Source organism: Procambarus clarkii, chromosome 23, assembly GCF_040958095.1.
Source record: "Procambarus clarkii isolate CNS0578487 chromosome 23, FALCON_Pclarkii_2.0, whole genome shotgun sequence".
NCBI classification, from domain to species: domain Eukaryota; kingdom Metazoa; phylum Arthropoda; class Malacostraca; order Decapoda; family Cambaridae; genus Procambarus; species Procambarus clarkii.
This window is the reverse complement of record NC_091172.1, coordinates 8,161,696-8,233,784: the sequence shown is the minus strand read 5'-3', so window position 1 is coordinate 8,233,784 and position 72,089 is coordinate 8,161,696. Positions and strand designations below refer to the sequence as shown.

Genomic DNA, 72,089 nt, shown 5'->3' with positions numbered 1-72,089 from the left:
GCTGGTCCTGCAAGAAAGATCCATTTGATGGTGCAGTCTGTAAAGCTGGGATCCTGTACCCCTGTCTTTTGACCTAGGTCATCAGGTAGGATTTCCTTCACCAGGTTGTTAGATGCCACTAAAGAGAACAGGAATGCTGGTACAGCAATTTGTGTTGCTGTGCGAACGCCGAGGCCCCCGAGTCTGACAGGAAAGGAGGATTGTTTCCACTGTGAGTCGCTGATAGAAAGGTTGAGCGCTTTTTCTAGCATTGATTTCAGCAGGATGTCGTTCTCTTCTAATTTAACATTATTGAAAGATGGCGAACATCTAAGAAAGTAGGTTAGTCTGGGGAGGGACAAGCACCTGGTGATGAGGTAAAGTGCTTCATGAGCGTCAGTGTCTTCAGTCCTCTCATCCATCCTCTTCAGGTCAGTGATCTTCATACCAAGGATCTCGTCGATGGATATATATATATATATATATATATATATATATATATATATATATATATATATATATATATATATATATATATATATATATATATATATATATATATATATATATATATATATATATATATATATATATATATATAATATGCCAAATAACATGAATATCAATGACTATGAATAACAGAAAACAGGCATGAGGTTGAGAATGACAGTCACCTTTTTCAAACGTGTATTGATATGAGATGAAACAGACCAAAGTAGTGGCTGGCGCAGCAGGAGATCACTGTCGACATAACAGTGTCCTGCTTCTCCCGTGAATTACCGGCTCATCAATTGCGAATTAGAGCCGCTTTCTGCAACACTTTCGATTGAAATTACACGGATACCGTTGTGGGTTACAGAGAGGGTGATGAACCAGGAATACATGACGGGTGCTGTGAGGAAAGGTCGTCAAGAAATTAGCTTGTATTTCTGTTCCGGTACTGAGGGAATTCGGTGTTTTACGCTGTGCTGCGTGGGCACACCAGGTTGTTGCTTGCCGGCGCGTGTGTGAGGCAACACCCTGGCGTCGCAACACCTGACTGAGCTATGTGTGAGGTGAGTGTGTGATGTTTCACGCATATATATATATATATATATATATATATATATATATATATATATATATATATATATATATATATATATATATATATATAAATATATATATATATATATATATATATATATATATATATATATATGTGTGTATATATATATGTATATATATATCTTATGTATATATATATATATTATATATGTATGTTATATATATATTATATATGTATGTTATATATATATATTATATATATATTCTCTCTCTCTCTCTCTTCTCCCTCTCCCCCCTTCTCCCTCCCTCCCTCCCCCCTCTGAACTTAGACATAAATATTTAACAAAGCAAACTGTCGTCCATCCTGTCACATTCCGAGGACCTGGGTAAAACAAGGACCCGTTTAATTGGCTAACTTTTACCACAAAGTGTTAATTACTGCGTCCGGGACAGTTGACCAGTGAAAACGCAGTCTCGACAGTAAGCCAGGCTGGGCTTCAGTCTGGCCAATAGGATCCAACCAGGCCCCGGGGTTCCAGCTAGGCCAGGGGGGGAGGGCTCCAGCCAACCCCCGGGATTCCAACCAGGCAAAGGGGATCCAGTTTTATCAAGAGATATATAAGTCCCGCTCGTCAGGAACAGTTGGCTAGGGGAACCACTCTTTGAATGTTAGTCATGGAGCGCGAGTTGGTCAATGGGGCCCCTGCATGGGTCCTGGGTAATGTGTCCTCGCCAGAGTTACCACACACGAAGGCCTATGAAGACCTGGTTACTCTGCTCAAACGTCATCATATAGCGACACCTTCATATTACATGAGTTTGATGGATTTCCAGAAGAGGACGAGAAAGGAGGAGGGATCCTCAAAGGACTTATTTTCAGATTTGAAGGCGTTGGCGTTGGATCAGTTGTTCATGGTAGTAGAAAATGTAACATTTTGTCCCAAACCTGGTGGCGGAAAACTTGGATTTCTGCCTCTACAGTGTTTCCTTCTGTTTTGTTGTTTATTGTTGCTCTGATTTTGGATGCCTCGGTCGCACTGTTACCTTTCCAGCTGCGGGTGGTTTATGGCACGAATGGGAAGGTTACTGGGCTGTCCTCTCTGGGAAACTATTTATGGCTGTAATGAGTGAGGAAGCTAGTGTTTTGTCTCTCCTTCCAGGGACAGCTAGACATATGTTGTCAAACAGGAGGACGTTGTGTCATGTTCGGGTTCTTCCGGGAGTCACTGACCTATCTCAGGAGGCTGGAGAGTTTGGCTGGTGCTTGGAAGTGGGCAGCTTTGCGGATGTGTTGCAAGGTTCCAGCCGACGTCGCTTTGATGGCTTCTTGTAGGCTATCTATCGACATGAAGCTGTTGGAGGTGTTTCCCCTGACTGTTGGTGCGGGCCGTTGACTAGTATTCTCTTTGAGAGAGCGCCACGCACCCGGACATCGGGTTCTGTTGTATGAATGTTTATGCACATCCCATTTGTGGTTGAGATACCACACCCTGTCACACACCTTGCATGTGTCTTGTCTGCTGCTGACTGATGGCTCCTCTTGGCTGAGAGAACTCTCAAATTCTCAATTCCTGAGAATTTTGTATGTAGTAATCATGTCTCCCTTTACTCTTCTGTCTTCCAGTGTCGTGAGGTGCATTTCATGCAGCCTTTCCTCGTAACTCATGCCTCTTAGTTCTGGAACTAGCCTAGTGGCATACCTCTGAACTTTTCCAAGCTTCGTCTTGTGCTTGACAAGGTACGGGCTCCATGCTGGGGCCGCATACTCCAGGATTGATCTGACATATGTGGTATACAAGATTCTGAATGACTCCTGAATACAGTTCTGATGTTAACCAGCCTTGCATACGCCGCAGATGTTATTCTTCTTATGTGTGCTTCAGGGAGACAGGTTTGATGTGATATCAACTCCTAGATCTTTCTCTCTGTCCGTTTCATGAAGGATTCGTTACATTGAATAGGCTGCTCTTCCTTGCCTATTCTTTCTTCTTTTGTGTCCTCACTTTTGAAAACCATTTTTATCAATCGGTCTCTATCCTTGTACTGACCAAGCCTGAAAACCTTTTCTATATTCTGTTCTTCCCTCTCCATCTGTACCCCTTCAAGGATCTCTCTAACTGAGGCTTTGTCCACATCTCTCCTTTCCCCTGGACTGGCCCCTATTTGCCTACTACTATTTACCTACTACAATTACTGATCTTTTCCTCTCTGTCAATCGGTTAGTACATCTGGCGGCTTCCTGAGGAAGTAGCAACTTTCATGGCAATTTCCTGTACTGCAGAGACAGCTTCCGGGTTCATTCTATGTATGTCTGCAAATGAGGGTTGTATTTTAGAAGTCCCTTCTTCAAATACATTACCATCTTCCTTAGTTCTGGTTCGTGTCTGGTATTGGGGACGATTTATTTTCAGGCTTTTAATCTTCTCCTTTGCCTCATTCAGCTCATCTTGCAGGTTGGCAACTTTCTCCTTCATTACCTTTAGTTCCTCCATGATTTGTCTCCACATTTGAACGAGTGCCTCCTGAAACGAGTCATCTTGTCCTTCACCCCCTCTGTGTTACGTCTTCCCCCTGCCATGTTTGTTTCCTATTCCACTTCTCCAATCCAATGGGCGGGAGCGTGTGTTACCTATTCCAATTCTCCAATACAATCCAATGTGTGTGTGTGTGTGTGTGTGTGTGTGTGTGTGTGTGTACTCACCTATATGTGCTTGCAGGATCGAGCATTGACTCTTGGATCCCGCCTTTCGAGCATCGGTTGTTTACAGCAATGACTCCTGTCCCATTTCCCTATCATACCTGGTTTTAAAATTATGAATAGTATTTGCTTCCACAACCTGTTCCTGAAGTGCATTCCATTTCCCCACTACTCTCACGCTAAAAGAAAACTTCCTTACATCTCTGTGACTCATCTGAGTTTCAAGCTTCCATCCATGTCCTCTCGTTCTGTTACTATTCCGTGTGAACATTTCGTCTATGTCCACTCTGTCAATTCCTCTGAGTATCTTATACGTTCCTATCATGTCCCCCCTCTCCCTTCTTCTTTCTAGTGTCGTAAGGCACAGTTCCCTCAGGCGCTCTTCATACCCCATCCCTCGTAGCTCTGGGACGAGTCTCGTTGCAAACCTCTGAACCTTTTCCAGTTTCATTATATGCTTCTTCAGATGGGGACTCCATGATGAGGCGGCATACTCTAAGACTGGCCTTACGTAGGCAGTGTAAAGCGCCCTAAATGCCTCCTTACTTAGGTTTCTGAATGATGTTCTAACTTTTGCCAGTGTAGAGTACGCTGCTGTCGTTATCCTATTAATATGTGCCTCAGGAGATAGATTAGGTGTTACGTCCACCCCCAGGTCTCTTTCACGCGTCGTTACAGGTAGGCTGTTCCCCTTCATTGTGTACTGTCCCTTTGGTCTCCTATCTCCTAGTCCCATTTCCATAACTTTACATTTGCTCGTGTTGAATTCTAGTAGCCATTTCTCTGACCATCTCTGCAATCTGTTCAGGTCCTCTTGGAGGATCCTGCAATCCTCATCTGTCACAACTCTTCTCATCAACTTTGCATCATCCGCAAACATCGACATGTAGGACTCTACGCCTGTAAACATGTCGTTAACATACACAAGAAATAGAATTGGTCCCAGCACCGATCCTTGTGGTACTCCACTTGTTACTGTTCGCCAGTCCGACTTCTCGCCCCTTACCGTAACTCTTTGGCTCCTTCCTGTTAGGTAGTTCCTTATCCATTCTAGGACCTTTCCCCCCACCCCCGCCTGCCTCTCGAGCTTGAACAGCAGTCTCATGTGCGGTACTGTATCAAAGGCTTTTTGGCAGTCCAGAAATATGCAGTCTGCCCAACCATCTCTGTCCTGTCTTATCCTCGTTATTTTATCATAGAATTCCAGAAGGTTTGTTAGGCACGATTTCCCTGTCCAGAACCCATGTTGATGTTTGTTCACAAACCTAATGTTCTCCAGGTGTGCAACCAGTCGTAGCCTAATTATTCTTTCCAGTATTTTACAGGGGATGCTTGTCAGTGATACAGTGTGTGTGTGTGTGTGTGTGTGTGTGTGTGTGTGTGTGTGTGTGTGTGTATTGATGTTGGCTGCCACGCTGTTGTGCTGTGTTGTTTTATGTCTTTATGTGCTGTTCTAAATTTGAGTCTCTCTATGGACATTCTCCCATGTGATATTTTTGTGCTATTTGTGATTGGTGTAACTATTATCATAACTTTGATGTGCTGTTTACGGTTGAGGTCAGTGGCACCTGGTGTTGATGGTTGGGGTTATGTCATGTGGGTGGTGGTGGTGGGGGGGGGGGGGGGTGGTGGTGGTGGTGGTGGTGGTGGTGGTGTAGTTTGTTCCTGGGAGTCTGTTGTGTCTTTGTCAGTGTCTACAGTGTTTTCATATGTTGTTTTCTTTCATGTGTTGTGATGTGTGCACATTGCTGGTGGAAGCTTCTCTGTGGAATTCTGTGTATTTCTTGCACTGCTGTTTCTTTAATGATTATTTGTTTAAAGGTTTGTTTGTATTTCCATTTTAATTGTACATATTCATTGCTTTATTAATACAAAGAAAAACTATCAAATGCAAATTTGATACTGATATTTATTTGATACAAATGCAAATTTGCAGATGATAAGGAAATTGGGCGCGAAATAAAGTCAGAAGAGTCAAAATCACTTCAGGACGATCTACTACGCTTTTGAAATAGTCGAAGGATAAGAGGATTGGTTCCTTAATGTGTTGCTTAAGGAAGCAATCGTCAACTAATTCTAAAAAAATCTTGTGGGTCAGTATTCCCTGTTTTGGTAAACTAGTTTATTCCACTAAAACTGAAGTTTCCCATAAGACAAAGACCTTACCTCTTACCAAAACTGAACTGCATAATCTAAATGGCGCCTAACATGAGCAAGATATAACAGAAAAATAACACCCGGTGTTACAGTCGACGAGTCACAATAACGTGGCTGAAGATATGATGATAAAACCATGCATCAGAAGATGGAGAAAACACGAGGTTTCGGTCCGCCCTGGACCATTATCGACCTGGACACACGACTTGAAAATGGTCCAGGACGGACCGAAACGTCGTCGTTTCTCTATCTTCTGGGGTGTGTGGTTTGGTCATTTTATCAACACCAGGTGTTTTATTACTAGAATCAAATCCCAGTGTCCTATTTGCCCTGTTTCGAACATTCAAGCATTGATTATTTTGGCTTTAAATTCTAACTAATCACAACTCCCAGATCCCTTTCGCAATCATACTTTGCAATCTCAACACCATCCAGCTGATATCCTGCAACTCTATCATCATTACCCAGCTTTAAAACCTTACATTTGTCAACATTAAACTAAATCTGTCAATCTTCTACCCATTTCAAAACATTATTAATATCGGCTTGAAGTGATTGTGAGTTCTCTTCCGTGTTTATTTCCCTCCCGATTTTCGTATCGGGAGGGAAATAATCCCTAGTATATATATATATATATATATATATATATATATATATATATATATATATATATATATATATATATATATATATATATGTCGTACCTAGTAGCCAGAACGCACTTCTCAGCCTACTATGCAAGGCGCAATTTGCCTAATGAGCCAAGTTTTCATGAATTAATTGTTTTTCGACTACCTAACCTACCTAACCTAACCTAACCTAACTTTTTCGACTACCTAACCTATAAAGATAGGTTAGGTTAGGTTAGGTAGGGTTGGTTAGGTTCGGTCATATATCTACGTTAATTTTAACTCCAATAAAAAAAAATTGACCTCATACATAATGAAATGGGTAGCTTTATCATTTCATAGAAAAGAATTAGAGAAAATATATTAATTCAGGAAAACTTGGCTTATTAGGCAAATCTGGCCTTGCATAGTAGGCTGAGAAGTGCGTTCTGGCTACTAGGTACGACATATATATATATATATATATATATATATATATATATATATATATATATATATATATATATATATATATATATATATATATATATGTATATATATACAGTATATATATATATATATATATATATATATATATATATATATATATATATATATATATATATATATATATATATATATATATATATATATATATATATATATATATATAGTTTTTATCTTACCGAGACCGGGCTAAATTCAGATTTGTATTAAGGTTCATAACACAGTCATATGAAATCCGTTTGTATGCTACGTTTAAAAGCGAGCTGTGAGGCAGCGTTAACTGCGGTAATCAAGCCAGTTAACTTGCGTGTTGCATCAACAGAATTTCCACTTATTATCCTTTTGTTGAAACTGTGTCCGTTATATCCGACGGATCATTGGCCTCATCTGTTATCTGGGCTCTAGCCTAAAAAAGGAATTGGTTTCTGAGCTAAAATTTGCATATGTATTTTTTTTCACGAAAATATTGTTGCCGTCTCTTCCGGAAGTCTGGATAAATATTTTTTTTTTTAGGGAGAGAAAAAAAAGTAAGATGAACTTCTTTGTGTTTCGTGTTGAATTGAGTGGGTACTGGCTGAGTAGTGCAATGGAAGACTGTTGCGAACTGGTAGCAGGTTCGGTGGTGCTAGAAGGTAGTTGGTGCATTGCAAGCAGTTTTGGTGGTGAACTTTAAGACCTCTAAATTAAGTGAAATTAAGAACTTTAAATTAAGTGATACATTTCAAGGCCTCTGATCACCTGGAGGAAGGCTACGTGGTGCAACTTTGACCTCTGCAAGACGGGTTTGGACGGAAGTGCTCAGTGGGGCGGCCAGTTTCCCAGAGCAGAGATGGGTCAACTCCATCGACGGTGTGTGTCTAAGTCGATCTACCTTGGTGTGTAAGTATGGGTGAAGGGTATATTATTAAATCCGGAGACTGACTTAAGTAAATTCTGAGATAGTGATTGTATGTTAGTGTTATGTGGACCGGGTAGGGTTCATGGTGAGGACCAGGTTGGGTCCAGGTATGTGGTTACGAGTAGTCTGGTTTAGTTGTTAACCAGATTAACAGACTCGAAATCTTCTGAAGGTGTGAAATAGAGAATAATGTAAATGTGAAGTATTCATCTTGTATTAAAATTATAGTGGATTTCAGTAACCTCTTCCCGTGTAAATTCCTGGTCATGGACCGAAGGGTACGTTGCAGAGAGACTGGTTGAGTGTTCAGTGATTTATCACGATGTTAAAAATCCTGTTATTTTAAATGATCACGATATATAAATTAGGTGTCAGCGGTTACAAAAATATATTGGCATATAACGGATCTCGGGTAATAACAATGACGTTCCAACGGCAACACCAGCTACACAACAGCTGGCTGTTCAACCCCAAGCCATAACCCCCGTAACACCAACAATAATAATAATAATAAATTAGAGTAATAATAGTAATAAAAATAAGCAACAAGAAGCAAAACTACCTAAGAGGAAGAAGCAATTATTGTCATTAATAATTTTGTCTGTATATTTTGTCCGGTATAAAGCAACACAATAGGAAGCAGGCAACATATGGTGGAGGCGGGCGGGCCACAAGCACAGCCGCCCACCTGCTCCTGCATCACAACGGTAATGCGGCAATACCATGGGTTTAACGTCGTTACTCCACAAAGTTACGCATATTGCAAGTGCTTGGGCGTTAGCGTCACTACCGCAAGAGTTGCTACCATCGCTGCGAGAATTACGCTACGCGGTGCAATTCGTATTGAGATCGACAGAGCGAGATTTGACGGTGGCGTTGGGAGCGAGAGTTACGGTGAGTGAGGCTCGCTCAACGCTCCAGCAGGAGCCTAGCGGTTACTGGCAGCCAGCTCAGTGTTACCGCCTCGGGCGGGACACGTATAATAAACACACGAGACGAGATTTGTCAGGTATCAAGTCGAACAAGACTTTCATTACACTAAAGCCTGAAAGTCCAATTCAATTTCTTTCTTTATTATGCACCACATACCCATCCCCTGGGGGGAGGGGAAGGGTTACAGAGGCACATAATCGGTTCAGGATTTTTTTTTTCCCGTCTGGAATAAGAATAAATTTCTTTGTATAGGCGATGAAAAGTGGAAAGAAGCGCTTAACCCAGGGATATAAAGGTTGGTAATGAGATATCGGGAGGGCACTTGGGCGCCCCACACCGGCACTGATGTTCAGATAATCCGTCTCGTCTATTCAGCGGTAGTGCTCGTTAGTGGCTGTCTTTTAACTGGGTCTTGGCGAGATGATCATCTTCAAAGAAATACTGAAGTCTCGACGAGTCGTTGATTATGCTGGGCGGGTGACCTCGAGTCTCCTGTCAAGCTTTGCTATCGATTATGTGACAGCGAACTTTGCCTCACTGAACTCTCACAGGCAGTTTATCTCTTTCTCTTTATATATATATATATATATATATATATATATATATATATATATATATATATATATATATATATATATATATATATATATATATATATATATATATATATATATAAACTATGCAAGGCCCGATTTGCCTAATAAGCCAAGTTTTCATGAATTAATAGTTTTTCGACTACCTAACCTACCTAACCTAACCTAACCTAACTTTTTCGGCAACCTAACCAAGCCTAACGTATAAAGATAGGTTAGGTTAGGTAGGGTAGGTTAGGTTCGGTCATATATCTACGTTAATTTTAACTCCAATAAAAAAAAATTGACCTCATAAACAATGAAATGGGTAGCTTTATCATTTCATAAGAAAAAAAATAGAGAAAATATATTAATTCATGAAAACTTGGCTTATTAGGCAAATCGGGTCTTGCATAGTAGGCTGAGAAGTGCGTTCTGGCTACTAGGTACGACATATATATATATATATATATATATATATATATATATATATATGTCGTACCTAGTAGCCAGAACTCACTTTTTGGCCTACTATTCAAGGCCCGATTTGCCTAATAAGCCAAGTTTTCCTGAATTAATATATTTTTTCTAATTTTTTTCTTATGAAATGATAAAGCTACCCATTTCATTTTGTATGAGGTCAATTTTTTTTTATTGGAGTAAAAATTAACGTAGATATATGACCGAACCTAACCAACCCTACCTAACCTAACCTAACCTATCTTTATAGGCTAGGTTTGGTTAGGTAGCCGAAAAAGTTAGGTTAGGTTAGGTTAGGTAGGTTAGGTAGTTGAAAAACAATTAATTCATGAAAACTTGGCTTATTAGGCAAATCGGGACTTGCATAGTAGGCTGAGAAGTGCGTTCTGGCTACTAGGTACGACATATATATATATATATATATATATATATATATATATATATATATATATATAAATATATATATATATATATATATATATATATTATATATATATATGTATATATATATATATATATATATATATATATAATTATATATATATATATATATATATATATATATATATATATATATATATATATATGTCGTACCTAGTAGCCAGAACGCACTTTTTGGCCTACTATGCAAGGCCTGATTTGCCTAATAAGCCAAGTTTTCCTGAATTAATATATTTTCTCAAATTTTTTTCTTATGAAATGATAAAGCTACCAATTTCATTATGTATGAGGTCAATTTTTTTTTATTGGAGTTAAAATTAACGTAGATATATGACCAAACCTAACCAACCCTACCTAACCTAACCTATCTTTATAGGTTAGGTTAGGTTAGGTAGCCAAAAAAGTTAGGTTAGATTAGGTTAGGTAGGTTAGGTAGACGAAAAACAATTAATTCATGAAAACTTGGCTTATTAGGCAAATCGGGCCTTGCATAGTAGGCCAAAAATTGCGTTCTGGCTACTAGGTACGACATATATATATATATATATATATATATATATATATATATATATATATATATATATATATATATATATATATGTATATATATATATATATATATATATATATATATATATATATATTTATTGTGATGATAATCTCTTTCTAGAGAGATTGAGCCTGCTCTTCCCTACTTCAAGTTACGCCAAAGACACAAGTATAAGATGCTACATTCAAGATACGTCACCAGTAGCACAAAACGTTTGGACCAGGAGGCAAAACGTATCCAAGATCCCCCTACTCCACACACCCTCCACGCGGCGGCTCGTCATCAAACCAGCTAACTACCCTTCACCAGCTTGCCTGCCTCTGATTGGCGACTCGCCAGCCGCGCACCTGCACACAGCACCTCAGTGCCCTCTACACGAATCAACGTCTGAGCCTGACCAGCAATCCACTGCAGAATATTCCTTGTGCTCTTACGGATGACATCTCTCTCTGGCATACTCGCGCATTAGCTTGTATACGAAGGGAGGTTTCAGCCATAGCCGATATTCTCAGCACCATTTTAACATTGTAATTTTGTATTTCACATTGTCTTTGAATTTTCTTTATTATTTAACTGTAATTTAACTTCCCGAGATTTGTCTTTATTTTCATTTATGTTTAAAGTAAATATATTAAAGTTTCATTGTTCATATTTTGTGTTTTACGTGTTCCTCCCTCTAACTTACCATAGACAACAGGCAAGCAGTCTATATTTTTGTTTAAAGTGTGACCAGGCTTTGACACCTGCCATTGGAGGACTCCCGAACATCAACACTCCAACACTTTCCCGTCACAATATATATATATATATATATATATATATATATATATATATATATATATATATATATATATATATATATATATATATATATATATATATATATATATATATATATATATATGTGTGTGTGTGTATATCACGAAAATAAGCACGTGATTAAAAATGTGACAATGTCAGACCACGGAGGAAAAATGAAACAGGAATTTCCTTAAGTACTTTCGTATATTAATACATCTTCAGAAGGAGAGAATATGTATGCAGGGGAATGGGGTGCGGGACGGACATAGGATGGTTGCGGTCGCCAGAAGAGAAGAAGAAACAGCACACAAGGATCATATTCTCAAACCACGACCACTTCTGCCACTGTCTGCCAATCACACCTATACACTGCAATAGTCACTGTTATTCACTGATCTCTGGAAATTCAGAGAAATTACAAATTAAAAGATATGAAGAAAAAGAGTAAGGAGAGATGGAGACAGAGGGGCGAGGAGGACAGGAGAGGTGAGAGAAGGAGGAATGGGGAAATTGGGGAGAGGATGTAGCGGGAAGAAGAGAGGGAAAGGGAAGAGGGAAAGATGCAGGAGAGTAGGGGAGGGGATTAGGAAAGAGGATGGGGAGAGAAGAAGAGGAGAGGGGTGAAAAGAGGAGAGGGAGGAATACAGTTGAAGAAGTTAGGAGATAGGAAACAAAAGATGAATAGGGAAAGACAAGGGAGAAAGAGAGCGGGAAGGTGGGGAAGAGGAGAGAGAGACCCGGGTGCAGCCGGGTAACCCCTAGTGTGTAAACACTAGGGGTGCGGAAACACGTCTTCAGCTTGAGCCGCAGCGCCAAGCTGTCGGTATAAACAACATCAGTCGTGGAGTGTAAGTGTACAACCCACATGTGCTTCATTCCTCACACATATCCTGAAAAAGGAAGCAGCGAAATTTGTTGTTGGATAATCGGCTTGAGATCGGAGCAGCTGTCTCCTGCAGACGCGGAAGGTCACAGCTGCAGCTAGGCTGTCTCCTTTGCCCAAACTTGGCCACTGCAAAGGATGATATATTGGAAATATTAAACTTTATGGAAATGTCTCGTCAAAACTGCAAATATTTCTGAAGGGTTTAGACTTTAGAGTTATGTGTGTGTGTGCGTGTGTTAAGCTCACTTGCACAAATTGTCGCAGAAGGTAGTGAAGTGCTCATTACCACTCGCACAACTGAGGTGACCTTGTGTCTGACCATACACAAGTGTGTAACCACCCCAATAGGCACAGGAATCTGTACACCAGTTGATTGACAGTTGAGAGGCGGGTCCAAGGAGCCCAAGCTCAACCCCCGCCAGCACAAGTAGGTGAGTACCTGCGAGGAAGTCCGGGTCGCAAGGCCCTGCTGACGGAGTCGGAGCTTCACAATAAATATTATTAATAAATATAGAGTAAGTGAGAAGAAAAATGTTGGTGACAATGAAATAATTAAAAATGTAGTAATAAATATATATTATTACATTATCAGCATGAAGTGATTTGTTAAAGTATTAAATCTGACATAAAATGGATCGTTTTGTTAATATGAAGAGTGGAGATGCTTCTCAATCACAAGAGCTTTCTTATACAACTGAGGATGCCAGACAGAGCGTGACACTGACAGACAGACCTGCAGGTGAAGCTGTGACGGGTGTGGGACAGCCATCTGCGTCTGTCACCTCTTCTCAACCCCGCGCCACGAAGAAAAAGTCGTGGATAATGCAATATAGCGATGTGCTTTTGAAATATGATTTTCTTGAATGTGAAAAGTAAAACGAGAATCCAGGTTATTTGCGGCGAAGTTCTTGCAAATGAAAGCCTGAAATCATCAAAATTAAAAAGGCACGTTGTGACAAAGGTGGCTGAGCTCATTGGAAACCACGAGAGTATATTCAGAAATGCCCCAAATGGATTTATCAGTAAAATTTGTTAGTAAATCAACTACTGTTAATGTCAAAGTGCAACTGACATCTAATCTAGTTGTTTATTGTCTAGCAAAAGAGAAAGTGCCATATACCTACGGTGAAAACCGTATTCTTCATCAACTCTTGATATAGTGATTGAAGATCTTGATGAAAAGTCGGGGCAATAGATCACACGCGTCTCTGTCAGTCAGACAACAGTGGCTCGGAGAATTTGGGATATTGCAGAACGCTTAGAAGTTCAGCTGGTTTCATGTCTCCAGTCTGTTGAAGATTTTGCTATTCAACTGGACGAAACTATCGAGATACCTAATTGTGCAATACTCGTTATTTATGTGAGATATCCATGGAAAGAGGACTTCTAGCAAGAATTTTCTGTGTTGCTTGACCTTACCTACACACACAACCGGGTCAGGGATGTTCAGAGTGCTGAATGACTGTGGTTGGAAAATACAAGCTGAGCTGGGCTAATTTGCAAGGGAATTACAACTGACGGAGCAGCAAATATAACTAGTAAAAAGGACGGAGTTGTAGGATATGAGAGGCAGCAGGTGGCGCCAGACCTTGAAATCATTACGTCAATCATCGTGTAGCTCTGGCTACTGAAGGCATTCCTGACTGTTTGAGAAATGTCCTAAATAAGGTAATAAAAGGTGCCAATCTGATCAAAGGAAGCTCACTGACTAGCCATTTGTTTGAACAACTTTGTTTAGAAATGAGAGCTGACCAACTATACTGTTGTATCATACAGACGTTAGTTTTCTTTCCCGTGTAAGGATTCTAACTAGGGTTTAAGGCTGCAGATTTATATTTTCCTTTTGTAAAAAAGACACTATTACACTGACACTCTGTGACACTGACATCCTGTGACACTGACACTCTGTGACACTGACATCCTGTGACACTGACACTCTGTGACACTGACATCCTGTGACACTGACACTCTGTGACACTGACATCCTGTGACACTGACACTCTGTGACACTGACATCCTGTGACACTGACATCCTGTGATACTGACATCCTGTGATACTGACATCCTGTGATACTGACATCCTGTGACACTGACATCCTGTGACACTGACACTCTGTGACACTGACATCCTGTGACACTGACACTCTGTGATACTGACATCCTGTGACACTGACATCCTGTGATACTGACATCCTGTGACACTGACACTCTGTGACACTGACATCCTGTGACACTGACACTCTGTGATACTGACATCCTGTGATACTGACATCCTGTGATACTGACATCCTGTGATACTGACATCCTGTGATACTGACATCCTGTGACACTGACATCCTGTGACACTGACACTCTGTGACACTGACATCCTGTGACACTGACACTCTGTGATACTGACATCCTGTGACACTGACATCCTGTGATACTGACATCCTGTGACACTGACACTCTGTGATACTGACATCCTGTGACACTGACACTCTGTGATACTGACATCCTGTGATACTGACATCCTGTGATACTGACATCCTGTGATACTGACATCCTGTGATACTGACATCCTGTGACACTGACATCCTGTGACACTGACATCCTGTGATACTGACATCCTGTGATACTGACATCCTGTGACACTGACATCCTGTGACACTGACATCCTGTGATACTGACATCCTGTGACACTGACATCCTGTGATACTGACACCCTGTGACACTGACATCCTGTGACACTGACATCCTGTGATACTGACACCCTGTGACACTGACATCCTGTGATACTGACACCCTGTGACACTAACACCCTGTGACACTAACACTCTGTGACACTGACAAACATTTACCTCAGCTATTATTCTGCCGAGAGTGTTATCTTCATATTCACAACAAAGAGCAGATGTCATTCCGAAACACCGAATGTTTGAATGTTACCATATTACAGAACACGTGTGTACATATCACCCAGCTGTCCTATCAGTCTTCCTAAGGTTTCCCAACGTCAAGAAACTGTCGTACTAAAATGCCCTTATCCTAACCTATAAGAGGATCATAAACAGAAAACGGGACAGTACGTCAATTTTGGGAGCCGGTACCATTTTCTAGTACGACAATATTTGGTCTTAGGGAGAATATACGTCAAAATGCGACGCTCTATTAGGAGGCCGGGTTGCTCACAAAAGGCTTCCATCCGCATTATTGAGGCTGTTTTGCAATAGAATTAGAGAAGTTTTTCTTCGTATACAATAGCCCGGCCACTTGGGCTGGACGGTAAAGCGACGGCCTCGCTTCATGCAGGTCGGCGTTCAATCCCCGACCGTCCAAGTAGTTGGAAACCATTCCTTTCCCCCGTCCCATCCCTAATCCTTATCCTGACCAAGTGCTATATAGTCGTAATGGCTTGGTGCTTTCTCCTTATAGTTCCCTTCCCTTCCCTTTTGTATAAAATAGAGAGATTTTTGTCACTAAATGCTTAACAGCGTTTCATAAACCACAAAATATTTCGTGAAAAAAACAAAAAAAAAATATCGACCGTCATATATACTGACGTATCAATAAGCCAATATTTTTATAGCATTTTACTTACAGAATTTTCTTTGCAGTGAACTTCTCCAATCTCGCCAATTAGAGTTTGTGTTGCATCTTAATTAATATTAATTAGAGCAGTCATCGGAAGAGCTGCTGCTCTATATTACAGTCCGCTAGTTACAGTAACCTTCAGTAGCCCCAGATAATGATCTCGCTGGTCCGCTCTTTGATTATTTGAAGGAAACTTTTATTATTGGCGGCTTTGATGAGTAATTAGCATTCAGATAGTTTTTTTATGGGGGGGGGGGCGTGTTGAGCGTTCACTGGTGGCTGTCCTTTGTTAGAGGCTTCTACTTCCTCTCTACTCACATCTGCTTCTCCTCTACACCCCTACTGCTTCTCCTCTACACCCTACTGCTTCTCCTCTACACCCCTACTGCTTCCCCTCTACACCCTACTGCTTCACCTCTACACCCCTACTGCTTCACCTCTACACCCCTACTGCTTCACCTCTACACCCAACTGCTTCTCCTCTACACCCCTACTGCTTCACCTCTACACCCCTCCTGCTTCACCTCTACACCCCTACTGCTTCACCTCTACACCCCTACTGCTTCACCTCTACACCCCTACTGCTTCACCTCTACACCCCTACTGCTTCACCTCTACACCCCTACTGCTTCACCTCTACACCCCTACTGCTTCACCTCTGCACCCCTCCTGCTTCACCTCTACACCCTACTGCTTCTCCTCTACACCCCTACTGCTTCACCTCTACACCCTACTGCTTCTCCTCTACACCCTACTGCTTCTCCTCTACACCCCTACTGCTTCTCCTCTACACCCTCTACTGCTTCTCCTCTACACCCCTACTGCTTCACCTCTACACCCTACTGCTTCTCCTCTACACCCTACTGCTTCTCCTCTACACCCCTACTGCTTCTCCTCTACACCCTCTACTGCTTCTCCTCTACACCCTCTACTGCTTCTCCTCTACACCCCGTACTGCTTCTCCACTACATATAACACTATGCTCTACCATTAATAACAGACCACCTTCCGTATCACATCTAATTATACTAACTGGTCTCCTACATTTTCCTCAACACTGCCACCATTTTATAATGCCGGGTTACAAGTCTTATTATAACCCTGGTGAGAGTTGGTGGTGTCGTCCGGTTGAGCGCGGAGCACCAGTGACACGATCATGTGGCGGCAGGTGTTCCGACACGACCGCTCGTTGACGCCTGATCCGTCTGGCGGGTATCTCACCAGTCCTAATCTCTCTCAAGACGGGGGTGTAGGGAGGCCTGGGTAGGATTGGTGGGGTCCGGGGAGGGACTTGAGGACATCGGCACTCTCCTACTCCTTGGACAATCATGCAGGGGTTGAACAAGTAATTAAACCTTGAACAGTAGTTATATGTTTCGGGGAGGACAATTTGATAATTTCATCTAGCAATGACACGAGGGGACGGTGTATGAACTTTCAGACTCGTGCCTATTCAACATGACAACATAGGATAGGAATTAATAGGAGTCGGAAATGGGACTCCTGAGCGTGATTTTTGAGCCGAATTCTGACTCTCTGCACCTACTTTCATTTTTTAAATTACGACTTTTTATACCGAAAATATGCCATTTACTGAAAACGGCGATGGGTCATATTTTGCCCAAACCTCCCTGCAGTTTTCAAAATGTCGAAAATGTCGAAAATTTGACTCCTGAGTGTGATTTTTGAGCCGAATTCTGACTCTTTGCACCTAATTTCCTTTTCAAATTACTAATTTTTATACCGAAAATATGCCAATTACTGAAAACGGCGATGGGTCATATTTTGCCCAAACCCCCCTGCAGTTTTCAAAATATCTGAGAAGTCGGAAATTTGACTCCTGAACGTAATTTTTGAGCCGAATTCTGACTCTCTGCACCAACTTTCATTTTCAAATTACGACTTTTTATACCAAAAATATGCCAATTACTGAAAACAGCGATAGGTAATCTTTTGCCCAAACCCCAAGCAGTTTTGAAAATATCTGAAATGTCGAAAATTTGACTCCTGAGCGTGATTTTTGAGCCGAATTTTGAATATCTGCACCTGTTTTCATTTTCATAATACGACTGTTTATACCGGAAATATGCCAATTACTGAAAATGGCGATGGGTCATATTTTGCCTAAACCACCCTGCAGTTTTCAAAATATTTGAAATGTCGAGAATTTGACGCCTGAGCTTGATTTTCAAGCCGAATTCTGACTCTCTGCACCTATTTTCATTTTCATTTACCACTTTTTATTCCGAAAATAAGAAGCCAATTACTGAAAAGGCGATGGGTCATATTTTGCCCAACCCCCCCCCCCCCCTTGCAGAGTTCAAAATATCGGAAATTTGACTCCTGAGCGTGATTTTTCAGCCGAATTCTGACTCTCTGCAGCTATTTTCATTTTCAAATTGCGACTTTTTTTTACCGAAAATATGTCAATTACTGAAAACGGCGATGGGTCATATTTTCCCAAAACCCCCTGCAGTTTTCAAAAAAATTTCAAATGTCGGAAATTTTACTCCTGAGCGTGATTTTTGAGCCGAATTCTGACTCTTTTCACCTATTTTCATTTTCAAATTACGACTTTTTATACCGAAAATATGCTAATTACTGAAAACAGCGATGTGTCATATTTTCCCAAAACCCCCTGCAGTTTTCAAAAAAATCTCAAATGTCGGAAATTTTACTCCTGAGCGTGATTTTTGACCCGAATTCTGACTCTTTGCACCTATTTTCATTTTCAAATTACAATATTTTTTACCGAATACATGCTAATTACTGAAAACGGCGATGGGTCATATTTTGCCCAAACCCCCCTGCAGTTTTCAAAATATTTGAAATGTCGGAAATTTGACGCCTGAGCTTGATTTTTGAGCCGAATTCTGACTCTCTGCACCTATTTTCATTTTCAAATTACAACTTTTTATATCGAAAATATGCCAATTATTGAAAATAGCGATGGGTCATATTTTGCCCAAACCCCCCTGCAGTTTTCAAAATATCTAAAATATCGGAAATTTGACTCCTGGGCGTGGTTTTTAAGACGAATTCTGACTCTCTGCACGTATTTTCATTTTCAAATTACGAATTTTTATCCCGAAAATAAGCTAATTACTGAAAACGGCGATTAGTCATATTTTGCCCAAACCCCCCTGCAGCTTTCAAAATGTCTGAAATGTCGGAAATTTGACTCCTGAGCGTGATTTTTGTGCCGAATTCTGACTCTTTGCACCTATTTTCATTTTCAAATTACGATCTATTATACCGAAAATATGCCAATTACTGAAAACGGCGTTAGGTCATATTTTTCCCAAACACATCTGCAGTTTTCAAAATATCTGAAATGTCTGAAATTTGACTCCTGAGCGTGATTTCCGAGCCAAATTCTGACTCTCTGCACATGATTTCATTTTCAAATTACGAATTTTTGACCCGAAAATATGCCAATTACTAAAAACGACGATGGGTCATATTTTGCCCAAACTCCCCTGCAGTTTTCAAAATATCTCAAATGTCGGAAATTTTACTTTTGTGCGTGAGTTTTGAGCCGAATGCTGACTCTTTTCACTTATTTTAATTTTCAAATTACGATCTTTTATACCGAAAATAAGCTAATTACTGAAAACGGCGATTAGTCATATTTTGCCCAAACCTCCCTGCAGCTTTCAAAATGTCTGAAATGTCGGAAATTTGACTCGTGAGCCTGATTTTTGAGCCGAATTCTGACTCTCTACACCTATTTTCATTTTCAAATTACGAATTTTATACCGAAAATATGCCAATTACTGAAAACGACGATGGGGTCACATTTAGCCCAAACCCCCCCTGCAGTTTTCAAAATATCTGAAATGTCGGAAATTTGACACCTGATCGTGATTTTCGACCCGAATTCTGATTCTCTGCACCTACTTTCATTTTCAAATTACGACTTTTTATACCGAAAATATGCCAATTACAGAAAACGTCGATGGGTCACATTTTGCCCAAACCCCCCTGTAGTTTTCAAAATATCCGAAATGTCGGAAATTTGAATATTGAGCGTGATTCTTGAGCCGAATTCTGACGCTCTGCACCTACTTTCATTTTCAAATTACGACTTTTATACCGCAAATATGCCAATTACAGAAAACGTCGATGGGTCACATTTTGCCCAAACCCCCCCTGTAGTTTTCAAAATATCCGAAATGTCGGAAATTTGACTCCTGAGCGTGATTCTTGAGCCGAATTCTGACTCTCTGTACCTATTTTCATTTTCAAATTACGGCTTTTTATAGCAAAAATATGCCAATTACTGTAAGCGGCAGTAGGTCACATTTTGCCCAAACCCCCCTGCAGTTTTCAAAACATCTCAAACATACCAAATTAGATACCTGAGCTATATTTTGCACCCAAATTCTGGCTCTCTGCACCTATTCGCAGTTTGAAATTCCGAATTTTTATACCAAAAATATGCCAATTACTGAAAGCGGCGGTGGGTCACATTTTGCCCAAACCCCCCTGCAGTTTTCAAAATATCCCAAACATCCCAAATTCGTTTCCTAAGGCATATTTTGGACCCAAATTTTGGCTCTCTGCACCTATTCGCAGTTTGAAATTCCGAATTTTTATACTAAAAATATACCAATTACAGTAAGCGACATTGGGTCACATTTTGCCCAAACCCTCCTGCAGTTTTCGAAACATCTCAAACATCCCAAATTCGATACCTGAGCCATATTTTGGACTCAAATTCTGACTCTCTGAACCTATTCGCAGATTGAAATTCCGACTTTTTTTACCAAAAATATGACAATTACTGAAAGCGGCAGTGGGTCACATTTTGCCCAAACTCCCCTGCAGTTTTCAAAATATCCCAAACATCCCAAATTCGAAACCTGAGCCATATTTTGGACCCAAATTCTGGCTCTCTGCACCTATTTGCAGTTTGAAATTCCGACTTTTTATACCAAAAATATGCCAATTACTGAAAGCGGTGGTGGGTCACATTTTGCCCAAACCCCTCTACAGTTTTCAAAATATCCCAAATTCGATACCTGAGCCATATTTTGGACCCAAATTTTGGCTCTCTGCACCTATTCGCAGTTTAAAATTCCGAATTTTTATACAAAAAAAAATGCATATTACTGAGAGCGCCGGTGGGTCACATTTTGCCCAAACCCCCCTGCAGTTTTCGAAACTTCCCAAACATCCCAAATTCGATACTTGAGTTATATTTTGGACCCAAATTCTGGCTCTCTGCACCTATTCGCAGTTTGAAATTCCGACTTTTTATACCCAAAATATGCCAATTACTGATAGTGGCGGTGGGTCACATTTTGCCCAAAACCCCCCTGCAGTTTTCAAAATATCCCAAACATTCCAAATTCGATACCTGAGCCATATTTTAGACCCAAATTCTTGCTCTCTGCACCTATTCGCAGTGCGAAATTCATACTTTTTATACAAAAAATATGCCAATTACTGATAGTGGCGGTGGGTCACATTTTGCCCAAAACCCCCCTGTAGTTTTCAAAATATCCCAAACATCCCAAATTCGATCCCTGAGCCATACTTTGGACCCAAATTCTGGCTCTCTGCACCTATTCGCAGTTTGAAATTCCTACATTTTATACTAAAAATATGCCAATTACTGAAAGCGGAGGTGGGTCACATTGTGCCCAAACCCCCCTGCAGATTTCAAAATATCCCAAACATCCCAAATTTGATACCTGAGCCATATTTTGAACCCAAATTCTGGCTCTCTGCACCTATTCGCAGTTTGAAATTCCTACATTTTGTACTAAAAATATGCCAATTACTGATAGCAGCGGTGGGTCACATTTTGCCCCCCCCCCCCTCCAGCAGTTTTCAAAACATCCCAAACATCCCAAATTCGATACCTGAGCCATATTTTGGACCCAAATTCTGGCTCTCTGCACCAATTCGCAGTTTGAAGTTCCGGCTTTTTATACCAAAAATATGCCAATTACTGAAAGCGGCGGTGGGTCACATTTTGCCCAAACCCCTCTGCAGTTTTCAAAATATCCCAAACATCCCAAATTCGATACCTGAGCCATATTTTGGACCCAAATTTTGGCTCTCTGCACCTATTCGCAGTTTAAAATTCCGAATTTTTATACAAAAAATATGCATATTACTGAGAGCGCCGGTGGGTCACATTTTGCCCAAACCCCCCTGCAGTTTTCAAAACTTCCCAAACATCCCAAATTCGATACTTGAGTTATATTTTGGACCCAAATTCTGGCTCTCTGCACCTATTCGCAGTTTGAAATTCCGACTTTTTATACTAAAAATATGCCAATTACTGAAAGCGGCGGTGGGTCACATTTTGCCCAAACCCCCCTGCAGTTTTCAAAATATCCCAAGCATCCCAAACTCGATACCTGATCCATATTTAGGACCCAAATTCTGGCTCTCTGCACCTATTTGCAGTTTGAAATTCCGACTTTTTATACCCATAATATGGCAATTACTGAAAGCGGCGGTGGGTCACATTTTGCCCAAACCCCCCTACAGTTTTTAAAATATCCAAAACATTCTAAATTCGATACCTGATCCATATTTTGGACCTCAATTCTGGCTCTCTGCACCTATTCCCTGTTTAAAATTCCGAATTTATATATAAAAAATATGTCAATTACTGAAAGCAGCGGTGGGTCACATTTTGCCCAAACCCTCCTGCAATTTTCAAAATATCCCAAACATCCCAAATTCGATACCTGATCCATATTTTGGACCCAAATTTTGCCTCTCTGCACCTTTTCGCAGTTTGAAATTCCGAATTTTTATACCAAAAATATGCACATTACTGAGAGCGACGGTGGGTCACATTTTTCCCAAACCCCCCTGCAGTTTTCAAAACATTCCAAACATCCCAAATTCGATACTTGAGTTATATTTTGGACCAAAAATTCTGGCTCTCTGCACATATTCGCAGTTTGAAATTCCGACTTTTTATACCAAAAATATGCCAATTACTAAAAGCGGCGGTGGGTCACATTTTGCCCAAACCCCCCCTTCAGTTTTCAAAATATCCCAAGCATCCCAAATTCGATACCTGATCCATATTTTGGACCCAAATTCTGGCTCTCTGCACCTATTCGCAGTTTGAAATTCCGACTTTTTATACCCAAAATATGCCAATTACTGAAAGCGGTGGTGGGTCACATTTTGCCCAAACACCCCTGCAGTTTAAAAAATATCCCAAACATCCCAAATTCGATACCTGATCCATATTTTGGACCCCAATTCTGGCTCTCTGCACCTATTCGCAGTTTGAATTTCCGACTTTTTATACCAAAAATATGCCAATTACTGAAAGCGGCGGTGGGTTACATTTTTCCCAAACCCCCCTGCAGTTTTCAAAATATCCCAAGCATCTCAAATTCGATACCTGATCCATATTTTGGACCCAAATTCTGGCTCTCTGCACCTATTCGGAGTTTGAAATTCCGACTTTTTATACCCAAAATATGGCAATTACTGAAAGCGGCGGAGGGTCACATTTTGCCCAAACCCCCCTGCAGTTTAAAAAATATCACAAACATCCCAAATTCGATACCTGAGCCATATTTTGGACCCAAAATCTGGCTCTCAGCACATATTCGCAGTGTGAAATTCCGACTTTTTATACCCAAAATATGCCAATTACTGAAAGCGGCGGTGGGTTACATTTTGCCCAAACCCCCCTGCAGTTTTCAAAATATCCCAAACATCCCAAATTCGATCCCTGAGCTATATTTTGGACCCAAATTCTGGCTCTTTGCACCTATTTGCAGTTTGAAATTCCGACTTTTTATACTAAAAATATGCCAATTACTGAAAGCGGCGGTGGGTCACATTTTGCCAAAACCCCCCTGCAGTTTTCAAAAAATCCCAAACATACCAAATTCGATACCTGAGGCATATTTTGGACCCAAATTTTGGCTCTGTGCACCTATTCGCAGTTTGAAATTCCGACTTTTTATACCCAAAATATGCCAATTACTGAAAGCGGCGGTGGGTCACATTTTGCCCAAACCCCCCTGCAGTTTTCAAAATATCCGAAACATCCCAAATTCGATACCTGAGCCATATTTTGGACCAAAAATCTAGCTTTCAGCACCTATTCGCAGTTTGAAATTCCGACTTTTTATACCAAAAATATGCCAATTACTGAAAGCGGCGGTGGGTCACATTTTCCCCAAACCCCCCCTGCAGTTTTCAAAACATCTCAAACATCCTTAATTCGATACCTGAGCCATATTTTGGACCCAAATTCTGGCTCTCTGCACCTATTCGCAGTTTGAAATTCCGAGTTTTTATACAAAAAATTAAAGGCCAATTACTGAGAGCGTCGGTGGGTCACATTTTGCCCAAACCCACCTACAGTTTTCAAAATATCCCAAAAATCCCAAAGTCGATACCTGATCCATATTTTGGACCCAAACTCTGGTTCTCTGCACCTATTCGCAGTTTGAAATTCCGAATTTTAATACCAAAAATATGCCAATTACTGAAAGCGGCGGTGGGTCACATTTTGCCAAAACTCCCCTGCAGTTTTCAAAATATCACAAACATCCCAAATTCGATACCTGAGCCATATTTTGGACCCAAATTCTGGCTCTCTGCACCTATTCGCAGTTTGAAATTCCTACTTTTTGTACCAAAATAATGCCAATTACTGAAAGCGGCGGTGGGTCACATTGTGCCCAAACCACCCTGCAGTTTTCAAAGTATCCCAAACATCCCAAATTCGATACCTGAGCCATATTTTGAACCCAACATCTGGCTCTCTACTCCTATTCGCAGTTTGAAATTCCGTCTTTTTATACCGAAAATATGCCAATTAATGAAAGCAACGGTGGGTCACATTTTGACCCCCCCCCCCTGCAGTTTTCAAAACATCCCAAACATCCCAAATTCCATTACTGAGCCATATTTTGTACTCAAATTCTGACTCTCTGAACCTATACGCTGATTGAAATTCCTACTTTTTACACCAAAAATATGCCAATTACTGAAAGCGGCGGTGGGTCACAATTTGCTCAAACTATCCTGCAGTTTTCAAAATATCCCAAACATCCCAAATTCGATACCTGATCCATATTTTGGACCCAAAATCTGGCTCTCAGCACCTATTCACAGTTTGAAATTCCGACTTTTTATACCAAATATATGCCAATTACTGAAAGCGGCGGTGGGTCACATTCTGCCCAAACCCCCCCTGCAGTTTTCAAAAAATCCCAAACATCCCAAATTCGATACCTGATCCATATTTTGGACCCAAAATCTGGCTCTCAGCACCTATTCGCAGTTTGAAATTCCGACTTTTTATACAAAAAATATGCCAATTACTGAAAGCGGCGGTGGGTCACATTTTGCTCAAACCCCCCTGCAGTTTTCAAAATATCCCAAACATCCCAAATTCGATACCAGAGCCATATTTTGGACCCAAAATCTGGCTCTCAGCACCTATTCGTAGTTTGAAATTCCGACTTTTTATACCAAAAGTATGCCAATTACTGAATGAGGCGGTGGGTCACATTTTGCCCAAACCCCCAACAGTTTTCAAAGTATCCCAAACATCCCAAATTCGATACCTGAGCCATATTTTGGACCCAAATTCTGGCTCTCTGCACCTAATCGCAGTTTGAAATTCCGAATTTGATACCAAAAATATGCCAATTACTGAAAGCGCCGGTGGGTCACATTTTGCCCAAACCCCCCCTGCATTTTCAAAATATCACAAACATCCCAGATTCGATACCTGTGCCATATTTTGGACCCAAATTCTGGCTCTCTGCACCATTTGCAGCTTGAAATTCCGAGATTTTATACCACAAATATGCCAATTACTGAAAGCGGCGGTGGGTCACATTTTGCTCAAACCCCCCTGCAGTTTTCAAAATATCCCAAACATCCCAAATTTCATACCTGAGCCATATTTTTGACCCAAAATCTGGCTCTCTGTAGCTATTCGCAGTTTAAAATTCCGAATTTTTACACCGAAAAAATGCCAGTTACTGAAAGCAGCGGTGGGTCACATTTTGCCCAAACCCCCCTAAAGTTTTCAAAACATCCCAAACATCCCAAATTCGATACCTGATCCATATTTTGGACCCAAATTCAGGCTCTCTGCACCTATTCGCAGTTTGAAATTCCGACTTTTTATTCCAAAAATATGCCAATTACTAAAAGCGGCGGTGGGTCACATTTTGCCCAAACCCCCCTGCAGTTTTCAAAACATCCCAAACATCCCAAATTCGATACTTGAGCCATATTTTTGACCCAAATTCTGGCTCTCTGCACCTATTCGCATTTTGAAATTCCGTCTTTTTATACCAAAAATATGCCAATTAATGAAAGCAGCGGTGGGTCACATTTTGCCCAAACCCCCCTGCAGTTTTCAAAATATCCTAAACATACCAAATTCGATACCTGAGCCATATTTTGGTCGCAAATTCTGGCTCTCTGCACCTATTCGCAGTTTGAAATTCCGACTTTTTATACCAAAAATATGTCAATTACTGTAAGCGGCGGTGGGTCACATTTTGCCCAAACACCCCTGCAGTTTTCAAAATATCCTAAACATCCCAAATTCGATGCCTGAGCCATATTTTGGACCCAAATTCTGGCTCTCTGCACCTATTCGTAGTTTGAAATTCCGACTTTTTATACAAAAAATATGCCAATTACTGAAAGCGGCGGTGGGTCACATTTTGCCCAAACCCCCCTGCAGATTTCAAAATATCCCAAACATCCCAAATTCGATACCTGAGCCATAATTTGGACCCAAAATTTGGCTCTCTGCACCTATTCGCAGTTTGAAATTCCGACATTTTATACCAAAAGTATGCCAATTACTGAATGCGGCGGTGGGTGACATTTTGCCCAAATCCCCCTGTAGTTTTCAAAACATCTCAAACATCCCAAATTCGATACCTGAGCTATAATTTGTACCCAAATTCTGGCTATATGCACCTATTCGCAGTTTGAAATTCCGACTTTTTATACCAAAAATATGCCAATTACTGAAAGCTCCGGTGGGTCACATTTTGCCCAAACCCCCCTGCAGATTTCAAAATATCCCAAACATCCCAAATTCGATACCTGAGTCATAATTTGGATCCAAAATCTGGCTCTCTGTACCTATTCGTAGTTTGAAATTCCGAATTTTTTACCAAAAGTGTGCCAATTACTGAATGAGGTGGTGGGTCACATTTTGCCCAAACCCCCAACAGTTTTCAAAGTATCCCAAACATCCCAAATTCGATACCTGAGCCATATTTTGGACCCAAATTCTGGCTCTCTGCACCTATTCGCAGTTTGAAATTCCGAATTTTGATACCAAAAATATGCCAATTATTGAAAGCGCCAGTGGGTCACATTTTGCCCAAACCCCCCTGCATTTTCAAAATATCACAAACATCCCAGATTCGATACCTGTGCCATATTTTGGACCCAAATTCTGGCTCTCTGCACCTATTCGCAGTTTGAAATTCCGAGATTTTATACCAAAAATATGCCAATTACTGAAAGCGGCGGTGGGTCACATTTTGCTCAAACCCCCCTGCAGTTTTCAAAATATCCCAAACATCCCAAAATCGATACCTGAGCCATACTTTGGACCTAAAATCTGGCTCTCTGCACCTATTCGAAGTTTGAAATTCTGACTTTTTATACCGAAAATATGCCAATTACTGAAAGAAACTGTGGTCACATTTTGCCCAAACCCCCCTGCAGTTTTCAAAACATCTAAAAAATATAAAATTCGATACCTGAGCCATATTTTGGACCCAAATTCTGGCTCTCTGCACTTATTCGCAGTTTGAAATTCCGACTTTTTATACCAAAAATATGCCAATTACTGAAAGCGGCGGAGGGTCACATTTTGCCCAAACCCCCCTACAGTTTTCAAAATATCCCAAACATTCCAAATTCGATACCTGATCCATATTTTGGACTCAAATTCTGGCTCTCTGCACCTTTTCGCAGATTGAAATTCCTACTTTTTACACCAAAAATATGCCAATTACTAAAAACGGTAGTGGGTCACATTTTGCCCAACCCCCCCCCCCCTCCCCCTGCAGTTTTCGAAATATCCCAAACATCCCAAACTTGATACCTGAGCCATATTTTGGACCCAAATTCTGGCTCTCTGCACCTATTCGCAGTTTGAAATTCCGACTTTTTATACCAAAAATATGCCAGTTACTGAAAGCAGCGGTGGGTCACATTTTGCCCAAACCCCCTGCAGTTTTCAAAATATCCCAAACATCCCAAATTCGATACCTGATCCATATTTGGGACCCAAATTTTGGCTCTCTGCACCTATTCGTAGTTTGAAATTCCGACTTTTTATACAAAAAATATGCCAATTACTGAAAGCAGCGGTGGGTCACATTTTGCCCAAACCCCCCTTCAGTTTTCAAAATATCCCAAACATCCCAAATTCGATACCTGAGCCATATTTTGGACCCAAATTCTGGCTCTCTGCACCAATTCGCAGTTTGAAATTCCGACTTTTTATACCAAAAATAAGCCAATTACTGAAAGCGGCGGTGGGTCACATTTTGCCCAAACCCCCCTACAGTTTTCAAAATATCCCAAACATCCCAAATTCGATACCTGAGCCATATTTTGGACCCAAATTCTGGCTCTCTGCACCTATTCGCAGTTTGAAATTCCGACTTTTTATACAAAAAAATATGCCAATTACTGAAAGCAGCGGTGGGTCACATTTTGCCCAAACCCCCCTACAGTTTTCAAAATATCCCAAACATCCCAAATTCGATACCTGAACCATATTTTGGACCCAAATTTTGGCTCTCTGCACTTATTCGCAGTTTAAAATTCCGAATTTTTAAACTAAAAATATGCCAATTACAAAAGTGGCGGTGGGTCACATTTTGCCCAAACCCCCCTGCAGTTTTCAAAATATCCAAAACATCCCAAATTCGATACCTGAGCCATATTTTGGACCCAAATTTTGGCTCTCTGCACTTATTCGCAGTTTGAAATTCCTACTTTTTATACAAAAAATATGCCAATTACTTTAAGCAGCAGTGGGTCACATTTTGCCCAAACCCCCTTGCAGTTTTCAAAACATCTGAAACATCCCAAATTCGATACCTGAGCCATATTTTGGATTCAAATTTTGGCTCTCTGCACCTATTCGCAGTTTGAATATCCGACTTTTTATACCAAAAATATGCCAATTACTGAAAGCGGCGGTGGGTCACATTTAGCCCAAACCCCCCCTGCAGTTTTCAAAATATCCCAAACATCCCAAATTCGATACCTGAGTTATATTTTGGATTCAAATTTTGGCTCTCTGCACCTATTCGCAGTTTGAAATTCCGACTTTTAATACCAAAAATATGCCCTTTACTGATAGCGGCGGTGGGTCACATTTAGCCCAAACCCCCCTGCAGTTTTCATAATATCCCAAACACCCCAAATTCGATACCTGAGCTATATTTTGGACCCAAATTTTGGCTCTCTGCACCTATTCGCAGTTTGAAATTCTGACTTTTTATACTAAAAATATGCCAATTACTGAAAGCGGCGGTGGGTCACATTTTGCCAAAACCCCCCTGCAGTTTTCAAAATATCCCAAACATCCCAAATTCGATACCTGAGCCATATTTTGGACCCAAAATCTGGCTCTCTGCACCTATTCGCAGTTAGAAATTCCGAATTTTATACCGAAAGTAAGCCAATTACTGAAAGCGGCGGTGGGTCATATTTTGCCCAAACCCCCCTGCAGTTTACAAAATATCTGAAATGTCGATAATTTGACTCCTGAGCGTGATTTTTGAGCCGAATTCTGACCCTCTGCACCTATTTTCATTTTCAAATTACGACTTTTCATACCGAAAATGTGCCAATTACTGAAAACGGCGATGGATCATATTTTGCCCAAACCTCCCTGCAGTTTTCAAAATATTTGAATTGTTGGAAATTTTACTCCTGAGCGTGATTTTTGAGCCGAATTCTGACTCTCTGCACATATTTATTTTTCAAATTACGATTTTTTATGCCGAAAATATTCCAATTTGTGACAACGGCGATATATCACATTTGACCCAATCCTCCCTCGTAGTTTTCACAATATCAGAAATATCGCAAATCTGACGCCTAAGCAAGACTTTTTCAGCCATATCATATAACTACACCATATCCCCAACTACACTATGGGTTTGGGGGGGTTTATAGATTTCACAGAACAATATTGGGAGTTGGGAACATACTTTGAAACTTTAGTTAAATACCATCCACTAATGGTATTTCACTGATTCCCCCCCCCCCTGCATTTTTCATAATATCCCAAATATCCCAAATGTGACTTTTTAACCATGTTTTGCAGCCAAATTCTGGCTCTCTGGACATATTTCCCGTTTGAAATTACGACTTTTTATACCGAAAATATGCCAATTACTGAAAACGGCGAATGGTCACATTTTGTCCAATCCCCCCCTGCAGTTTTCAAAATATCCCTTATATCCCAAATCTGACTCCTGACTCCACACCATATCACCCCCCCCCCCCCAACCCACACATTGAGTTGGGGGGGTTGATAGATTTCATAGAACAATATTGGGAACTGGGAACATACTGGGAACTTTAGTGAATTTCCTTTCACTAATGGTATTTCACTGAGTTCCCCCACCCCCCCCTGCAGTTTTCAAAATATCCCAAATCTGACTCCTGAGCCATATTTTGGAGCCAAATTCTCGCTCTCTGCACATATTTGCAGTGTGAAATTACGACTTTTTATATCGAAATTATGCCAATTACTGGAAACCGCGATGTGTCACATTTTGCCCAAACCCCCCCCCCCCTGCAGTTTTTAAAATATCCCAAATCTGACTCCTGAGCCATATTATAGAGCCAAATTCTGGCTCTCTGCACATATTTGCCGTTTGATATTACGATTGTTTATATCGAAAATATGCCTATTACTAAAAACAGCGATTGGTCGCATTTTGCCCAAACCCCACTGCAGTTTTCAAAATATCCCAAATATACCAAATCTGACTCCTAAGCGATATTTTGGAGCCAATTTCTGGCTCTCTGCACATATTTACAGTTTGAAATTACGACTTTTTATATCGAAAATATGCCAATACTGAAAACGGCAATGGGTCACATTTTGCGCAAACCCCCGTGCAGTTTTCAAAATATCCCAAATATCCCAAATCTGACTCATAAACATTATTTTTGAGCCGAATTCTGGCTCACTTCACATATTTGGAGTTTGAAATTACGACTTTTTGTGTCGCTGGCCAGACCTGAGAGCGGGCCAGTCCTTGAGTGGGGGCGGGCCTGGGCTTCGGGGACGCGGACCGTCCATATATAACATTATATAATATCATTACAACGAAGATTAGGCGTTATAAGCTTACCATATAGTCGTAGGATGTCAATATATTAAGGATACATGTCGCATGTTGAAATTTAAAATTTATTGAGATAGGGTATATTAGCAAAGTTGTTAAGCTTATATATGAAAGAGAAACCTGATGTTGGTCACAGCCCCACTCCTGTTCCAGGTAAGTCCACTACGGGCTCACCATAGCCAGTGCTACTTGGAACTTTTAGTTCCCAGTAGCTGAATCTAAAACAACAACAACATGATGTTGGTAAATCAGGGGAGTGTTACGGAAAGGTTAATATAGGATTGTAGGATATTGTTATGGTTATGTTTGCGTTTAGTGGAGGAGTGGATTTGGTAGTTTCTTAGCATTTAAAGCGACGTGGACAGTGACCAACCCCAGTGTAAACAATGGGGGGGGGGGTTACTATGACCGTGAAGAAAAGTAATAATAATAAGACAATAAGATTAAGGTGATGGAAAAGTATCTATAGTCTAGTTGTTATGTTAATTAAATAAATAAATAAAATAAATATGTTTATTCAGGTAAGGTACATACATACAAGTGACAATTATAGTGTTAGTTTGTTAATTGGCCAGTTATGGCATATTCCTGGGGTATTTATAGGCTCCTCATGCAGGAATTTGGGGCCGAGCCACAGACGTGTCAAGCATGACATCAGGCGTGTCATGCTTGACATCGGGCCAGGCTGGCGGAATATTGCTCTGATAACCTCCATATAAAGACAAGTGTTGGGAAGCTGCTGCCATCACCACCACTGGACAGTTGCTGCGAGAATAGGAGGAGCGATCCCAACATATATATATCAATGGAACTCTAACAGGGTAAAGAAATTTGCTTACACCACTGGTGACGATATATTCAGAACAGCCTGGAGGCCCACTTAGCTTCCCTCAAGTGGCGTCGGCTGTCTACCTCTCTCTCCAACCCGGCCTCCTCCTAGAACGTCGCATTTTGACGTATACGTTACCTAAGGCCAAATCTCGTCGTACTAGAAAATGGAAGCGTTTCGCAAAATTTACATACTGTCCCGTTTTTTGTTTTGGGTCCATTGGTTGGTTAGGATGAGGGAGGGGGGGACTTTAGTACGACAGTTTCTTGACTGTTGGGAAACCTTAGGCTGATAAGCTGCTCTGTGAGCCCCTCCAACACTGTAGGCTTGACAGCACGCCTCTAGTGGGACTACCATCAGAGAACATCGGCTCCTCAGCGTAGTTCTTCACTACACAACTTCCACTTCTACACACAACGTCTGCTTCCCGACTACACATCCCACATCTATGGCACCGCCTTCTGTATATGCTGCTGTGACACCGTCTACACCCGTTCTCCTCCCACCGCCAACAGTGCCAGTGTTACTGAACCACTCTTTACCTCCCCCCCTCCTGTCAGTGCCACACTGCCCCTCCCCGCAGTGCCACTCCTGTGACGCTGGGTCGTATTACACCGGCTGACTATGCTGGAATTACAAGTGTTAGTGCTTAAATTACAGACATTTCCAAGTGAAGGAAAGCGCTAAGGCTTTAACCTTTGCGCCAGTCATAATCTCTTTCTCTTTCTCTCTTCCTCTCCTCGTCTCTCTCTCGCCTCTCTCTCTTTCTCTCTTTCTCTTCTAGTCTCTCCCTCTCTCTTTCTATCTATCTTCCTATCTGTCTATCTATCTCTCTCTCTCTCTTCAAACATCAAGTCATGACCTAGGCTGTAATCCCACCAGTAAATCGCCTCAAATCCCATCCCTGTATCCTAATCCAGCTCTTACTTCACACCCTAATCCCCGAGCATAATCCTCGGAGTCTCCTCCCTCTAATCCACCCGCTGCCTCATTCCTTAAGCCACTTAGCCCTTAAACCTTGTGGATGGTTGGGGTGTTGGGGTGTGGGAGGTCTGGAAGGTGTGGGAGGTCTGGAAGGTGTGGGAGGTCTGGAAGGTGTGGGAGGTCTGGAAGGTGTGGGAGGTCTGGAAGGTGTGGGAGGTCTGGAAGGTGTGGGAGGTTTGGAAGGTGTGGGAGGTCTGGAAGGTGTGGGAGGTCTGGAAGGTGTGGGAGGTCTGGAAGGTGTGGGAGGTCTGGAAGGTGTGGGGGAGGTATGTGGTAGGGGTGGGAAGTTGTGGATAATGAACAGGTGTAATTACCTAAGTGTAGTTACCTAAGTGTAGTTACAGGATGAGAGCTACGCTCGTGGTGTCCCGTCTTCCCAGCACTCTTTGTCGTATAACGCTTGGAAACTACTGACGGTTTTGGCCTCTACTTTTTTTCACTTAAAGTGGTACAACCATCTTCCGCTCCGTTTGCAAAAGAGGATTTTATAAAGTTTTTTCGCCACTTTCGTTTCCTTAGCTTAAGTATATGACTTTTGCTCGTGAAGATGGAGGGTTTCAAGAGTTCTGATGTGTAGATTTTATGTGTGTGGGGGAGGGGGAGGGGAGGTATGTGTGTGTGTACTTATCACTGTTTATTGGGGAGTGAGGTCTGGCTCTTCATGCCCCGCCTACCAGCCTTGTACCTGCTCCGTTTCCACTTAACTATTCTGACTTTCAAATGTTTTGTCGAATCGGCCCTTAAAGTTGTGGATGGAGGTGGCTTCCACAACTTCCTCTTTTAGAGCCTTCTACTTGTTAGGTAATGGCGCTGGTTCGAGTACTTCCTTCCGTCCCTTCGGCTCATTTATGTTTCCAGTTTCCGTCTGAGTTTTCTTGTCCTGCTTTCTCTTAATGTGAAGAGATTATCCTTGTCCAGCTTATCTATTGCCTTCAGTATCATGTATGTTGTGATTATATCCCCACTCTTCCTTCTATCCTCTATGGTTGTAACGTTGTTCCATCAATCTTGTTGTAAACCTTTGTACTTTTTAATTTTGGCTTTGTTCTTTCTTCAAAGGTGTGGATTCCATGTAGGTAATTATTCCAGTATTGGTTTAACAAATGTTATGTTGATTGCTTAGAGCATTAATTCAGGTTTCTAAACGACGTTCTTATAATTTCCCAGCAATAATTAAGGTAATTAAGAATATCTTAATTATCTAAATTCCCTCTGAACCCTTTGATGCCTCAACAAAGGTTTAATCTGGTCTTACTCCCTAAATCTCGGGTATATTCTCTATCTGTTTAATTCTTTCCTTCGACCTTAGCAGTAACGATGTTCCATAGTTTTCTATAGCAATCCATCCTCCTCCCAGCGACGGACGCCCTCCTTCAGGACAGGCTCGCCCAAGCTCCAGCCGTCAACAAAGCCGCATTCGTAAAATTTGTCTTTGAGGTCTTATGAAACGGCTCATTTTCTCGAACATAAATTAATATTAAAGTGTGCTGGAATTAGAGCCAGGAGGAGTCTGCGAAGGACCCAAAGAGTTGTCAAACCCACTTGGTCCTATCAATACGAAGCTGGGAACCCACTGGGTGTACTACACCCCCAGACCCCAACACAAGGTCGGGAAAAAGGTGGATGTATACGAGGCAACGAAGTTCAAAGTTTTTGTGACCCTTTGACCTGACCTGTGAAGGTCAAAGGGTCAAAGGTCGCCAGCAGCAGCAGCTAGCCACCTCGGGGCGGGGTTTATGCTCCCCACGCACCGGGTTTGTCACCCCGCTGCCTGCTAAATGAAAGCCCCTTTGTTCGGGGCCGCTCAATGTATAACGCGATGCTAATCACAGCTCACACCCCGAACCAGAAAAGAATTTCAATTAGGTGTATTCTTGCCGAAAGCTGAAAATGAACTGCAATATCCAGTGTATCGTCTGGGTGGCTCCGTGGGGGTCACTGTATTTATGGGATATCGTAGGGCGCTCTTGGAAACCCAATATTTATCAGATATTAATGCATTTTTTCTGATTGAAGTCATTCTGATTATTTGCAGGTATCGTAGCGCATTTTGGTCACACAATATATCGTGGCTCATTCTAGGCCACTGTGAATATATTCCGGGTAATGCAACGCACCTCATTTTCTACTTTTAGCAAAAATATACCTATTTACGATACCAGTTAAGTAAAGAGTAGTTAAAAATGAACTATGATACTCAGTATCGTAGCTCATTCAGAGTTAACAATGTATAACGATACCTGGTAATAGGAAAATGACCCGGATGAGCTGGGATACCAGTGAACACAGTGACGTAGAATGAGCTACGATACACTTTTATAAGTTACCCAGAATGAGGTAACTTATAAAAGTTACCTCATTCTGGGTATACAGATTTTTATTTGTCGCATTAATGACAAAATTTCGCACGCTGTGGTGGGGATGGTGTCTTGACCATCTCTTGAACACCGAGACCGTCGTAGCCTGACCTAGTACAGCTTCAGGAGTCACCGGGATACGAACCCGGCCACACGGTAATCTCTGGAACCCGTCTTCTCCACTTAACAGGTCGCGATTTTAACGATACAGTAACCAACATTACAAACGCAACCTCTCAGAAAAATAACAGCTCTCAAATACATGGGTTTTCTACGCATCGGACTCGATTAGGTTAGGTGGGATGCTTGGGTTAGGTTAGGTTAGGTGGGATGCTTGGGTTAGGTTAGGTTAGGTGGGATGCTTGGGTTAGGTTAGGTTAGATGGGATGCTTGGGTTAGGTTAGGTTAGGTGGGATGCTTGGGTTAGGTTAGGTTAGGTGGGATGCTTGGGTTAGGTTAGGTTAGGTGGGATGCTTAGGTTAGGTTAGGTTAGATGGGATGCATGGGTTAGGTTAGGTTAGGTGGGATGCTTGGGTTAGGTTAGGTTAGATGGGATGCATGAGTTAGGTTAGGTTAGGTGGGATGCATGGGTTAGGTGGGATGCTTGGGTTAGGTTAGGTTAGGTTAGGTGGGATGCATGGGTTAGGTTAGGTTAGGTGGGATGCTTGGGTTAGGTTAGGTTAGGTTAGGTGGGATGCATGGGTTAGGTTAGGTTAGGTGGGATGCTTGGGTTAGGTTAGGTTAGGTTAGGTAGGATGCATGGGTTAGGTTAGGTTAGGTGGGATGCATGAGTTAGGTTAGGTTAGGTGGGATGCATGGGTTGGGTTAGGTTAGGTGGGATGCTTGGGTTAGGTTAGGTTAGGTTAGGTTAGGTTAGGTGGGATGCTTGGGTTAGGTTAGGTTAGGTAGGATGCTTGGGTTAGGTTAGGTTAGGTGGGATGCTTGGGTTAGGTTAGGTGGGATGCTTGGGTTAGGTTAGGTTAGGTTAGGTGGGATGCTTGGGTTAGGTTAGGTGGGATGCTTGGGTTAGGTTAGGTTAGGTGGGATACTTGGGTTAGGTTAGGTTAGGTTAGGTTAGGTTAGGTGGGATGTATGGGTTAGTACGCTTCTAGGGTTAGGCTATGAAGGGTTGGATTTTACGGATCCCAAACGACGATTAAATGCGACCTCAGAACACAAAAAAAATTACTGAACAAAAAATTGTACCACTTACGGGCTATTCATGCCCGTGCCACCTCTTGGGTGGCTTAATCTTTATCAATCAATCAATCGGATTCCAGAGAGTGAATCAAGAGAGGATTTGTAACCCTACATGTTTATATGTAGTTCCTTGGCACCATGAAGCCATATATGTACGTCTGTAACTCACTTTATATATTCACTTCGTATAATGTGTATACTATTAATATATATTATAATTGCTGGACATTTCATGAAATGTTAGTGTGCGCGTTCACTGAGGTTTGTACCTCTGAAGACCTGGCTTATTTTAGTAGAGAGAGAGAGAGAGAAGATTAAGCCACCCAAAATGTGGCTTGGGCATGAATAGCCCATAAGTGGTGGCCCTTTTGAGCCATTTCCAGTATCAATAGATGATACTGGAGATCTGTGGAGGTGCGACTGCACCCTGCGTGACGGGAGATGTCTCCCGTCTATTTTAGTAGGGAAATATGATGGAATAATAATGAGATCAGTCATCAAAATTCATGAACAAATGAATAACATTCAAAGATGATCAAATATGAACAATGTAAAATTTTGAGATGAGTAGCTAAAAAATTACAAAAATTGCTGGAGTAATTAAAATGATACAAAAATAATAGATGAATAGAACCCTAAATGTTAATATTCATATCTGATATGTCACACACGTGTGATCACAGGTGGGTTTAGACCAGGTGTTGAATATTTTAACGGAGAAATTCGTGAGAAAAGTGGCCACGAGTCGAGCAGTTGTCAGGCGCTTCCTGGCAGAAAAAAAAAAACTCCTTTGCTCTCTTAAATATAAAATTAGTTTCCAAGCTTAAATATTTGTTCTCGTTTGGTAAGCATTAAGCTGTTAAATATAAGTTAATTATGCGTGGAATTCCTACTATCCTTCATGTCTTGAAACTTTAATTCACGGACAAAGACGCAACACGCACGCACTAGAAGTCCAAGTACACGCTGCGCATGTGCATGAAGCACACATATGCTGCGCACGTGTATGAAATATACGCGCATGAAACGCACATGCAAGAAGCCTAGACACTAGATAATCAAGCACACGCTGCGTACATTCATGAAGTGCACACGCGTGAACGCTGTGCACTCAAACGAAGCTCACGCGCATATATCACAAACTCTGCATGCGCACGCACACGTTAAAATCACCCACCAAGGAAGACCAATGACCATGACGAAACACCAGTCGCATACACTTCTACTTTAAGAGCAACACATCAGGCAGGACAGACCTCCCAAGCCAGCACCAGGCAGGCCAACATTTCAGGCAGGAGAGACCTCCCAAGCCAGCACCAGGCAGGCCAACACAAAAGAGAGGACAGACCTCCCAAGCCAGCGCCAGGCAGACCAACACATCAGGCAGGAGAGACCTCCCAAGCCAGCGCCAGGCAGACCAACACAAAAGAGAGGACACACCTCCTAAGCCAGCACCAGGCAGGCCAACACAAAAGAGAGGACAGACCTCCCAAGCCAGCGCCAGGCAGGCCAACACATCAGACAGGAGAGACCTCCCAAGCCAGCGCCAGGCAGACCAACACAACTTGGACCTGAATTTATCAAGCAGTTACGTGAATACTTATAAACCTGTACATCTTTTCTCAGTCTTTTTTTTGGCTCTGATTATATATATTAAGTTATAATGTTCCATAGACATGAGTTTGCGGGCTGCGAGGCACTAGCTGGCTGTATATATCAATAATAACAGAGCATTAGCAAGTTTCGATGCTCGTAAACTGTCTAATAAATTCAAATGCAGCCAATGTAATTGAGGAAAGATGTACAGGTTTCGTAATTGGTTGTGTAAATGTTCCATGAATCCTGGTTTTAGATTTACGTGACTAAAACCTGTCATAAAACACATAATTGGAAGAAATGCTTTGCAGTCGTATACGAAATGGACCAACATCACTGGGCTCCTGGGGCCAGATTCACGAAGCAGTTACGCAAGCACTTACGAACCTGTACATCTTTTCTCAATCTCTGGCGGCTTTGTTTACAATTATTAAACAGTTAATGAGTTCCGAAGCACCAGGAGGCTGTTTATAACAATAACAACAGTTGATTGTGAAGTTTTCATGCTTGTAAACTGCTTAATAAATGTAACCAAAGCCGTCAAAGATTGAGGAAAGATGTACACATTCGTAAATACTTGCGTAACTGCTTCGTGAATGTGGCCCCAGGCGCCATGTTATGGAATGTGGAATCGGTGAAAATAGAACACACACAACTTATAAATTATGTGGAAAGGAACTAAAGAGCTCTAACAAAGAGAGAGAGAGATCTATAGGTGCTTCTGGAGAGTATAATGCCTCCAGAGGAACACATAAAGGTCATTGTGCGAGGAGCACACGCTGCGCTTTCCAACTTCAGAATCGCGTTTAATTACATGAATGATGAAAAAGTAAAGAAACTGTTCATGACTTTTATGAGAGTAAAATTGGAATCTGCTGCAGTTGTATGGTGCCCAAATCTCAAGAAGCATATCAATAAACTGGAAAAGGTTCAAAGACATGCTACAAACTGCCTTCCAGATCTGAAAAAAACAAGAGTTATAAAGATAGGCAAGAGTATGCCAAAACTACAAGATAGAAGAAAAAAAGGAGATATGATCACCACTTACAAAATAATAACGGAAATTGACCAAATTGACAAAGAGGAATTCCTGAAACCGGCAACGTCAAGGACAAGAGGACACAGATTCAAGCTAAGGAAACATAAGTGCCGAAAAGATATTATACATTTTCCTTTTGCAAACAGAGTGGTAGACGGTTGGAACAAGTTAAGTGAGAAGGTGGTGGAGGCCAAAACCGTCGGTACTTTTAAAGTGTTATACGACAAAGAGTGCTGGGAAGACGGGACACCACGAGCTTAGCCTTCTTCCTGTAACTACACTTAGGTAATTACACACACACACACACACACACACACACACACACACACACACACACACACACACACACACACACACACACACACACACACACACACACACACACACACACACCAGCCAAAGACAAAAGTAACGATTGGTAGGCAACAGTAGAATCGTAGCATGTGCAGGCACGGAGCATGTGCAGGCACTGAGCATGTGCAGGCACTGAGCATGTGCAGGCACTGAGCATGTGCAGGCACTGAGCATGTGCAGCACTGAACATGTGCAGGCACTGAGCATGTGCAGGCACGGAGTATGTGCAGGCACTGAGCATGTGCAGCACTGAACATGTGCAGCACTGAACATGTGCAGGCACTGAGAATGTGCAGGCACTGAGCATATGCAGGCACGGAGTATGTGCAGGCACTGAGCATGTGCAGGCACTGAGCATGTGCAGGCACTGAGCATGTGCAGGCACTGAGCATGTGCAGCACTGAACATGTGCAGGCACTGAGCATGTGCAGGCACGGAGTATGTGCAGGCACGGAGCATGTGCAGGCACTGAGCATGTGCAGGCACGGAGCATGTGCAGGCACTGAGCATGTGCAGGCACTGAGCATGTGCAGGCACTGAGCATGTGCAGGCACGGAGCATGTGCAGGCACGGAGCATGTGCAGGCACGGAGCATGTGCAGGCACTGAGCATGTGCAGGCACGGATCATGTGCAGGCACAGAGCATGTGCAGGCACGGAGCATGTGCAGGCACGGAGCATGTGCAGGCACGGAGCATGTGCAGGCACTGAGCATATGCGGGTACGGAGCATGTGCAGGCACTGAGCATGTGCAGCACTGAGCATGTGAAGGTACGGAGCATGTGCAGGCACTGAGCATGTGCGGGCACGGAGCATGTGCAGCACTGAACATGTGCAGGAACTGAGCATGTGCAGGCACTGAGCATGTGCAGCACTGAACATGTGCAGGCACTGAGCATGTGCAGGCACAGAGCATGTGCAGGCACAGAGCATGTGCAGGCACTGAGCATGTGCGGGCACGGAGCATGTGCAGGCACGGAGCATGTGCAGGCACTGAGCATGAGCAGGCACGGAGCATGTGCAGGCACTGAGCATGTGCAGGCACGGAGCATGTGCAGGCACTGAGCATGTGCAGGCACTGAGCATGTGCAGGCACTGAGCATGTGCAGGCACGGAGCATTTGCAAGCACTGAGCATGTGCAGCACTGAGCATGTGAAGGCACGGAGCATGTGCAGGCACGGAGCATGTGCAGGCACGGAGCATGTGCAGCCATGGGCAAGATGAGGGCTCGAAGCTTCATCTAGTTTTTAACACCACAAGTCTCCTTTATTGGCTCCTAATATTCCGCACGTAATTAATCCTCACTTTATGAAAAATGTTGAGAAGTTTTTCTTCCAAATATTTTGATAATGAGGAACGTTAGAAAGTTATAATAAAATCTTCATTATATTAAGGGGGAGAAAACTTATGTATATACCATATTAAATTATATTAAAATATATATACATATATATATATATATATATATATTATTAAATATGACCGAAAAAGTAAGATTAATAATTCTAACACGAATTTTCTCAATCTTTCGTACATTACACTTCACTGTTGGAGGTAAATCAAAAATCACTTCTCCAAAATTCATTTTTATTTCTAGTCTGACGCGACACGGGCGCGTTTCGTAAAACTTATTACATTTTCAAAGACTTCACAAATACACAACTGATTAGAACTTACGTCTCTCTGATATTATATCTACATTTGAGTGAGGTGGGAAGGATGATGTGGCATTAACACAAGACAGAACAGGGGATATTAATAGGGTATTAAAAGTATCAACACAAGACAGAACAGAAACAATGGGTATTGAATAGAAGTGTTTGTAGAAAGCCTATTGGTCCATATTTCTTGATGCTTCTATATTGGAGCGGAGTCTTGAGGTGGGTAGAATATAGTTGTGCAATAATTGGCTGTTGATTGCTGGTGTTGACTTCTTGATGTGTAGTGCCTCGCAAACGTCAAGCCGCTTGCTATCGCTGTATCTATCGATGATTTCTGTGTTGTTTACTAGGATTTCTCTGGCGATGGTTTGGTTATGGGAAGAGATTATATGTTCCTTAATGGAGCCCTGTTGCTTATGCATCGTTAAACGCCTAGAAAGAGATGTTGTTGTCTTGCCTATATACTGGGTTTTCTGGAGCTTACAGTCCCCAAGTGGGCATTTGAAGGCATAGACGACGTTAGTCTCTTTTAAAGCGTTCTGTTTTGTGTCTGGAGAGTTTCTCATGAGTAGGCTGGCCGTTTTTCTGGTTTTATAGTAAATCGTCAGTTGTATCCTCTGATTTTTGTCTGTAGGGATAACGTTTCTATTAACAATATCTTTCAGGACCCTTTCCTCCGTTTTATGAGCTGTGGAAAAGAAGTTCCTGTAAAATAGTCTAATAGGGGGTATAGGTGTTGTGTTAGTTGTCTCTTCAGAGGTTGCATGGCTTTTCACTTTCCTTCTTATGATGTCTTCGATGAAACCATTGGAGAAGCCGTTATTGACTAGAACCTGCCTTGCCCTACAGAGTTCTTCGTCGACTTGCTTCCATTCTGAGCTGTGGCTGAGAGCACGGTCGACGTATGCGTTAACAACACTCCTCTTGTACCTGTCGGGGCAGTCGCTGTTGGCATTTAGGCACATTCCTATGTTTGTTTCCTTCGTGTAGACTGCAGTGTGGAAACGACCTCGAGACACAAAAGAAGGTCACTACCAAAGATACCTTACAAGCAGAACTTATTGCAGAAGGAGGAAAGAATCGAGGCAACTACAGAAGCACCATACTGTCCCCCGAGCTTAAAGCGGCAGCTAAAAGCCTTCGTGAGAACAAGGAGATAGTTGTCAGGAGAGGTGACAAGTCGCCAATATATGTCATTCTTAAAAAAGACGAATATCTGGCGAAAATGAACATCATACTCTCTGACCAAACTAAGTTCCAAAGGGTAACGAAGGACACTACAGCCGAATTAAAAGCAAAGGTCAACAAACTGATCAAAACTGTGAACGCCAAGAAATCCGGACTCCACCTGCCAAAGATCATTGGGGAATATAAACCTGGATATGCGTATGGAAATGTCAAGACGCACAAGCCTGGAAACCCACTTCGGCCAATCATTAGCCAGATACCCACACCCACGTACAGACTGGCAAAGCGACTCAACGGCCTGCTGACTCCTTATGTTCCTTGCGCCTTCAGCCTGAAGTCTCCAAAGGAATTTGTGGACTTACTGCGGGGCACACGGGCCACAGGGATAAGAGCCTCGTTGGACGTAGAATCGCTGTTTACCAACGTACCTGTGGACGAGACCATCGGAATGATAGCCGACAGAGTGTATCGTGATCCAGCCTGTACTCCTCTTGACATGCCAGAAAGTATTCTGAGGAAACTACTCCAAGCTTGTACTAAAGAGGCACCCTTCTTGAGCCCGGATGGGCACATGTATAAGCAAGTAGATGGGGTCGCTATGGGGTCTCCCCTAGGTGTCCTGTTTGCAAACTTCTACATGGGTACCATCGAGCAAAAAGTCTTAGTCGACATGAACTTGAAACCGGCCATATACTGCAGGTATGTTGACGACATTTTTACACAGGTACCTGATGTCAGACATCTGCAGGAGCTGAAGGAGGCATTTGAGCAGAGTTCCGTGCTGCGTTTCACTTACGAGACGGAAAAGGATGGGAAGCTGCCTTTTCTAGATGTAACAGTCATGGAAAAGGGCGGAGGTTTCCACACTGCAGTCTACACGAAGGAAACAAACATAGGAATGTGCCTAAATGCCAACAGCGACTGCCCCGACAGGTACAAGAGGAGTGTTGTTAACGCATACGTCGACCGTGCTCTCAGCCACAGCTCAGAATGGAAGCAAGTCGACGAAGAACTCTTGTAGGGTAAGGCAGGTTCTAGTCAATAACGGCTTCTCCAATGGTTTCATCGAAGACATCATAAGAAGGAAAGTGAAAAGCCATGCAACCTCTGAAGAGACAACTAACACAACACCTATACCCCCTATTAGACTATTTTACAGGAACTTCTTTTCCACAGCTCATAAAACGGAGGAAAGGGTCCTGAAAGATATTGTTAATAGAAACGTTATCCCTACAGACAAAAATCAGAGGATACAACTGACGATTTACTATAAAACCAGAAAAACGGCCAGCCTACTCATGAGAAACTCTCCAGACACAAAACAGAACGCTTTAAAAGAGACTAACGTCGTCTATGCCTTCAAATGCCCACTTGGGGACTGTAAGCTCCAAAAAACCCAGTATATAGGCAAGACAACAACATCTCTTTCTAGGCGTTTAACGATGCATAAGCAACAGGGCTCCATTAAGGAACATATAATCTCTTCCCATAACCAAACCATCGCCAGAGAAATCCTAGTAAACAACACAGAAATCATCGATAGATACAGCGATAGCAGGCGGCTTGACGTTTGCGAGGCACTACACATCAAGAAGTCAACACCAGCAATCAACAGCCAATTATTGCACAACTATATTCTACCCACCTCAAGACTCCGCTCCAATATAGAAGCATCAAGAAATATGGACCAATAGGCTTTCTACAAACACTTCTATTCAATACCCATTGTTTCTGTTCTGTCTTGTGTTGATACTTTTAATACCCTATTAATATCCCCTGTTCTGTCTTGTGTTAATGCCACATCATCCTTCCCACCTCACTCAAATGTAGATATAATATCAGAGAGACGTAAGTTCTAATCAGTTGTGTATTTGTGAAGTCTTTGAAAATGTAATAAGTTTTACGAAACGCGCCCGTGTCGCGTCAGACTAGAAATAAAAATGAATTTTGGAGAAGTGATTTTTGATTTACCTCCAACAGTGAAGTGTAATGTACGAAAGATTGAGAAAATTCGTGTTAGAATTATTAATCTTACTTTTTCGGTCATATTTAATAATATATGTCTACAGGAAAGACTGCTACCAAAATATACTAATATATATATATATATATATATATATATATATATATATATATATATATATATATATATATATATATATATATATATATATGCGAACAAGCCTGAATGGTCCCCAGGACAATATGCAACTGAGCATATTGCATATATATATATATATATATATATATATATATATATATATATATATATATATATATATATATATATATATATATATATATTATATATAATATATATAGCACTAAGAACTCTTTGGCCCGGCCAGGATTCGAACCCAAGCTCGAACTCTTCTCACAACCAGACCATCACCAGAGAAATCCTAATAAGCAACACAGAATAAATAGAATATTGATTCTATTGGTCTTAAGCTTTGTCATCCTCTGAATTTTTTGGAAGTTTGCCGTAGCAAAGCACGTCTTACATATTATAATAATATATGCAGGTAGAAAATCGACCCCAGAAAATGTGTTACGTTTACCATATTTTTCTGGGCTCGAAAATATTGTCAAGCCCTTGAAACCTTTTGATATACATGTATTGTTTAATTACGAAAATACTGTTGGAAAACTACTAGTTTGAAAGTCTTCGTAGTGATAATTGTGTCATTTACAAAATACCTTGTAAAGACTCTAATAGGTTATATGTAGGGCAAACATCCTAAGATTTGAAATTTTGAGTTACGCAACCTCCCCCCCCCCCCCCGTCTACTCATTAGATTGACAGTATGTCACCCCGAGAGTCGTATGGAACTGAACCACCAGAATCAAAGCCTCTTCTAAGTTCGCAGTGGGATTTAGAACTCCAACGACCAAGCCCCATCATACATGTCTACCTATTTTTTTTTTTTTATCTTCATTGTTAAAATAACATAATTATGTATTAAAAAACTGATAACACACTAGCACTCACTCCAAACACCAGTTCACAAACTATATTACAAAGCCACTTAAGGAACATGGAACAAAAAAATTATATATAAGATGAACAGATACAATGCGGTCAACATGCTAAATTAAAATCACATAGAGGTCCAAAAGACCCTTCTTGAGGTTATCTTGAGATGATTTCGGGGCTTTTAGTGTCCCCGCGACCCGGTCCTCGACCAGGCCTCCACCCCCAGGAAGCAGCCCGTGACAGCTGACTAACACCCAGGTACCTATTTTACTGCTAGGTAACAGGGGTATAGGGTGAAAGAAACTCTGTCCATTGTTTCTCGCCGGTGCCTGGGATCGAACCCGGGACTACAGGATCACAAGTCCAGAATGCTGTCCGCTCGGCTCCCTATTCGATTCGCCGACAGCAGTAACCACAGCTGCACTCACTGCCACTCTGCTGGTTCCGACACAGCAGCATCCTGTTCCAGCATGCAATCAACATCCACATTTTGCAATGGCGGGAAATGTTTCTACCGGACCACTTCCACCTGGTCCACCATCGCAGTAATGCAAGCAGCGACCAGATGACTTGAATGCTCACATATAAAACATGTCCTCGGTTGCCCAGAATACAGAATTTGTGGCGTCCGACCCTGTTACGCACCCGAGTCCAGCGTCGTAGCACGGAGCAGTAACGTCAACGCCATCTGTGAGTCCGCTCCCGAAACCCCCTCCAAATGGACGACGCCATCTAATGAGGACGGGATATACCGGCCACAGGTGCTGGATTCCCGTCTTAATCAGCTCGTAACATAGCCGCTGCTGACCTCTGGTGAGGTGGCGCTTAGACAGTGAACGCCATCTATGGAGCAGAGAGGTGGACGTTTGTGTCTAAGCCTGTAAGTGAGGTTCCCTAGAGCGTCCCCAGTACTAATGACGTACCTGATTACAGAGTCGACCTGGGACTGCTGTCTTGGACGATGGATCAGTCTACCCAAGGCAGCCAAGGTCTCTCCACGAGTTTGCTCTGAAGAAGTTGTGAGTCACCCCCGGACGAACTCTGTTGAGAGTATTAGCCTGCCTGTGACGTGGCAGTATCAGGAATCGCCTTATCCGGGGCAGGCTGGTGGAAGAGACTAGCCACTGTGGTGCTTAGTGAGGAGAGTGATCAGCGGGATCACACGAGGCTCCTGCCTAGGGCTCGCAACCCTAGTATCGGTCGTGGAGTGGCCTACACAGCGGAGCTGATCGGTACCTGCCAGCTACAGGCTGGATTGTGGTTGAAGGCCTCCACGACGGAGCACCCAGTGGGACTGTGATTTGGCTGGCCTGTGGCCAGGGTAGATTTGCCAAGAGAATCATATAGGATTCATCGTGGGCCATGCAAGAAGGAACCAGGGCTACCCAAAGTGTGCACCGTGGAGCATCCAGTGTCTTCAGAGGAAGACAACTCTGTATATTATAGTGTATTTATAAACCCCGTGTGACTGTTATATATTTATTTTTGGTGGTAGAATATATATATAAATCAGAACATTTGTATCCCTCCCCCTTTAATTTACCTTGCATTACGGAACACACCCCTTGAAAGCCTCTACTAACTTGGGGCAGGATTCCCAAACTCTACTAACATCAGAAAAGAACCCGGTTGCGTCCCAGTAGGGCCGTAACAGACCCACCACTTATACAGATAAAATTATATACTTATTGACAACCATTTTTGTTTCTGTTCTCATCCCATCTCAGCTCCTTCACCGGTCCTTACGAATGACAATTTATTCGAATCTCCTGTTATGTGGTAGCGGGAAGGGAAGGGAACTATCAGGAGAAAGCACCAAGCCATTACCACTATATAACACTTGGAAGGGGTCAGCATGAGGATCTGGGATGGGACGGTGGGGGGAAGGAATGGTGCCCAACCACTTTGAACGATCGGGGATTGAACGCCGACCAGCATGAAGCGAGACAATCGTTCTACCGTCCAGCCCAAGTGGTTGTGCTGTGGGGGGCGGGAGGAATGTATTATAATAATAATACTAGTTGTGAACTACCAGTAAATCACTCCCAGCGGCCGTATTGAAGGGCTTACTTATTATAACACAATATAAACTAATAGTCCCACCCGGGTAGCTTAGCCCGGGCCCCCAGGGGGGAAGTGTTCCCAATTACCCTGTTGAAGGAGAGCAGTGAGAACCCTACACATGGTACGCAGGAGAGGAACAAGTGTGTGTAATTATTTATTTCTATTTTCACAAAGACAACCCGCCCATAATATAACATTGGGCATTAACTGTTGACATTTATACTAATATCAGAATCTCCCCTTTGATAGAGATAAAGATTTACAACCAAGACATTCTAGGCAAGACCCAAACTCTACTGATGGAAGAACATTGTAAATATCCTTATCCCCCCTCCCCCTTGTAAACCCCCAAGACAAAATATCTTCTCCAAGTTTATTGCAACTATTCACAATCACGTTGGAGTACTCTTGAAGTTGCAACTGGTAAACATATATATATATATATATATATATATATATATATATATATATATATATATATATATATATATATATATATATATATATATATATATATATATATATATATATATATATATATACTGGCAGCAGGTTTTCTTTCAAACATGTTTCATTGAATATGACCGCATATTCTGTATTTATTATTTTCTGGTTTAGGGCTTCTATCCCTCTAACTATTTTCTTAGCATCAGGGCTTAATTGAAATAGGAGTTCTCCAAAACTCATTTTCGTACTTTTAAGGTGAAGAAAAGAAGTGATTTACTATAGAGTGTATTACACTTATTTGTATAATTTGCACGACGTTTCGAACCTCCATGGTTCATTCTCAAGTGAACAGATCTTACAATACTAGTTGATTTTATACCCGCATTAGGTCAGGTGATAATACAATGAAGGTGAAAACATGGGGGGATACATAAGGGATAAACATAGGGGCTGCAGAAGGCTTATTGGCCCATACGAGGCATCTCCTATCTAAACACAAAGATTAATCCAGTGTAATTGGCCTGTTATGTTGGACATTGTCTTCTGTGTTGGCATCGATATGTTCTTGTCTTGTCCTTACTCTCATGGTGGGTAGAGTAAATAGTTCCGTGATTTGGGTGTTCATGGTAGGTCGCTCTATTCTTATGTGAATTGCCTCAAGAATTTGTAATCTTCTTGAATCTTGGGTTTTGTCTATTATGCAAGTATTCTTGTTCAACATTTCTCTTGTTAGAGTAATGTCATGGGCTTGTCTCATGTGATTCCTAGGGGCACCAGATTGAAGATGGCATGTCAAACGCCTCGTCAGCTTGTTCGACGTCATACCTATGTACTTACATTGAAGGTTACATCCTTCGTGGGGGCAAGTGTACATGTATACAACGCTTGACTGCTGTAGAGGGTTCTCCGTCGGCTTCGGGCTGTTTTTGATAAGGAGTTCGGAAGTCTTCTTGGTTTTGTAGAATATTATCAGGTTTATGTTTTGGTTAGGAGTAGTGCTTTTTACTCCTTTACGGATTATTTCTTTCATTATTCTTTCCTCTTTTATATGTTCACTGTGCATGGTTGATTTGTAATATAATTTTATTGGGGGTGTTGTGGTTTCTGTTCTAGGTTCTGAATTATACCAACGGTCCAAGTGTCTTCTTATAGCAGCGTTTATTTCCGCGTTGCTATATCCGTTGTTCACCAATACCTGAGTTACTCTTTCAAACTCTCTACTCACGTTGCTCCATTCAGAGCAGTGGGTAAGCGCTCGACGAATATAAGCATTGAGAACACTGGCTTTGTATCTTTGGGGGCACTCACTTCTACCGTTCAGGCATAATCCTATGTTGGTGGGCTTGGTATATACGTTGGTGCTTAAAGAGGTTCCTGTTTTTGTTATTAGTACATCCAAGAATGGCAGACTGTTATTTTCACAATTTTCATGTGTAAATCGGAGTACTGACTCTCTCTCTAGGTGTCTTTTTAGGTCAATTAGTTCATCTGAGTCTTTTACTATTACGAATATGTCATCTACATAACGGCAGTATATATATATATATATATATATATATATATATATATATATATATATATATATATATATGTGTGTGTGTGAGAAAGCTGCATGAACGCGCAAGCCATATATCACTAAGAACTCTTTGACCCGGCCAGGATTCGAACCCATGCCGTCCAGGATCACCCCTAAACGTACACAGTACCGTGACCACCGCACCAATAGTTAATAAGAGCCAAGACTGACCAATCCTTATAAACGATCATTAGTGCGGTGGTCACGGTACTGTGTACGTTTAGGGGTGATCCTGGACGGCATGGGTTCGAATCCTGGCCGGGTCAAAGAGTTCTTAGTGATATATGGCTTGCGCGTTCATGCAGCTTTCTCACATATATATATATATATATATATATATATATATATATATATATATATATATATATATATATATAAAGTGGTGGCCGGTAACAAATTATATACCAGGACTTACCTGCTAAGGAATTCGTGCAGTATACACAAAAACTCCCTCCAGCCCAGACCGCCAGGTAAGAATTGAAATTCAGGTTCCTCCTTCAGGCACCGTTGGGGGCCACATGTCGAATAGTAACTGTCAAGCTGACAACTGTGCTTCCTCCACCTCTCTTTACAAAGACATATGTATATATAAATAGAATAATCTGTTTAGTACACGACTAAATCACCAACTTAGATCTGTTAAAACCAGCCGGCAGATTACATGTTATGAATTCATTATATTTTAGCAACGCTGTACTCGTTCTCACGCTTCCAACCTCACTCTGTTCAGTTGCAGTAACGCTTGTTTTCCTACAGAAGACCAACCCTGGACATTACACCTTCACCACCTGACCATAACGTTCAAGTATGCACCTCAGATGGTCATTCGGCAGTTCAAACGGTGCATCCCCCACCGCAACATAGGTGGTCTAACATAAATTGTTGACATGTACAGAACATTCCCATTGATTCATTTTACATCCTTCACTTCATATGTTTAAAAAAATTAGTTTCTGACGTACACAACCTCGGTAAACTTCACCACAACCCTTTTATTTCGGAGTACCTGGAATCCGATTACTTCTTCTATTTAACTCCCAAGACGTCGAAAATCACGTCACTTACTCCAGCAGACTCTCAGAAAACGTGAACCCCATCGACTGAGAAGGCCAGGGTTAGTTAAATAATAAATAATAAACGCAGCTGTGCCAGACAAACACAACTGTGCCAGAGAAAAGAGCTGTATCACACACAAGTACTTTTATATAGTGATAGTTGTAAACAAGAGAAAAGAAACTTAACCAAAGGTGGAAGAAGCGCCGATCATTCACGGATTCAAGAGCAAGAACGACAGAGCAGCGAAGCGCCAGGATACAAATGCACCAGGCACAGTAGCAGTGAGACGGGGCTCTAGAGCTGAGTCTCACTCCCACAGACAGAACAATAAGCATACATATATATACAGTCCTCCTCCACCCCCAACGCTTCAAGCCACCCAACCACCAAGCCTCACGCCGGCGAGATGCCTCATAAACACTCGTTGTAAAGTAAGTTAGCGTAGAATAAGTTAAGTTACGTGGCGAGTTGAAGAGAGAGGGGTCGGGGGAGAGTGGCCCAGGCCACAGGGGGGAGAGTGGCCCAGGCGACAGGGGGGAGTGTGGCCCGGGCCACAGGGGAGAGAGTGGCCCGGGCCACAGGGGAGAGAGTGGCCCGGGCCGCGTGACAGTGTCAGACAGCGTTCAGACGCGGGTGTCGCTAATGAGCCGTGTTGTGGTGGCTTTAAGGGCCATTACCGTGTAGATCCCCCTCGATAAATGGCCCTGGCCAAATTGCTCTCGCTAATGAAAAGCAATTATAATGTTAATGAGAAGGTGAAGTAATTCTAAAAGATTTTGGAGGTGGTGTGTTGGGGGGGATGGTGGGGGGGTGAGGAGGGGTTAGATATAGTGGTAATTGGGTGTAAGTGGTGGTTATGATGATGGAGTGGTAGTGGAGTCATAATTGTGGTAGATGGGGGGGATTTAACGGTGATTAGGTGACGGAGTTTGGGTGGTGGTGAAAAGAGGGAGTCAACACAAGCTTCACCAATAACAGAAGCTTCACCAATAACAGAAGCTTCACCAATAACAGAAGCTTCAACAGTAGCAGAAGCTTCAACAGTAACAGAAGCTTCACCAATAACAGAAGCTTCACCAACAACAGAAGCTTCACCAATAACAGAAGCTTCACTAACAACAGAAGCTTCACCAACAACAGAAGCTTCACCAATAACAGAAGCTTCACCAACAACAAAAGCTTCACCAATAACAGAAGCTTCACCAATAACAGAGGCTTCACCAACAACAGAAGCTTCACCAATAACAGAAGCTTCATCAGTAACAGAAGCTTCACTAACAACAGAAGCTTCACCAACAACAGAAGCTTCACCAATAACAGAAGCTTCACCAACAACAGAAGCTTCACCAATAACAGAAGCTTCACTAACAACAGAAGCTTCACCAACAACAGAAGCTTCACCAATAACAGAAGCTTCACCAGTAACAGAAGCTTCACCAACAACAAAAGCTTCAACAGTAACTGAAGCTTCACCAACAACAGAAGCTTCACCAACAACAAAAGCTTCAACAGTAATAGAAGCTTCACCAATAACAGAAGCTTCACCAACAACAGAAGCTTCACCAACAACAGAAGCTTCACCAACAACAGAAGCTTCCCCAATAACAGAAGCTTCCCCAATAACAGAAGCTTCACCAACAACAGAAGCTTCACCAATAACAGAAGCTTCACCAATAACAGAAGCTTCACCAACAACAGAAGCTTCACCAACAACAGAAGCTTCACCAATAACAGAAGCTTCACCAACAACAGAAGCTTCACCAACAACACAAGCTTCACCAATAACAGAAGCTTCACCAACAACAGAAGCTTCACCAACAACACAAGCTTCACCAATAACAGAAGCTTCACCAACAACACAAGCTTCACCAATAACAGAAGCTTCACCAACAACACAAGCTTCACCAATAACAGAAGCTTCACCAACAACAGAAGCTTCACCAATAACAGAAGCTTCACCAACAACACAAGCTTCACCAATAACAGAAGCTTCACCAACAACAGAAGCTTCCCCAATAACAGAAGTGTAAGGACAATGACACTGGCAGCAATAATACGAGCATTAGCAAGTATAGATGTGACTGAAATGATCAAATCCATACCCAAATAAATCACATTACCGTGATGCATCAATAAGAAATTCAGAAGGAGCCGTAAAGAGGAGTCGAACCTGTGCTGCAGGGTACTCCCGGGCACCGCTTTTGACCATGTCGCGGTGTAGCGGTCAAGACCTCCACATGGTCAATTGAGCGCTCCAGGGTGACCCAGTGTACCAGGGTGACCCAGTGTATCAGGATGACCCAGTGTACCAGGGTGACCCAGTGTACCAGGGTGACCCAGTGTACCAGGGTGACCCAGTGTATCAGGATGACCCAGTGTACCAGGGTGACCCAGTGTACCAGGGTGACCCAGTGTATCAGGATGACCCAGTGTATCAGGGTGACCAAGTGGATCAGGGTGACCCAGTGTGCCAGGGTGACCCAGTGTATCAGGATGACCCAGTGTACCAGGGTGACCCAGTGTATCAGGATGACCCAGTGTACCAGGGTGACCCAGTGTACCAGGGTGACCCAGTGTATCAGGATGACCCAGTGTACCAGGGTGACCCATTATACCAGGGTGACCCAGTGTACCAGGGTGACCCAGGGTGACCCAGTGTACCAGGGTGACCCATTATACCAGGGTGACCCAGTGTACCAGGGTGACCCAGGGTGACCCAGTGTACCAGGGTGACCCAGCACACCAGGGTGACCCAGTGTACCAGGGTGACCCAGTGTACCAGGGTGACCCAGTGTACCAGGGTGACCCACCACACCAGCGTGACCCCAGTGTACCAGGGTGACCCAGTGTACCAGGGTGACCCAGTGTACCAGGGTGACCCCAGTGTACCAGGGTGACCCACCACACCAGGGTGACCCAGTGTACCAGGGTGACCCAGTGTACCAGGGTGACCCAGTGTGCCAGGGTGACCCAGTGTACCAGGGTGACCCAGTGTACCAGGGTGACCCAGTGTACCAGGGTGACCCCAGTGTACCAGGGTGACCCAGTGTACCAGGGTGACCCAGTGTACCTTGGTGACAAAGTGTACCAGGGTGACCCAGCACACCAGAGTGACCCAGTGTACCAGGGTGACCCAGTGTACCAGGGTGAACCAGTGTACCAGGGTGACCCAGTGTATCAGGATGACCCAGTGTACCAGGGTGACCCAGTGTACCAGGGTGACCCAGTGTATCAGGATGACCCAGTGTATCAGGGTGACCAAGTGGATCAGGGTGACCCAGTGTGCCAGGGTGACCCAGTGTATCAGGATGACCCAGTGTACCAGGGTGACCCAGTGTATCAGGATGACCCAGTGTACCAGGGTGACCCAGTGTACCAGGGTGACCCAGTGTATCAGGATGACCCAGTGTACCAGGGTGACCCATTATACCAGGGTGACCCAGTGTACCAGGGTGACCCAGGGTGACCCAGTGTACCAGGGTGACCCATTATACCAGGGTGACCCAGTGTACCAGGGTGACCCAGGGTGACCCAGTGTACCAGGGTGACCCAGCACACCAGGGTGACCCAGTGTACCAGGGTGACCCAGTGTACCAGGGTGACCCAGTGTACCAGGGTGACCCACCACACCAGGGTGACCCCAGTGTACCAGGGTGACCCAGTGTACCAGGGTGACCCAGTGTACCAGGGTGACCCCAGTGTACCAGGGTGACCCACCACACCAGGGTGACCCAGTGTACCAGGGTGACCCAGTGTACCAGGGTGACCCAGTGTACCAGGGTGACCCAGTGTACCAGGGTGACCCCAGTGTACCAGGGTGACCCAGTGTACCAGGGTGACCCAGTGTACCTTGGTGACAAAGTGTACCAGGGTGACCCAGCACACCAGAGTGACCCAGTGTACCAGGGTGACCCAGTGTACCAGGGTGACCCAGTGTACCAGGGTGACCCAGTGTACCAGGGTGACCCAGTGTACCAGGGTGACCCAGTGTACCAGGGTGACCCAGTGTACCAGGGTGACCCAGTGTACCAGGGTGACCCAGTGTACCAAGGTGACCCAGTGTACCAGGATGACCCAGTGTACCAGGGTGACCCAGTGTACCAGGGTGACCCAGTGTACCAAGGTGACCCAGTGTACCAGGGTGACCCAGTGTACCAGGGTGACCCAGTGTACCAAGGTGACCCAGTGTACCAGGGTGACCCAGTGTACCAGGGTGACCCAATGTACCAGGATGACCCAGTGTACCAGGGTGACCCAGCACACCAGGGTGACCCCAGTGTACCAGGGTGACCCAGTGTACCAGGGTGACCCAGTGTACCAGGATGACCCAGTGTACCAGGGTGACCCAGTGTACCAGGGTGACCCAGTGTACCAGGGTGACACAGTGTACCAGGGTGACCCAGCACACCAGGGTGACCCAGTGTACCAGAGTGACCCAGTGTACCAGGGTGACCCAGTGTACCAGGGTGAACCAGTGTACCAGGGTGACCCAGTGTACCAGGGTGACCCAGCACACCAGGGTGACCCCAGTGTACCAGGGTGACCCAGTGTACCAGGGTGACCCAGTGTACCAGGATGACCAAGTGTACCAAGGTGACCCAGTGTACCAGGGTGACCCTGTGTACCAGGGTGACCCACCACACCAGGGTGACCCAGTGTACCAGAGTGACCCAGTGTACCAGGGTGACCCAGTGTACCAGGGTGACCCAGTGTACCAGGGTGACCCAGCACACCAGGGTGACCCCAGTGTACCAGGGTGACCCAGTGTACCAGGGTGACCCAGTGTACCAGGGTGACCCACCACACCAGGGTGACCCAGTGTACCAGGGTGACCCAGCACACCAGGGTGACCCCAGTGTACCAGGGTGACCCAGTGTACCAGGGTGACCCAGTGTACCAGGGTGACCCAGCACACCAGGGTGACCCAGTGTACAAGTGTGACCCAGTGTACCAGGGTGACCCAGCACACCAGGGTAACCCAGTGTTCCAGGGTGACCCAGTGTACCAGGGTGACCCAGTGTACCAGGATGACCCAGTGTTCCAGGGTGACCCAATGTACCAGGGTGACCCACCACACCAGGGTGACCCAGTGTACCAGGGTGACCCAGTGTACCAGGGTGACCCAGCACACCAGGGTGACCCAGTGTACAAGTGTGACCCAGTGTACCAGGGTGACCCAGCACACCAGGGTAACCCAGTGTTCCAGGGTGACCCAGTGTACCAGGGTGACCCAGTGTACCAGGATGACCCAGTGTTCCAGGGTGACCCAGTGTACCAGGGTGACCCAGTGTACCAGGGTGACCCAGTGTACCAGGGTGACCCAGTGTACCAGGGTGACCCAGTGTACCAGGGTGACCCAGTGTACCAGGGTGACCCAGTGTACCAGGGTGACCCAGTGTTCCAGGGTGACCCAATGTACCAGGGTGACCCACCACACCAGGGTGACCCAATGTACCAGGGTGACCCAGTGTACCAGGGTGACCCATCACACCAGGGTAACCCAGTGTACCAGGGTGACCCAGTGTACCAGGGTGACCCAGTGTACCAGGATGACCCAGTGTTCCAGGGTGACCCAATGTACCAGGGTGACCCAGTGTACCAGGGTGACCCAGCACACCAGGGTAACCCAGTGTACCAGGGTGACCCAGTGTACCAGGGTAACCCAGTGTACCAGGGTGACCCAGTGTACCAGGGTGACCCAGCACACCAGGGTAACCCAGTGTACCAGGGTGACCCAGTGTACCAGGGTGACCCAGTGTACCAGGGTGACCCAGTGTACCAGGGTGACCCAGTGTACCTTGGTGACCCAGTGTACCAGGGTGACCCAGCACACCAGGGTAACCCAGTGTTCCAGGGTGACCCAGTGTACCAGGGTGACCCAGTGTACCAGGATGACCCAGTGTTCCAGGGTGACCCAATGTACCAGGGTGACCCACCACACCAGGGTGACCCAGTGTTCCAGGGTGACCCAATGTACCAGGGTGACCCAGCACACCAGGGTGACCCAGTGTACCAGGGTGACCCAGTGTACCAGGATGACCCAGTGTACCAGGATGACCCAGTGTTCCAGGGTGACCCAATGTACCAGGGTGACCCAGCACACCAGGGTGACCCAGTGTACCAGGGTGACCCAGTGTACCAGGGTGACCCAGCACACCAGGGTGACCAGCTTTTATGCTGGACATCGCAGTAACAAGGACAGAAATAAGAAATGTCTCAATAAACTGGAGACAGATTTTTCCGACTATATTCTTGCCTCTGAGATACAACTACAGTCTTCATAAAAGCAACTTAAGTGTTTCACGAATGTTTACTAACTTTATATTATTCTAGAAAGATGTCTCCATTTTTGCGGAAGTCCTTCTGTTTAAGAGTTAATAAAGTACCAGAAGTACCACTACTCTAGGTGGAACTATGGTATTGTCCTTATGGCACCCATGTCAACACTGTCACTATGGCACCCATATCAACACTGTTACTATGGTGCCCATGTCAACACTGTCACTATGGCACCCATGTCAACACTGTCACTATGGTGCCCATGTCAACGCTGTCACTATGGCACCCCATGTCAAGTCCCTCGTCACACTCATCAGTCCTCAACATAACTGAAGACATGTAATAGTCTTTAAACCCTGCACGTATATGTATATTAATTAACACAACATATAAAAGAAAATAAATAAAGAAAGAGCCACATTCCCTGAACACAGGTTGTTGATATTCTCTTAACAATGGACTAACAATGGAGTGCCTGGCATTAGTGTGTGTGTGTGTGTGAGTGTGTGTGTGTGTATGTGTGTGTGTGTGTGTGGAGCAGAACGCTCAATGAGCCCGCTAGACACAACAGCTCCCTGGAATTATCTCATGACCCATGCTTTACTCGGCACATTACTGCCTCAATGGCCACTCTTGCTCTCCACAATCGCCTCAGAAACTAGGGAATAATGGTTCGATTCCCCACAAGGCGTGTTAAGCAATGGGGTGTGTACGTTTCCCCTGTAAGGGTTAGTTTAGCGGGGCTGTAATTTGGGCGAGACTTGGAACTGTGTAAGTCTTGTGAGATTTTGTAATTTTGGTCGAGTTATGGTGTTGTGTGGTGGTGTGGTAGTGTGTGGTGTGTGGTGTGGTGGTGTGGTGGTGTGTGGTGTGGTAGTGTGTGGTGGTGTGTTGTGTGGTGGTGTGTGGTGTGGTGGTGTGTGGTGTGGTGGTGTGTGGTGTGGTGGTGTGTGGTGTGTGGTGTGGTGGTGTGTGGTGTGTGGTGTGGTGGTGTGGTGGTGTGTGGTGTGGTAGTGTGTGGTGGTGTGTTGTGTGGTGCTGTGTGGTGTGGTGGTGTGTGGTGTGGTTGCTGCTCTCCTCCTAATGCTCTGTTTTTCCTCTTTGGGCTGGATGGTCTCGCTTCATGCAGGTCAGCGTTCAGTCCCCGACTGTCTAAGTGGTTGGGGACCATTCCTTCTCCCCCCTGTCCCATCCTAAATCCTTATCCTGATCCCTTTCCAGTGTTATATAGTGGTAATGGCTTGGCGCTTTCCCCTGATAATTCCTTCCTTGTTGTTGTTGTTGTTGATGTTGTTATTGTTGCTGCTACAAAGAACAACAAGTGTATATATATATATATATATATACGACTTACCAAGAAGACTTCCGAACTCCTTATCAAAAACAGCCCGAAGCCGACGGAGAACCCTCTACAGCAGTCAAGCGTTGTATACATGTACACTTGCCCCCACGAAGGATGTAACCTTCAATGTAAGTACATAGGTATGACGTCGACCAAGCTGACGAGGCGTTTGACATGCCATCTTCAATCTGGTGCCCCTAGGAATCACATGAAACAAGCCCATGACATTACTCTAACAAGAGAAATGTTGAACAAGAATACTTGCATAATAGACAAAACCCAAGATTCAAGAAGATTACAAATTCTTGAGGTAATTCACATAAGAATAGAGCGACCTACCATGAACACCCAAATCACGGAACTATTTACTCTACCCACCATGAGAGTAAGGACAAGACAAGAACATATCGATGCCAACACAGAAGACAATGTCCAACATAACAGGCCAATTACACTGGATTAATCTTTGTGTTTAGATAGGAGATGCCTCGTATGGGCCAATAAGCCTTCTGCAGCCCCTATGTTTATCCCTTATGTATCCCCCCATGTTTTCACCTTCATTATATATATATATATATATATATATATATATATATATATATATATATATATATATATATATATATATATATATATATATATATATATATATATATATATATATATATATATATATGTCGTACCTAGTAGCCAGAACTCACTTCTCAGCCTACTATTCAAGGCCCAATTTGCATAATAAGCCAAGTTTTCATGAATTATTATATTTTCTCATTTTTTTTTCTTATGAAATGATAAAGCTACCCATTTCATTATGTTTGAGGTCAAATTTTTTTATTGGAGTTAAAATTAACGTAGATATATGACCGAACCTAACCATCCCTACCTAACCTAACCTAACCTATCTTTATAGGTTAGGTTAGGTTAGGGAGCTGAAAAAGGTAAGTTAGGTTAGGTTAGGTTGGTTAGGTAGTCGAAAAACAATTAATTCATGAAAACTTGGCTTATTAGGCAAATCGGGCCTTGCATAGTAGGCGGAGAAGTGCGTTCTGGCTATTAGGTACGACATATATATATATATATATATATATATATATATATATATATATATATATATATATATATATATATATATATATATATATATATATATATATATGCGGAAAAACCACAAAGAAATGTGAAAGAGAGATGAACGTTTCGGCCTGTTAAAGCCGTTGTCAACATCAGACTGACTAGAGGAAGAGAGAGTGGATACAGGCCAGCATCAAGGAACCTGACCAACCCATCTCTAGGGAAAGGATTACCAGAAACAGGAGAGGTCAAAAAGGATTAAGCGGTCAGAGAATAAGGAATAAGATTAAAGAAAAGCCTCATGAACACACAATAAATGAATATAAAATTGTAATGAGACATTGTAAGCCTCCCTTTCAGAGTTTTTCCTTAAACTGTTGTGCAATATTGTAACTTAAAACTGGGTCAAGTTTGTACATACCAGTACTAACATTGAGAAGATTTGGACATTGACTAATTAGCGCAGACTCAATTAAATTCCGTTCCACAAAGCCATTGCAATTGGCAATGCTTTTCGCCCCATCCCAATTAATAGTGTGTTCACACAAACTTGTATGTAGATACAAAGCATTAGACGTTTGGCCAGTTCTTATACTATAAGCATGTTGGGACATACGTAATTGTAAGGATTTTCCTGTTTGTCCAAGGTACACAGACTCACAATCATTGCAGGGAATCGAATACACACAACCTGTTGTACCAGGGGAGTTTCTTATTAAATTAGACTTTATCCTATTATTAGTGAACACCAAATTGATATTAAGGTTCTTAAAAACTGGGGAAAGTTTCTCAAATCCCATCGCATAAGATACCACCAATGAGTTTCTATTTTCTGGTTTCGCTTTGGAGACATTATTATAAAACGTACGTTTAGCTTTCCCAAACGAACAATCCAAAAACATCTTAGGGTACTGTAAACTCTTCCCAGTTTCATATATTTTAGCTATCTCTTCATCAAAAAACTCAGGGCTGCATACCCTCAAAGCTAGAAGAAACATTCCTGAAAATACTGCCTGTTTAACTTTACAATGATGATTCGAATAATAATGAACAAACCACCCCACGTTGGTAGGTTTTCTATACACATTAAATTTGAACCTTCTAGATATACATGGGTTGATACAAAAATAATAATGCAAAAAGGTGATTAAAGGTTATGGATCTCTTGAAAAACACAACAATGGGAAACATTGATGAATGTCACAGACGGGTTCGATCATTGTTGCAAGTCAAACACTTCTTCGAATTCCTCTGAAGTTGGACTAGTGCCCAAGACGCAACAGGCATTTCCCCTCTGAATCGCAACACTGAGGCGCTGGAACAAGAAACTTTTTGCTCTCTGGTCTTTTGAAGCGCTGATCAATTTGTCCCCCAATTCCTTCAGGAACTTCAATGCACATTTTCCCCACGAACCGAGGGTCTCCGAGCCGATCGGAACAAAGCTGTAGCAGTGTGCTAGACCTCTGTATTTAATAATTTTCTGCGATTCCCTGAAAGAAGCAGCACCACCGCTTTCACGTGTGCTGTAGTGGAGGTAGGTACTGGCCAGTGTGGCAGCGCACGTGTAGTCCCATACCACATGCTTACCATCCTTCCAAGGTAGCAAGGTGACCCCATCTGGGCGCTTCTGAGGGTCGTTAGGTCTGGATAAGTGTGGTTCTCTTTGTGCCGGGCAGCGGGCTGTGGCGAGGCTCCTCTTGATGATGTCGTTGACTTCTTCATGTCTTGCAATTTATATATATATATATATATATATATATATATATATATATATATATATATATATATATATATATATATATATATATATATATATATATATATATGTCGTACCTAGTAGCCAGAACGCACTTCTCAGCCTACTATGCAAGGCCCGATTTGCCTAATAAGCCAAGTTTTCCTGAATTATTATATTTTCTCTAATTTTTTTGTTATGAAATGATAAAGCTACCCATTTCATTATGTATGAGGTCATTTTTTTTTTATTGGAGTTAAAATTAACGTAGATATATGACCGAACCTAACCAACCCTACCTAACCTAACCTAACCTATCTTTATAGGTTAGGTTAAGTTAGGTAGCAGAAAAAGTTAGGTTAGGTTAGGTTAGGTAGGTTAGGTCGTCGAAAAAATATTAATTCGTGAAAACTTGGCTTATTAGGCAAATCGGGCCTTGCATAGTAGGCTGAGAAGTGCGTTCTGGCTACTAGGTACGACATATATATATATATATATATATATATATATATATATATATATATATATATATATATATATATATATATATATATATATATATATGTCGTACCTAGTAGCCAGAACGCACTTCTCAGCCTACTATGCAAGGCCAGATTTGCCTAATAAGCCAAGTTTTCATGAATTAATTGTTTTTCGACTACCTAACCTACCTAACCTAACCTAACCTAACTTTTTCGGCTACCTAACCTAACCTAACCTATAAAGATAGGTTAGGTTAGGTTAGGTAGGGTTGGTTAGTTTCGGTCGTATATCTACGGTAATTTTAACACCAATAAAAAAAAATTGACTTCATACATAATGAAATGGGTAGCTTTATCATTCATAAGAAAAAAAAATAGAGAAAATGTATTAATTCAGGAAAACTTGGCTTATTAGGCAAATCGGGCCTTGAATAATAGGCCAAAAAGTGCATTCTGGCTACTAGGTACGACATATATATATATATATATATATATATATATATATATATATATATATATATATATATATATATATATATGTGTGTGTGTGTGTGTGTTAGTGTCGACAGAGTGTGTGGTACAGTTGACATACTTCAAGTTAGGGTTAACGTATCATATATGCTATGTTTGTGAGAAATGTGTATTAGCACAACCTTCAATTATAAAATATTAACAGGAACCTTAATGCGTTACTCTCTTCAGATCTAACTGACAAATTAACAAACAATTTAGAAATGAGTAGTTATAGAGAGCGGCGCCATCCTAGAGGCCGCCCCGTCCCGCCTGATTACTGTGTCAAGCACTTTAACAATCAATTTGGGAACTAAGTTTGATGTCTATCATTTCACTTAAATTATATAAGAAATTAACTCATTCTTAAAAGAATTAATTGATTTTTTATCGTTAATTTGAATTTATATAAGGATAGTAGTCTTTAAACTCTCAATGAGTAAATAATAGAGGAGAGTTTTCTCCTTGATTCCCGAGGTAGAAGGAGGCGGCGGGGCTCTGACGCCATTAAACAAAATTCAAATTTGGCCCCAAAGGGCGAGTTTATTGGGCAGCGCCACTCATCCTGTGAGTAGACATAACGCCATAGCAGCATGTACAACACTCCCCAATAGGAAAAAAAACCGATGGGTTGTTCATCCTGTCACTTGTACCCAGACACAGCTGGGACTTGCTTAACTGTCTCGAGTGAACAGCTCCTCAAACAAGAATATTAGCATTGTCAACCTTTAAAATCTTACGTTATCTTGCGAGAGCAAATTGGGGAAATCTCTTAAGACCAGTATCTATGTTTGACAAATAGTGTTTTCCTAGCTCAAACAATGTGGGGTTTATTATTATATACATATTTCTAATGATTCTTAGATGTTCACATTCTTTCAGGTGTCAAGGCGGTGTTCATCACCCGCACCATAGATTCTACAACTGCTCTGCTCAACTGTTGTTTCCATTCCGAATCACCGCCGCGGCCACCTCCTCTTCGTCCATTATGTGTGGGATTGCCAGCAGCAACCATGTTGTACCAGCGTACAGGTTCACTGATTTGTTCTTCTATCCTCGTTTCCTCAGTTACCTTGTCACGGTGATGTTGCCTGACTATACCCCAAATTTGTAGAGGAGTCTTGGGTATGAAGTATTCAATATGGTCTCCTTCAGCGCCTTCAGTAGCCAGCATTTCTCAATCATTTCCACATATTCCAACATGGGAGGGGATCCACATAAATTTGACGACGCTTCCCTGATTGGTTAGTACTCTCACAACTCTCTTGATTTCAGCGACTATCACAACATTTTCTGCTCGATTTTTACTAAGGCTTTGTAGTGCTGCTTTTGAATCAGTGCAGTTGACTGCACCGTTAGTGTTTCGTTCAAGGAATCTTAACGCCACAACAATGGCAGTTAGCTCTGCTTGTGTTGAAAAGGCATAGTTCTCAATTTGTGCTTTTACTTCATTTCTGCATTGAAAGGCATTATTCCTAATTACTTCTTCTTTTTGATAGTAGGTGCAGTTTGCATGAAGGGTTCGACCTCCCGATGACTGAACCAGTACAGATGTTGGGAGATGCGTGTATGTGGAGAATAATAAGAGTTTCAAAAGTGCTCATTGCGTTCAGCCGAAGAGAGAGAAGCTGTGACGAGAACAGAAGGGGGTATGTTGGAGAGACTCGCCGCTCCGTAGGGCGGTACGCGGTGTTTAAGGCGTCACTAGTTGATCCACAAGGTCAGTATGGAGTATACCAAAACGCGCTGGGACCCAGTGGATAGAAAGTACAAAACACAGAACATAAACAAACTCAAGGCCCACAACTATACTCACGACGAACCCACAGCAGACATAACAAACGGGAGACGAGAGCAAGCAACGTCACACCTACTCATACTTCTCCGGAAAATCCGTCACCGGAAACCGGAGACAGAAGGCTTCCCAAAGACACTCCGTACCAGGATGGACAGGCGCACTAGGACGCGCCATGAATTCTGGAACCCCGGACATAAAGACACATACACGAGGTACCCAAATAATAGACGGGCACAGAGGGATCGTCAACACCCGCTCCCACTGTTAGGGTGTCTCGCTAGTAAGTATTTCGTCGAAAACATCTTCACCAACAGGCCGGCCATCCTGGTCAACCTCGCCAGACACGTCCGCAGCGGGCTGCACCACAGGAGGAGGCACATCAGGGGGTAACACCACAGGGGCCATATCTGGAACAATAGCCACAGGGTCGGGCACCGGCACAGAATCTCCGCGACGGATATCATTCCTAAGGACCACCATAAGGCCCCGGCCCACATCACCTTCCGTGCCACCCACCACAGGAGGAGGGACCACCCGGCACTGCAGGGAACCCCCTGCAGGAGAAGAAACAGAGGTTAACGGAGAGACATTGTCACCGGCGGCAGCAGCAGGCACGTGAACCCCGTCCACCACTGTCAGAGGCGACATTGCCGCCCTGGATACCACCCCATCGACACCTGCAGACTCATAAGTATCAAACTCTGCATAGAAACTTCCTGTAGTCGTCCCCATGTGCAAATTTCACAATAGCCTGATGCGAAGACACCAATTCCACACCATTGATCGCCGCCACGGAGACATGCAGCATATCATACATTACTAATTCCACAGTTGGGTAATGGGCCCGTTCAGTATATTCCAGGCCCACCAAATGAGCCTGCAAAACGGGGGAAAGGGGTCCCCCCATCACGCAAGCCAAGTCAACAAAACAACAAGTGTCCACCAACCACCACATACGCCGGGCAACTACTGGAGGACAGGCGGGCACCTCTGCACCCCCTGCCGGCTAGTGGCTGAATCTATCTTCACAATAAGAATCATTCCTAATTACAGTGTCAATGGCAGGGCTGCACCAGCCCTGCCATTGACAGGAGTAGATGACCCAGCAGTGTATATTTCCATTTGTCTGGCTGTACACAGATGACAGCCGCCCCTGAGTGACGACGTTGTCATTACGCGGCCTAAATATTGTTCTGCTGCCCTTCAAACCTTCGCCACCTCTAAATCAAGTCGTGTCGGCGTCACACTTCAACTAGAGATGAGTGATAACTCTTGACCATTGATATATTGTGGCCATACCTTGTGGTTATCTTGTAATGGTTTCGGGGCTTAGCGTCCCCGCGGCCCGGTCCTCGCCCAGGCCTCCTCATTGCTGGACCAGTCAGCCAGGCTGTTGGAAGTCCTCATGACAGACATGTTGGTGGGAATACAGTGAACACTCGGGTGAGAGCTGGTCAAGACGCGACAACACCAATATCTCTCGTGTATTCATGCGATCGGTATTCATATAAACAAATCCACACGGGCCGTGATGAGGGTTCGAACTTACGTCCAGGATGATCCCAGACACGCCTTAATCAACTGCGCCACGACATGGTATAAGAATTGCAACCAGCTTTGCTACTGCTCACATACGGATCCCTCAGTCTCTCCGCGACACAAACCGGGGTTTTACACGATTCCCCCCATGCTCTCAGGCTCTGTCAATAAGCTGTTCTACCTCTTCGCCCTCACTTCAATACACACAGAAATCACAATAGCGTGATATATCAAATGAATAAACCCTCATCATGGCAATTGTGGATTTATTCATTTAAAATATCATGCTATTGTCATTTCTGTGGGTATTCATATAATTATTGATGTAAGATAATTTGGTGAAATAAAATCAATACCAATAGGATGCTGGGCAGCCCTGTTATCAACCGCGTGTCAAGGCCCGTATTTTCTACCTGCCCAGCCAGACTCTTCAATTATGAATTACTAACTATTGTTTACACAGTCCAGTCATCATATATAAAACAAATTAGAATAGAAGCAGGCTCTGGTTTAACGTGGATAATAAATGCTACTGTCCCGTGAATCCCCTGCATAGCTGTGGAACTGCCTTTCCTACTAACACTCAATGCCTCTGCACTGGAAGTCCACCTCTACACCAGCCAAGATCAGTCATCAGTCCTGCCACCTCTCCGTACCCCCCAGGGCCTGGCACGGCCTGGTACGACTCGGCGGCAAGCCGTGCACCTCAGCTAACTGGGTGCACGTGGTTTGTGGTTGCCTTCACAAATGGTTGATGGTTTGTGGTTGCCTTCACAAACCGCCATGCTGTGGTTTGCCTTCACAAACAAGTAGTTATCCGCCTTCAACTAGCAGTGCGGCGCCTCAACACAAAGGTGCCACCAGCCACAAACTAGCAGTTTGCTAGTAGCATTTGTTACCACTTTGCGTTGACACCGGATGAGTCATCACTGCCAGACTATATAAAGGTCACAACCTCCCTAGAGAGCAAACATCCGCCACCAAGATAATGTTATTAAAACACAACTAAAACAGAAGCAAAAAAGAAACAGGGAAAAAGGAGGAAACCCCACCTCCATTTAAAACCTTAACCCAAATATCAGAGTAACAAGGTTATCACAAATAACAGAACACAATTACGGGCTCACCATAGCCCGTGCTACATGAATATTTCGTTCTGAGTAGCTAAATCTAAAACAACAACAACAACCCTAGAGAGCCAGTCTCCCTCTCTTAGTGCTCTTAGATCACCTTAGTCTCCTGCAACGCCGTCTGCCCTCAGCCTACGTCGTGTGCTGGATGCTGTAGTGGTGTGGTAGTTCTCTTCAGCACACCAGTATACTCTTGTATTAGATTTAAACTTTCATTTACCTATTTGTTCTATAATAACAGCCAAGTGTCTCAGGGGCCATTTTTGTTCATTAATATTTCAGTAAATCGTTTTAATTATTTATTTGATGATTTTCATTTGTTTCCACCTGCGACTTACACACTGCAAGGGCCAATAACAGCATTTTTAGTTTATTTGTGTGATGGAGAGCCATACCACCTTGGTTCAGTATAGCTGCACTACCACAACCCATCACACTACATTTACATCAAACCTGAGCCAAAGCTCAACAGCCAGATGGAAGGTCTAAATATTAAAGTAATTATAATGAAATTAAACTAACCAGATTTAATTTGTGTGGAAACTAAACAAAATATAACTGTTCAACAGTCCTCTCTCGACCAATTATATAAACAATACTAATTTCCCCGCGATTGTTGCTGCAGTATAAGTTATTGTTCATGTGTCATGTTATTTTTGATGGAGTATGTGTTATTGTTTGACGTAGCATGTGTTATTGTTGACGTAGCATATGTTATTGTTGACGCAGCATATATTGTTGTTGATGAAGGGCGTTTAATTGTTTACATTGTATTAATTGGCACAGCACATGCCCTTGTTTAAGTAACAGTAACACGTACTGTGTAAATGACACACATGATGTTGTATAGATGTATTGTTTAAACACCACGTGGCAATGTTCCAGCTGGAGTGCTGGATCCCGTCTCACTACTGACAGACACACGTCAATCAATATATTTCCAGGAAGTCGCCTGCGTGACCTTGAATGTTGTCTCTGCTATCTCTGCCTCGATGACCTGGCATGTTTGTCTAGGTACAGCTGTCTGGGTGACCTGATAGGGTGTCCTGAATGATCTATCTGGGTGACCTGGTAGTGTGTCCTGAATGACCCATCTGGGTGACCTGGTAGAGTGTCCAGGAAGACCCATCTGGGGACTACTAATAGAGACCAAGCAGCAGCCACGCCCACACTACACGCCCTGTTATTGTTGCATGTTCATCCCTTGCAATTACGTGTTGGACCCTCCTGCAGCTGAGGGGAGGGAGGACAAGAGAGAGAGAGACTGATGTATGGTACAATGGAAGAAAAGAAACTGACAGTGAAATTACAAATGTTATTTTTACGAGTGAATTCATTTACTGCACGGAAAGCCATACTGCACGACCGCGAACAACAGGAGGAACAAGTATGCCTTTTTTTCCGAGTTCCTTTCAGGGCTCGAAGGCCTCTCCCACTGTCCACCTCACTGACAGAGCTGGGCTACAGGCGTCCTCCCCCGCTGCATGTGTGTAAGCCACCCAGGTAGAGGCCAGGTCCAGGGAGCTCCCAGGCAGCTGTCAGTAGCAAAGCCCTATGGCTGGATATTGCCGCCGGACTCCTGGATATCTCGTCACCGGCTGGCGAGCACCAGTGAACCAGATAGATCTTGTTCTGTATTAATCCGAGAGAATCGAGGCTATTCCGGCAGTGAAGGTTAAAAGTAATATTGTTTTCCAGTACACCACCAACAGTGAGGCGAGGAGTGCTCTTCCCACCACACTATCACTGATAATGTTAATACCACACAATCTGTCCAGCCTATAAAATTATATTACAAGAACAACTTTTCAACGGCTCAAAGACGAAGGAAAAAATGCTATAAAACATGACCAACAGAAATGTGACCCCTACCACCACTGAACAGAAGACGCAATTCACCACATATGTTACAAGAGAGAGCAGACTTCCAAATTGCTCATGAAGAACTCTCCAGACATAAAGCAAACCTATATAAAAGAGACGAAGGTTGTTTATGCCTCTACGGATTGTGATGGAGGAAGCCGCGAGGAGTGGAATGATACTATCGAGTTAAACTTAATGTCGCGTTGGACGGTGTTTCTCGTAATTTTGGCCGAAACTACGGGATGACAGGTCTTCACGAGGCTATAGCGACCGGTTCAGAACAATCTGTCCCCTCGAGCGGCCTAGGCGCTCTGGGGGGGAGACACACACACATATAAAATGTGTGTGTGTGTGTGTGTGGATGAATGTGCCTGCTATAAATCTGGATAAATTCTTTACTAAATCAACGTTCCTCTTGTGATCTGACCAACTTAACATGTCTGTACAGCGGAGCAAGATTGCCACACTTCACATAAATATCTGCACCACAATTTATATTTGTCAAAACTTCAGAAGCCTGAATTATTTGATTCGATTTGTAAAAAAAATAATCCATTTCCTCCACCTTGCTCCTCCCCCCCCCAAGTTTGGCACCATTAAAAAGGCATTATCTGGATGGTTAGCTCCTGGGCTCAGCCTCCATTTTGTGTCGAACCTTAACGTGGCGCAAAAGCAAGAATTTTTGCTTAAACATTATTGTAAATATGTAAATGAATATGTATCGTGTTGCAAGCTTGTATTGTGGGTGAGTATTGCAAGTGCAGGTGTGTGGTGAGCGTGAGTGTTGCCCATAAATGTTGAGGACCAGACTTGTAGGCGTGTGGTGTTCCGGGTAATTGCTGCTGGCTAGTGTTACAAGCCTGTGTGTTCTGGGTAGGTGTTGCTGGCGAGTGTTGACTGTAGCTGTCATCCACACTCTCCACTCCCCCCCCCCCCCACTGCCTCTCACTGTCCACTCCCACCTGCCTCTCACTCTCCACTCCCCCCCCCCGTTCCCTGCCTCTCACTCTCCACTCCCCCCCGTTCCCTGCCTCTCACTGCACCTCAGTTCCTTATGTGGGAAAAACCTGCTGGGATTGATATAAGAGGAGACTACCAGGGACTTGTACTGAACTAAATTAAAAAATTACTGTCTGCAAATTAATTCAACTAAAATCTCTAGCTAGGGTTGTAAATCCTAATTCCTCTTTTCCTAATGACAGACTGTGGGCTGTAAGGGACAGGTGGGGTGAATGACTTGTTGATAGAAGTTCCAGTCCACCTGTAGACAGGGATCTCACATCAGCTTGTATTTTATACAAGGATAAGATTTGATAAATTCAGTTGTATGACTGAACACTGGCTCTGTTTAAATCAGGGATTTAAACATACATAGTCTAACCTAGCACCATAACTTACAGCCAATAGATTCTTATACTATAAACAACAAATTAAATTGTAAAAGTATAATAAATGACCTTAAATGTAGTCTAAACACTTAACTAAGTACTAGATATTATATTCAATTAAATGAACTTATATGATAACTTAAAAATAACTAAGCAAGCAATTGATAACTTAATTTATATATTCAAATATATATGCAGACATATTCAATTTATATGATACAGTTAGCTTGACTGAATCTTTTCCAAAACTATGGACACTTGTGAGGTTTTTACTTATTGAGGCTGAATTCTTTTCTGACAGAATGGACACTCATGAGGTTCAGTGCTTGGATAAGATTCACAGCTACACTACAATTTTAATAAACTTACTGAAATGTGAGGCTTAGCCTCGCTTTTTAACCAACAGACAGATTTATAGGATATTAAAGTTACACAAGCATACAATTGGCCAATCATACACCAAATAACCTTCAATATACTTCTCTGCCAGTCGGGGTGCCTGTCTGACAAGTTTGCCAGACTGATTAACTCTCTCTTGTTGAGTTTAGGCACGATATTTTGCTACAGCGTTGCTGTATGATGATCTGGTAGCGTTGCTACGTGATTATCCTGCAGTTGCAGAAGAATGATTCGAGATAAAAGTTTATGAATGAAGGTGGAGGAAACCGTGTCACTGATCTCCACTATACACTCTATTTTATGTGAATGTTCTAGGATTTTCCTTGTAGATATTGTCCAGGTACTCCCCCAGTTCTAGAGAGTATTCACTGGCGATAAAAAATATTAGATAAGGTGTCCTTGAGCTGGTAATGTTCGCTAAGGATCAGTCACTTGTTCACTCATTTGTAAACAAACGCGGAGTGCCGCGAGGCATCGTTGGTGGGCGCTTCACTCCCCCCATCGCCCTACCATGCTCTCTGAGCACGGTAGCCTTCAATGAATATTGATTGATTATTTTTACAGTCTAGACTTATGATTAAGATAAGATGTGATTATAATATAATTAGATATAAGATTTAAAGATTATAAGTAGTATTTGAAAGTACCACTGAATCTTATTAAGGATTCGATTTTTAATCCTACCGGATGTTGAATCAATGTTCCAATAGTTTTTTAATTAAGAAGTCCTTCTAGAAGCTTCTGGATCCTTGAGAAATCATGTACAAAGTCACGTAGGCATCAAAAGGGCCCCTGTTGCGTACGTGTTCATGGTGCCATTGTCATCCAGGATCAAGCTATAATGAATCTTTAATGATTCAAATATGATTTTGATACGATTTAGATATGATTTTGATATGATTTAGATATGATTTTGATATGATATAGATATGATATAGAAATTATACATTTCTTAGATGATTATTAGATATGGTGGGTAAAAATTTCCCACATCTTCCAGAGGGAGAGAACTGGCACAGAGTCCAATACTTAGGACAATAGTAACCATATGTATTTATTTACTCTCCATTGGATTGATAATACAAGTGCAAATTTTGCTTGCACTTTTGTGCTGCTGTCCGTTGTGGACGATTGTGTCTGTTAGGAGTCTGTGGGTCTTGTGGAGTTAGAGTGTCTTGAGGTCTCTCAGGATCTAACTGCAGCTGGCTCACTGATTCCATGTGGATGAGTTTGTCCAATGTCTTCAGGGAAGTTGTTCCTTTAGACAGGATTTTGACTATTCTCAAAATCCCCTGACTATCTGGATGGACTGAGACAACTTTACCTAATGGCCAGTCAGCCCTAGGGCCATCACTGTCTACCAAGACAATATCGCCAGATTGGAGATTAGATATATTATGTGGGACATTGGCCCCATAGTGATGTTCTCGTAGAGATGTAAGATATTCTTTTGTCCAAACATCATTCCATTTTTGGATTATGCTGGACAGATGCTTATACCCCTGAACCAACTCGCTCTGACCCACATATGAGGGATCTCTGATCTCATCATCCACTAGAGATGGTACTGGAGACAGAAGTCTTCCATACATTAGGTGGGCAGGACTTAATGGCTCATGTTGAGTAGGATCCTCAGACAAGTAAGTCAACGGCCGGTTATTCACCCTTGATTCTATTTCCGTGATTACTGTCTGGAGTTCTTGAAGATTGATTTTCTGACG

General features: G+C 42.9%; 3 protein-coding genes across 3 annotated transcripts in view; 2 read left to right on the top strand and 1 right to left on the bottom strand.

Moving 5' to 3' along the window:
- The first annotated feature begins 53,199 nt into the window (after positions 1-53,199).
- On the top strand, positions 53,200-55,122 carry LOC123764141 (collagen alpha-2(IX) chain-like). The gene is made up of 3 exons (XM_045751695.1): positions 53,200-53,543; positions 53,743-54,284; positions 54,641-55,122. Exons 1-3 carry the CDS (start codon positions 53,200-53,202, stop codon positions 55,120-55,122), a joined length of 1,368 nt encoding a protein of 455 aa, XP_045607651.1.
- Positions 55,123-55,154: 32 nt separating this feature from the next.
- Positions 55,155-57,025, top strand: LOC123764142 (collagen alpha-1(IV) chain-like). The gene is made up of 2 exons (XM_045751696.1): positions 55,155-55,569; positions 55,707-57,025. The coding sequence occupies exons 1-2, from the start codon at positions 55,155-55,157 to the stop codon at positions 57,023-57,025; spliced, it is 1,734 nt and encodes a 577-aa protein (XP_045607652.1).
- A 12,621-nt stretch (positions 57,026-69,646) lies between these two features.
- LOC138367861 (uncharacterized) overlaps positions 69,647-72,089 on the bottom strand; it is a 2,745-nt gene continuing 302 nt past the window's right edge. Inside the window, exons 1-2 of the mRNA XM_069329856.1 lie at positions 70,339-72,089; positions 69,647-69,842 (exon numbers count right to left, since the gene is read on the bottom strand). The exon at positions 70,339-72,089 is cut by the window's right edge and continues 302 nt beyond it. Coding sequence (XP_069185957.1) covers positions 71,427-72,089 — 663 coding nt within the window. The 3' untranslated portion in view covers positions 69,647-69,842; positions 70,339-71,426. The remainder of the gene's footprint in view (positions 69,843-70,338) is intronic.

Excerpts from the sequence above, each read along its gene's own strand:
- LOC123764141 (XM_045751695.1), top strand. The coding sequence starts at position 53,200 with ATGACCCAGTGTACCAGGGTGACCCAGTGTACCAGGGTGACCCAGTGT. Across the intron at positions 53,544-53,742 it reads GTGTACCAGGGTGACCCAGG|GGTGACCCAGTGTACCAGGG; the intron begins GTGACCCAGTGT and ends CCACCACACCAG. Across the intron at positions 54,285-54,640 it reads GGGTGACCCAGTGTACCAGG|TGTACCAGGGTGACCCAGTG; the intron begins GTGACCCAGGGT and ends GGGTGACCCCAG.
- LOC123764142 (XM_045751696.1), top strand. The coding sequence starts at position 55,155 with ATGACCCAGTGTACCAGGGTGACCCAGTGTACCAGGGTGACCCAGTGT. Across the intron at positions 55,570-55,706 it reads GGGTGACCCAGCACACCAGG|TGTACCAGGGTGACCCAGTG; the intron begins GTGACCCCAGTG and ends AGGGTGACCCAG.